The sequence below is a fragment of the Akebia trifoliata genome, chromosome 3, assembly GCF_017979445.1.
Source record: "Akebia trifoliata isolate Shusen 1 chromosome 3, ASM1797944v1, whole genome shotgun sequence".
Classification (NCBI taxonomy): domain Eukaryota; kingdom Viridiplantae; phylum Streptophyta; class Magnoliopsida; order Ranunculales; family Lardizabalaceae; genus Akebia; species Akebia trifoliata.
Window position 1 is genome coordinate 41,033,195 of NC_141377.1, and position 72,089 is coordinate 41,105,283.

The window sequence follows — 72,089 nt, forward strand, 5'->3', positions numbered from 1 at the left end:
TAATAACCAAATCAATAATTATTTAATTTAAACTTTCTTACCGTTGTTCATAGAGAAACATTGGACATAAAATGCTAATCCCTTACTTGAAAAAATTAGAGTTGCACGACATCCTCTTTGATGTAAAGAGCACATAAAGAAAAAAATAATAAAAGTACAAGGGTATTATTGAAAAACGAGGGAAGAGAAAAAAGATAATAAAATTAAAGAAAGTATATATAATTGAAAGAAGGAATAGCATTGAAAGATTTTCCTAAAAAAGAGGAGGAAGAAGAAAGGTAATAAAATACGATTCGTGAACCCCACTTATTTATCCCACCTTGTAAAATTATAGTAAAATATAAGATTCACCGTTGTATTTTATTATATAGATAATTTAATAATTTAAGAAGAAAAGTCAAAAGTTTTCATGGAACAATTTTTTTTTTTAAAAGATAAGTGGTGGTTAGGTTGACCTCTTGCCATGAATGACCAAAAGGCTTACAATCTTTTCTAGGCATGCTCATTAACATCCTTCGTTACAATGTTCTTGAGATCACCAGGAAATACATCATAAGCTAACTTCACGCTACTTACAGAGCTAAGAAAGAAAGTTCGGAAGTCTGCAGCGTAGTTGCTCTCTCTGTAACAAAAATCAAGAAACATATAACATAAATAAATTACAAACCAAATTGGTTGAACCGCAGTTGGACCATGATTTAATTTGATCGGACCAATTTGCACTGTGAAAAATGAAACATTTGGTCATATTATATTTTTGTTTGTTTTCTCCATCTCTAGAATTGAATTGAATTTTTATATGTTTTTAGTAAGCTTCCAACAAAAAAGCAATTATCTGAACAATTCACAAATTATACATGTGTGTATAATAAATAAAAAAATCTGCAATTCAACTTTTCTATAAAAAAAAATCGCAATATCTTGACTTTATATGATCTGTTCATTTTTCAAATTAAACAAACAATAAAACTTTACGGATAAGAAGGGGTTGAAACACATGTGCCCTAACTTTATATATGGAATCTCAAAAATCTGGTTTTCTATATGAAAGTATATGGGATAATTGTAACTATTACTATCCCTAACTAAAAAAGTGTCGTCAGAGATGAAACTCCGAATATTATCCATGACATCAAATAAAGATCAACATTATTACAATGAGAACTGTCACTATCACCAAATAAAAAAGTGTCAATAGAGATGAAACTCTGAATATCCCAGACACCAAATGAATGATTAACAGTTTGATCCTTATCCCATTTGAAAGGTGGATCTTGATTAGGAATGAGATGCATCTAATCAATATCTTTTCCTTGTTCTATCCTTCATTTTCAAAAATTTTCCTTATGAAGATTCTAACTACTTTTGATTATGTTTAATCCTTTGAAGGATTTGAATTGAATGAGTTGTTCAGCCACGTGTCTTGGACCTAATGATGCTTTGACCTATCGAGGTCTTAACTCATAACTAGGGTTAGGACTGAATCAACCGAGCTTGCCTAATCATTCAAACTCGGACAAGTTGACTCAGATTTCCAGGATCCACTCGGAACCATAAGTGCCACATGTCACCCTATGGTGCCTTATAAAAGTTATCCTTTACAGTATCATTCCAACTTTGATTGTCTTTCCTCTTCTACTAGCCATGGTCAAACTCTAGTATTCTCCAATCCTCATAACTCATAATTGAAGTACAAGATGTTGAAATTCAAACTCTATTATTCTATAATTCTCATAATTAGAGTATATAACATAAATCTCTCTCTCTCCATATGGCTTCTAGTAACGTATTTGTACCTTTCGATTGGCATTTTTCTTTAGTAGTATCTTAGGTGGCTCTATCTACTTTGACCTAATTTTTTTAATATTTAAGAAGGATACGCAATTGCTTAGATAATCTATAGATAAATTGAAAGAGATTTTAGCGTGTAAGCGTATCTTGATTTGATATTTTATTAACCAACATGCAGTTTACCTCACCCAACTCTCTCTCAATTTTATTTTTCTTTGGAAGCATTTGACTACAAATGATAAACATGTTTGATTATTCAAACATCAACTTTGTCACCAAACGACCATTTTACCTCTCTCTATCTTAATGAAAATTTCAATTCAAATGAATTTGGTCAACCCTTGTAATAATGGAAAGGTCATCTTCTCAAATTTATTCTACTAATACTAAGTACGTGGGATTGCTAATAATCACTATTTAGCTGGTATAAAATATAATTTTTTTATTATTATCTAGAATCGTCGCCCCTCTTTAAACAATGCAACTTAATATATGAATATAACAATGAGAAATACAATTTAGTAAAAAAAAACATCACAATCTTCAGCTTACACAGTTGTAATGAAGATTATCTTTGAATAATCTCTTCTATAATAAAATTGTACTTCAAAAGGTGACAAGGTAGTTGGGCATGTGAATCTAGAAGCTTAGGTATTGAATTAAAGATGCATTCTTCTTCATCTCTTACATTGGTTTGGCTTATCTTATTAATTTTTTTCTTTCTACTCTTTTCTATATAAGAAAGATGGGCGGGTTGACATCAAGCTATCTCTTTCACATGCAAGCAATCTCATTCAAAACCCAACAACAGCAAAAGAAATAATACCCATTTGTAATAGCTTGCTTCCATTCTATATTTCTAGAGTGATAAATGCTTAAAAAAATGAAAATTTTATGAATTGGTAGATGAGATTCCAAAAACCCTTTTGAGATTCATATAAAATTAATTAATAAAAGCAAATCTTAACAAAAAGTAAACTCCAACTAAAGTGTGAGAACTAAATATATACTTTGTAGTCACCTTGGAATCCAATTACACTTCCCTCCAATATTCTACTTTTGTGTCGATGCCCTTTCTAATGTGTCAATAGGTACCCAATTACCTGATTATCTGATGCATCGAAATTGATTGATAATCGATTTTGGGTTTACTATCATATTGGACCAGATTATTTTTCGGTTTGACTGAACCGGGGTCATCGAGTATCTGGTATAATCCGTTCTGAGTGGCTTAGGAGCCTGAACAAATGAATTACAATGGTTAGGAAAATATAGGAAAAACTGCATAATGATGGCTTGTTGTCCTATTTTGGATAAATTGACCTGTTCCTCTCAATTCTAAAAGTTAACCAAGAAGGAAATACGTTATGGTGATTCAATGGTGAGTTCAGCATAACAAAAAAGGGACAATTACTTAAAGGACCCTGGCAGAGAGTTTTTTTTTTCTAAATAATCCCTCAGTTTTGAGTGGTTTTTTAATTGTTCATTTAGTAAACTTTTCTTTTCTTAATAGCCCCTGGACCTCATTTCAGGTCGTAATATTTTTGAATTATCCAAACTACTCTTTTTCTCATCTTCTTCACATATAGTTAGGTTTTTCAATGGTGATTGCGATTATTTCCGACAATCTTTGATTATAAATGAAGAAAGGAGAATGTAGAATGATATTCCCTTAATTTTGAATATTTAGACATATTTTTTTTGAAGTTTTATTAAAAAAAATGAATAACGAAGTTGAGATTCTAAATTTTTTTATGACTACGTTGTAACTTTTGATTTGAGTATCCGTTTCACAACTATGATGTATACGATTAGGGTATTTTAAGAAGATTTACCTAATATCGAAGTCTAAAAAAAATTGGTTAATGTCAAGTTCACCAATTTTTATTGTTAAGTTCAACATTTAATTACTGTCGAGTTCGACAATTGTTTTTTATGAAAATATTGTCAAATTCAAGAGTCATCAAATGTTGAATTAGACAATAAAAAATGATTAACTTGATACTAAGTAATTAAATGTTGAGATAGACAATAAAAAGTGCTGAACTAAACACTCAGTAGTGGTGAGTTCAACACTAAAAATGATGAACTAAACAATAAAAAGTGGTGAACTCGCCACTATACTGTGAACCAGAACTTTCATTTTTTCAACTTCAATACTTGATAAATCTCTTCGAAATATCCAAAATATATTTATCATAGTTGCAAATGAAAAGTTACGATGTAATCATAAATTTTTTTAGAATTTAACTTATTTTTTTTTTAAATTTTTTTAAATAAAATATTAAAATAAAAAAATATATGTCTAAATATTTAAAATTAAGAGAATATCATTCATGATCAAAGATCGTCGAAAATCATCAAAATCATCAAAATCATTATTGGAAAACCTAATTGGTGAAGAAGATGAGAAAATGATGGTTTGAGTATTTCAAAAATATTACAATGTGAATGATGTCCAAAAACTATTAAGAAAAAAAAAATTATTAAATGAATTATTAAGAGATCATCTAAAACTTAGAGACTATTTATAAAAAGATCCCTCCATTAAGGTGCTTTTAAGTAATTTTCCCTAATAAAGATAGAAGGTTCTTGAAGAGAGGGTCCTTCTTTCATGATGTGAAACTATTTGCTTTTAGTCGTTTTTCTAAGTTTCCAACTGGTTGACCAATTAATTAATGTTTGATTTTTACGACTTATATTGACTTTTCTATATCAAAGCCAACCCGTGAATTATTTTTTATATAAAACAGAAAAAAGAGTGGTCTCTCCGGAAGCTTCCCTTCACATCTGCACTCCAAACTTTCTTCACTTATATTTTATCATTTTATATTGGAAGAGTCTTTTTGGGTGAAGCAAGAAAAGGAATTATATTATAAATGAACGAAAATAAATAGAAAAACTTTCATTACAATTTAAAATATTTAATATGGTGATTTTATAAATAAATAATATAATAAAAATGATATTTTTATAATTTTAAAAAATTAATAATTAACTAAAGTAGGTATAGGGATAGTGGGACTGTAATTTTATTTTAATTATTTATTTATTATTTTGATGAAAGTAACTTGATAATATTAAGGTAAATGTGAAGGTGGGGGCATTTTTGGTTTTCCAAAATTTGGTGTTAACAAATGTCTATTCTGCCTTCCCCCATTATAAAAGTAAATATTTGAGGAAAAAAACGAAGAAATTATATGATCTAACAATCTTCCGGAAGCTTTATTTCTCTGTCTTCTTTTTTTCATTTCATATCTTATTCAAAAAATTTGAGAGATAGTGAAAAAAAAAAATTTATTCTAACAATTTATATAGTAAAATAGAACGGTTGTCTTCCACCAATGTTTATTCCCCATAAAGAGTGGTTCAAATTCAATCTCACAAGCATCTTGAAGAATAATTTCAATTATTTTTTCTTCCCTCTTCTATCTAATTTTCAATAATACCCTCCAACTTTCTACTCTTATCCTTCTACTTCTTTTCAAAATACCCATACAACTTAAATATCATTCCTAATTTTACCCTTAATCCCAAAGAGGAGCATCGTGCAAACTTTTATCTATTAGTAAAGAGAGATTCTATTACTACCCCAACTTTTAATTATTGCATCCCCATTAAAAATTAAGAAAATAAGTGAATAGTTGAGAATAAGTATAAGTTGAGGTGCCAATAAAAGTTTTCTCATTTTTTTTTTCTTGTTAGATTTTTAATTTTTTTATTTAGAAATTTATACAAGCACAATCATAATTGTAAACAACTACTGAAATTATTTGAAGAGATGAAAATAATTCACTTACAATTTGAGTTTAACACTATATATATATATATATATATATATATATATATATGGTTTAAAAGTTTTAGATTGGAGTAATTTTTTTGAGGATGATATCTATGTTGAGGAGATTAGTCTCACAAAAAAAAAAAATCAGCCAAATCTAAAAGTTTTAACCCATCAAAAGTAGTTTAAAATCGTGGATCGTCGATTTTTTATGGTTAATTTGTAAACCACTTTTAATTGATGGGGTTAGAAGTTTCAAATTGGGTTGATCTTTTGTAAGGATGATCTCCTCACCATAGAGATCATCTTCACAAAAAATCATCCCAATCCAAAATTTTAAAGTCATATAGGGTCCCGTTCAATACCAAACATTTTGGCCAACATTTTAGCCAACCATTTTTGTCCTACATGGGTTAGAAGTTTTGGAATGGGCTGATTTTTGGTGAGGATGATCTCTACGGTGAGGAGATCATCATCACCAAAAATCAGCCCATTCCAAAACTTCTAACCCCATGTTTACAAGTTGAAAAATCATGGACTGTCCATTTTTTGTAAACCATTTTTGATGGGGTTAGAAGTTTTGGAATTGGCTAATTTTTGGTGATGATGATCTCCTCACCGTAGAGATCATCCTCACCAAAAAGCAGCCCATTCCAAAACTTCTAACCCATGTTTTGAAAAATGTTTTGCCAAAATGTTTGGCGTTGAACATTTTCCATATATATATATATAGGGGGGCGTTCGCTGGCTAACGGATTGGCGAACTGTTTGGCAAACATTTTCGGACCGTTAGATAACGTGATCTGATGGCCGCGATTTAATTTCAGCGAAATATAAACTAATACATATATTTGCAGCATCGTCCTCAAAATATTTCATTTTATTATCAAGCCCTCTTCTCTTTAAAACAGGCGGAACAAAACTCTCTGTTCTGTTCGAACAGAACTCCAAAATCTCTCTTCGAACTCTCTCTCGCTCTCTCTCTTCTCACTCGCTCTCGCTCTCACTCGCTCATTCTCTCTCTCTCTCTCACTGCCTCTCTCACTCACTCTCACTGTTTTGGATTTGGGTCATGGTTTCATTCTAATACAGTAATATTTTGTTTATTGTTGTTCTTCTAGGACACCCACAGAGAAGTATCAATACCTGCAAATAGTTTTTTAATTTTTAATTTTTTAATTTTTTAATTTTTATTTTAAGATTATTAGGATGGAAGAAACGACTTCTTCCATTATTGCATTGTTGAATCTGGAATCACAGCTATAAAGAGAAGCTCTCAGTTCAGATTTCATCATATTAGAGATCTGATTTTTATTCTCATTTGCAAACGAAAGTAGTTCCCCATTCTCTTTCTCTTTCATGGTAATTAAGGAAGGAAACTAAATCTGGTATATATGTGTGTGATTTTTTGACAACAGATTCAGCTTTCATTTTGATGGTTTTCCTGATTAAAGATCTCAGTGTTCTTTACGTCCTATTAATGATAGTAGATCTACACATATTCATTGCAGATATACATAAAATAACATAGTTGATCAGATCTGTCCGAGGCAGCGAGAGTGAGTGAGAGAGGTAGCGAGAGAAAGAGAGAGAGAGAATGAGCGAGTGAGAGCAAGAGTGAGTGAGAGAGAGAGGGTGAGAGAGAGCGAGCTAGAGAGAAGAGAGAGTTCGAAGAGAGTAGAGAGTCCGAAGAGAGAAGAGAACAGAGAGTTCTGTTCTCTCTGGTTTAAAAGAGGAGAGGGAGGAAGCATGAAATAAGCAATTTTTAAGGGACGGCACTGTAAATATGTATATTTGTATTATAACGTGTGAGATTAAATCACGTCCGTTCAATGTCGTTAGATCCAACGCTGCCAAATTGTTTGCCAATCCGTTTGCCAAAAAGTTAGCCAGCGAACGCCACCCATATATATATGGGGGGAAATGTTCAGCACCCTAAGTTTTACCACACACTTTAACAAATGTTTTTTGTCCTACATGGGTTAGAAGTTTTGGAATGGGCTGATTTTGGTGAGGATGATCTCTATGATTAGAAGATCATCCTCCCCAAAAATCAGCCCATTCCGAAATGTTTAGCCCCATGTTTACACGTTGAAAAATCGTGGACCGTCCATTTTTTGTAAATCAATTTTGATGGGGTTAGAAGTTTTGGAATGAGCTGATTTTTGGTGAGGATGATCTCCTCACCAAAAATCAGCTCATTCCAAAACTTCTAACCCCATCAAAATTGATTTACAAAAATGGACGGTCCACGATTTTCAACGTGTAAACATGGGGCTAAACATTTCGGAATGGGCTGATTTTTGGGGAGGATGATCTTCTAATCATAGAGATCATCCTCACCAAAAATCAGCCCATTCCAAAACTTCTAACCCATGTAGGACAAAAAACGTTTGTTAAAATGTGTGGTAAAACTTAGGGTGCTGAACATTTCCCTATATATATATATGGGTCCCTATCCGTGGCCAACAGTTTGGCAAACATTTTGGCAAACACTTTTTCAAAACATGGGTTAGAGGTCTAGGAATGGGCTGATTTTTGGTGAGGATGATCTCTACGGTGAGGAGATCATCCTCACCAAAAATCAGCTCATTCCAAAACTTCTAGCCCCATTTTACAAGTTGAAAAATCGTGAACCGTCCATTTTTTGTAAACCATTTTTGATGAGGTTAGAAGTTTTGGAATGAGCTGATTTTTGGTGAGGATGATCTCCTCACCGTAGAGATCATCCTCACCAAAAATCAGCCCATTCCAAGACCTCTAACCCATGTTTTGAAAAATGTGTTTGCCAAAATGTTTGCCAAACTGTTGGCCATGGATCGCTACCCTATATATATATATATATATATATATATATATAGGGAAATGTTCAGCACCCTAAGTTTTACCACACATTTTAACAAACGTTTTTTGTCCTACATGGGTTAGAAGTTTTGGAATGGGCTGATTTTTGGTGAGGATGATCTCTATGATTAGAAGATCATCCTCCCCAAAAATCAGCCCATTCCGAAATGTTTAGCCCCATGTTTACACGTTGAAAAATTGTGGACCGTCCATTTTTTGTAAATCAATTTTGATGGGGTTAGAAGTTTTGGAATGAGCTGATTTTTGGTGAGGATGATCTCCTCACCATAGAGATCATCCTCACCAAAAATCAGCTCATTCCGAAACTTCTAACCCATGTAAGACAAAACGCGTTTGTTAAAGTGTGTGGTAAAACTAAGGGTGACGAACGGGACCCATATATATATATGTGGGTCGGGTTCTATAGACCCCCATTACGACTCACCGTTTTGTATTATATGGGCAAAAATGTTTGGAATGGGCTGATTTTTTGTGAGGATGATCTCTATGGTGAGGAGATCATCCTTGCCAAAAATCAGCTCATTATGAAACTTCTATCCCCATGTTTACAAGTTGAAAAATTTTAGACCATCAAATTTTTGTAAATCAATTTTGATGGGGTTAGAAGTTTTGGAATGAGATGATTTTTTGCCAGGATGATCCCCTTATCACAGAGATCATTCTCACAAAAAATCAGCCCATTCCAAATATTTTGGCCCATATAAGACAAACGGTGAGTCGTAATGGGGGACGTAGGAACGCCACCCTATATATATATATATATATATATCTGGATCAACAACCAATAAGATAGCTAAAATATTTTGTCTTATATAAGTTAGAAGCTTATGAATGAGCTGATTTTGTGTGAAGGTGTTATGAAACTTCTTAACCTACTTTATAAGTTGAAGAATTGTGGATTGTCAATTTCTAGCATTAATTTGTAAATCACGTTGGATGAGGCTAAAAGTTTCGGAATGGGCTAATTTTTTGTGAGGATGGTCTCCTCACCATAGAGATCATCCTTTCCAATTTTACTCAAATGTTGATGATCTATATTAATAATAATTGTTTTTTCGGATGAAGTTGTTCCAGATAGTCCGAAGTAGTAGGGATGAGACAACTGGTCTCTTAGAGCACCATATCTTGCCCAAATCAAGATAATGAGTGAAGTCCTATAAAGTCTTCCAACAAATCAAGAATAGTAAGATACTTTTGCATGTGTCAATAACCTTTGGCATAAATGATGGATGATGATTGGCAATTGCCTGATGTTGAAGCCGTGTGTGAGGGGAGAGTAAAGAACGAATTAACCGTTCAAGATTGTGATAGGAAAAAAAATTAGGACGATGTATTTACCTTTTTCCTTGCACATATTTTATTTATCTTATTCAAAAATAAATAAATTGTGAAGAATTCAAAAAAAAAAAAAAAAAAAAATTATAAGGACATGAATTTTTTCAATGTTTACTTTAATTGCACAACCGATTCAATTGATTCATGCATTACTTAGAAAATATGTGTCCAACTCATGAATTATTTGAAGACTTACTATGGAAATATTCGCAATTAACAAACCACTTATTTATTTATTTATTTATTTTGACAATTAATCCTAATCGTCTTTGGTGTTATGATAAAAGAAGGTCAAATAAGTGTTTGTTGAGATCAAAAATGCCCTCACATTTACATTTAAACTTATCATTGTTAAGCTAATTTTGTCTAAAGGATTATAATTACATTCCAATAACCTTATGATCACTTTACTTAATTTTCTAAAATTATAAAAATAATATTTTATTATGTTATCTTCAAAATATAAATAATAAAGAGGCTTTTAAAGTATAAAATTCCCATCCCATCACTTTTCACCGTGGTAAATTGTTATATGGATGTAGAAAAAAAGATTTTAAGAATTGTGAAAAAATAATTCAGAAAGAAAATTATTTACACCATTAAATTACAATTTAAATTTTGGAGGTCGAAGCTGTCCATTTTCAAAATCTTGGATGAAGTTCAAAATCTTGAATGCTCACTGAGGAAATCGTTTATAAACGTCTTTCGATTGGATAGTGCTCGAAATGCGAAACACGGCTAGTTGGACTCTAGGCTTGCCTCGCCTAATAGTGATATAAATAGAGTCTAGATTTTTTCTTTTCTGGTCAAAAAATTATCCAATACTATACCCTACAACAAAGTAACAGTGCGTGCCGTAACCAGCCTTTTTGGCTCTGCATCTTTCTTTTATAAGAGTGTTATGTTAATTGTGGACTTGACGTCCATTATTTTGAGTGTATCTTACCCTTAGTTTTTATTATTATTTTATTTATTTTAGGTGATCCCACATCTCAATTGTGAGGTCATAAGTCATAATGTTAGTATATATAATTGGATTCTATTACATTGTGCATAAACAATTAGTTCATCTTCAAATATCCCAAATGTAGGAATAAAATATATTCTTTTTCTAAGGATGAGTAAAATTACAAAATCAAGATAATCGGATCCATCCCAAACCAATCCAACCTAAGCAAAATAAATATGACACGATCAAAAAAGGAGTTATACCCTCAACGTGTTCCAACTAAGAGGTTCAATCCCCTTGGTCGGATCTTTTATATTGCCCAATAAAAGTGATTTGACCTCTATGCATAATCGCTTTAGGTAGTTTAGATTCCTTGGCATACCCCTCTATTAAACCCTCAAGGTGGTTCGGCCTCCTAGGCCGGCCCTTTATTTAATCCATCAAGATGGATTGGCCACTTGGTCAATCTTTCTAGGCGTCAACATTAAATGGTTTGGCCCTCTTGGCCAACCCTTCTCTTCTACGATCAATTACACAATGGATTGATCCACTCAGTAAAAAGAAAAAAAAAGTAATCTTATATCAAAAAGAGATTGATACAAAGTTACCAAAGTGGTAACATGATAAGATACTACAACTAATCGCTATTTCAAAACAAGGTTACCTATTAGTACAGATCATTACAACATTCTCTACCATCAAGTTAAAATAGATATGATGCTCAAAAGAACTACATGCGTATAATTCGATTGAGTCAACTTTAGAAATTGAATAATCACTAAATTGAAGTAATTATATCATCTAGGTCATTCTTCGTGTTAGTTATAAGAACCATGATGAATGAATTTTCATTGCCATCAAAGCAATATAAGTATTTATTGTTATAAATAATAGATAACATGGGAAATCATTACAACTGAGTTTGTTAACCCTATTAAAGAGTTTACTTTATAAATAAAGAGATTTCTTCTACTCAAATCGAATGCACAAGCTCTCTTGATCTAATTCTTTTCTCTTTGGTATGTAATTTTTATCAAGTACCGACACGATCGTCAATGATTCTTTAATCAATATCACATTGATATCTTTTCAGGTAAAGATTGATGGAGAAAACGATCTAAAAAGGAAGATTCATTAGAGCAGACGACCGAAAACTTAGAAAATCATCAGAGAAGAATATCATAGCAAAATATTAATTTCAATACAGATCTTGAGAAATGGAAGACTCAAAAAATCTCCTACACCAAACATTATTTCTTTTAATGGCTTAGGATTGTTTGGTCCCAGCAGATGTTTCAATGAGAAAATGCCAATTTTATATATTTATTTTGTATTTTTTCTTATTTTAAATAAACATGATAATATAGGTAGGTGTCAATCCCTTCCAATATTTCAAATCTTGATATGTTTAAGAAAGGGGCCCTTTCAACACCTACCTCTCATTAAGTTTCACGTGAAGGAAAGAATCCATGCTTCCCTCCAAAGAAAACATATTAAGAAACAAGGTATCAAATCAAAGATATGAGATCATCACCATGATGGCTCTCCTTGCAAGCCTACAAAACCCACAAGAACCTGTTCTATATTGCTGATGTAATGGTTGAATATTTTCACAAGCTATACATATAGATGTTACCACAGCAAGGTGTATAGGCAATTTGCCATTGTCATGGGTCACCCACCTGCATTGATCCTTCAATATTAATATTGTTAGGTTAACCAAACATCAATGTACATTTTATCTCTGAATAAAAATAAAATAAAATAAACAAATAATTTTTATTGTGCTGTAAAAATACAGTTTACCCACTACTTAGGTATATGTCATCTTGACATTAACATGATCAATAAAATTGGAACTATTAAATTTTTTTTTTTTTTATTTTAATAATAATCAAAGTCCCTTGCTAGAGAGCTTAAGGTTTATGACATGGTTGAAGATGAAGAATAATAGATTTGATTTATTCTATTAAAATCCTAGTCTTAAATCTATATAACATATCCTATCTTAATTTTAATATAAAAAATGATTTAATGTGTCTTATTACAACTCTATGCAATATTTCACATCTAATAGTACTTTTACATACTCTCTCAAATTCACAATGATTAATGATGGCTTCATGAAAAAGAGGGGTAAATTCTACGTTAAGATCTATTAAATTTGGCTAAATCCTAGCAAATTCGACACCAAGACGGACCTTGGTGTTGAATATACTCCTGTTTCTCGTACTGGATTGTTGTGAATTTATTAAAATAAATATTGGAGAAGATCTTGATCGATGGCGATGAATCTTTAATTGTCTCATCTTTTAAGATACTAAGTTGTTGAAGAACCAATCACTCTTGCCACCAATGAAATAAAATTGGTTGTTACCTTGAGAAAGATGATGGATTAATAAATGTACATATGAGTAGAAGACTTAAATAGGGCCCTAGTTGGGTTAGATTGGTTTAAATTAGATTGAAATTTGATGGATTTAATCTAATCTAAATGGGGTTAAAGATAACCTTGATCCTTAAAGATTAGAACCTCAATGAAAAAGGGCTTGATTACAATGGATACAAAGGCTTTTTGGTAAAGAAGGCCTATCACTATATATGGATTCAAATATTATTTTGAAAGACAATTTAATCACAGAGGATTTAGAAACTTTTTGACAAAGGAGTGATGATAATGGATCAGACTAAAAATTATATCAACTTATGAAAAATACTAAGATCAAGGTAAGATTTTAGCACTTATCCCACGTGAATGAGCAAGTATGAAAGAGATAAGAGTAAATCACCTTAGATTGGATTTGGAACATAGTATTTACATCCATTAGAGATCTGACCTTTCAATTCTCGGTCTAATAGGATCTTTTAGTTTTGGGTCATATGTGATCCTTGTCGAATTGGCTCAGATAGATCCAATCCAATCCATAAACAATGGTCTTGTCCAAGGACTAGTCCCAAGACATGTGCATTGTACGATGGCTACGCATCACACACCAGATAAGTGAGGGTACGACCTCACGGGTGACCTTTGAGAAATTAATACTCATACTAAATATTGAACTCACGACCTATGGGCATTAACTGATCTGAAATTGCTATTGAGCCAACCCTTATAATAGTACTCCTTGAAAAATTGTCGAGACATATGACATAAGTTGTATAAAGTGTGTCACATGTCCAAACTAACTTGGAAGGAGTACTATTGTGACGTATAATGGTGATTGGTTACCCCGCGTCTTACTTTTACTCGTTTTGTTGTTGGTTTGCCAAAATTCTTTTGAAAAATCGACAACAATTTTGGTTGGTTGGCATCAAGTCAGTTTTGGGTGGAGTGAATTACGTGTCTGACTCCAAAAGGTAGTTTGATGTTCATTTGATGCTAGTTCATGACTTCAAGTGATGGCCATTGAATCAAAGTCCATTGGATGAAACGATCAAGTATCTTTTTCCATAATGAGTTCAAACTCTGCTTATTACGTGACACGTGGATGATACGGACACACTTGAAAATAGACCCCCCATGTATCCAAACAATTCTTATCCTTTGTCAAATATTTTCCATATAAAAAAAAAACGCGTTGACAAATATCAAATATTTAGATCTTCGAGAAACCTGAGCTGATTTCAGCTATTCAAACCAACTAGAAAGGCGTGCCTAATTGTAACAAATCCCATTTTTTTGGTAATTTCTTTGTGTTTTTATTTTCCTTTTAATTTTACCACCGCATTCGTAGAATCTTCCTGGCGTAATAAAATTATAAATGCCAACGTGTAAAACGAATCTCCTCCTTCGGTACAACCGATGCCATTAAATCCCTAATTTTACAATTAAAACACACAGGAAAGTTTTACTGTCCAACAACGTTTGACACACTGCGTCCAACCATTTTATCCCTAGGAAAGCTTAACTTTTTTTCCTCTCATATCAGCCGTTAAAATGTATTTGGATATTAGTGGTTGCGATATATTATCACCAGATTATATATTTAATTTAATATAATATGTAGTCTCTTATAATTCCTCCTTTTCACACACGCGTCCTCTGTCTTTCTCCCTATAAATTAATTCTCTCATCCCTTCTCTTCTCCCACATCTCCACCCAGATTCCCAAAGTTGAAGATTTCGACACAAAAATGTCTAAAATCACATCCCTGTTCATCATAGCCCTTCTTCTCTTCTTCTCACTAACTTACGCCGCTCGCCCTGAGCCTGCACTTCCCAAAGATTCTCTTGTGAAAACCCAACATGTGGTAGGTTGATTTGTTGTATAAAAATTTCGATTTTAATTGATGGGTTTTGTTCATTTTAATTTGTTTTTTTTATTTATATTTATATTAATTGTTTCATCTTCTTTTTTGTTTTTCTCTTAAATTAATTAAATTAAGATGGAGGAAAACATGGACGTTGAAGAAAGTTGTCAAGGAATTGGAGAGGAAGAGTGCTTGATGAGGAGAACACTTGTTGCTCACACAGATTATATCTATACGCAGAAGCAAAAGCCTTGAATCTTTGTGTTGATCAGCTTCATTAGCAGTAATTGAATAGTTATTCAATTCGATCAGATTTGTTTCATAGTAGTGTTTCTTGTTATGGATTTGAGTTAATTACTTGTAATTTTTTTTTGGGGGGGTTTATGTAGTAGTGTGATCTTTTCATGTTAGTAGTTTTATATAGAATATTATGTGATAAAATATATGATTTATTATAGTTGTACATTTTTGAATCCTAGATCTCTTAAGTTTCTCCTATTTTGGGTTTTTAATTAATCAAATTAAATTTGTCAAAATCCAAGAATATGGATTTTTTTTTGGGATGGCTGTGATATTACTACACAATTATGTTCCAATAAAATCACTTATTATTTTTATTCAAACATAATGGTGTTGAAATATCATTGCAATCAGGAATTTTTTGAACTCCATTACAAAGAAGAAGGGCTCTTTGGGTATTTTATAGAGCTTATGTGAGACTTAAATAATATTATATTATGTCTCCTTGTCCTTCAAATTTCATAAATTATTCTTTGTAGGTTATTGGTGGGAAAGACCTAATAACACTTGTTTTGGTCTAGCATTCTCAATTTGGAAATTATGGAAATCTTTGTCCTTTGAAACAACTCTTACAATCTATTATCTCAATAATTTTGTGATATTATATGACCCTCTTAAATTTAACTTAGTTTGATAATTAGAAACAATTTTAGTTCTAAGGACTACCTCAAACCAAATTTGGTGCACATCATCAAATATACAGCTCAGATGGAGAGCATCAAACCTCTTTTGAACTAGTATTTTCAAAGTTCTAGATGGAACAATTACAAATTGGTATGCTTGAGCAACAAAGAAACCCCTTATTCTATAGACAAGATTGCGTAAGAATTCCATCGAAAAAAATCTTATTTTGAAGAAGAATGATGCTGAAGTGACCTCAAGGTTGGACCTCACATCACACACCTTGATGTGAAAGTGTATGGGAATCACATATGCTTTTCCTCGAGAAAATTTAAGCTTCAATGTATTAGACGTAAGCCTGACATGTGTGGATATTTTTTAAAAAAATTACAACAGTCACAACACATTATTCAGTTTCAAGTTTTTAATCCACATAATTGAATTCATCTAGTTAATCTCATAACTTTGTAATAATACAAAGGGTTGGGTTTCGATGACTCATGAAGACTAACCAATCATGAGAAAACAAATGATCCCAATCGTGTATGTACAAAATTCAACATTCATTATTTTATATATAATCCAAGAACCATATCTTGAGGATAAATCCTAATTGTTGATTTCATGCTTACGTAATCAAGGATCATTTTATTTTTTTCCATGAGTCATCTTTAATGAATCTGCAGAACATGAACCTAATATAATTTATTTATTTTATATTTGAATGATCAAAAGTTTGTGATATATATTTTTACCATATGCTTCTCTGTATAAAATGAAATACTAGCACACTAATATGGAGGTTGTTGGGTGGAGGTCGATGGGTGCCTTCATGGGTTAACGTTGCCCTTATATTCATTCAAGGTTTTAATTAGTTGGTGAAAAATATTGATTGTTGAATATAAAACAACACACTAACACATACACATACGTGGTCTGTACGTGATTGACATGGCAAGTGTACAAAATCGTAAATGTGTCATTTTATTACTACTCATAAAAATTGATTTTTATTTAAGTAAATCTCACCAATTCTTGAGAAAATTTTCACTTAGAAAGAAAGTAATAGTTAAGTAGGAAAATTGCTCTAGAAGAGGTGAAAGTCAATCTAGGAAAGAAAATAAATTTTATTTAAAACCGTGTTCCAATGGTAATATTCCACAAACGAGTGGAAAAAAAAGAACACTGTTTCCTTTACATGAAAGCAGGATGTCGATGATATGGTCAATGGGACCATGAACAAGTCTTTTCTAGAAACAAAATGTAATTATATTTATTTCAAAAAGTCAAACACAACCCTATCGTGAATGGTCCATAACTAGCTATCTTTTGACGGTATGTGCACCCAAAATAAGTGGGCCCCACTGAACGTTCGTTCTCACATCACATGTCAACAATGTTGTAATTATTAGTTAGGTCCCGTTTGGTGCCGTACATTTATAAATGGCTTGAGTTTTCCGATTCTTATAACAATCAGATCAGAAGCTCAAAAAAAAGAGGGTATTTAATTTTGGAAAATATTCAAACCTCGAAAAAATACTTTAAATTAGAGCACTATTAATTGGCGAGAGATTATAATTTCATGGTTGGCATGAAGCAACATTTCATTTATATTTAACGTTAATTTACATTCTGTTGTAAATTAGATTGATTCACATATATATAACAAAATTGTACATCTTGCATGCATATTGATAATTCACTTTATGGTACATGTTTGATTTTATGTTGACGAAGCTGTCCAAAGCATGTGGTGGTGGTGGAGACACCATTTTGAGCACTCAAATTGGTGTCTCCACTATGTTAGTAGCACTAATGCATCTGATGGTGATGTACGGGGCACACCACTGTTCTTGATAAAATACCTTACAGTGGAAGCCATTTTCTTGCTTTTTTTACACTCCTCAAGTGTTCTTCCCGTAGTGAATTGATGATGAACTAGCCATATATATTATATTATGACCTTAGCAACCACACATGTTCATTCATAAAACCCACGATGAAATAAAATGCCCGAATCCATTTGCTAGAAATCACCAATCAAATTGCCCAGATGGCTACCGAGAAACACCAATGTGCGACAAGGGTTGTGGGTAGGATTCGATGCCCTAAACACAGTATTTGCTAAAATTGCAAGGCAATGCTTTCCTTGAGGCCAAACCTGAACTCAATGGTGGGTGAGGTCTAGACATAGTTAACTTGGATTCGATCTCAAGTTTGACAATAAAAGAAAATACCCAATTCAAATTGGATTGCGTTTGGGCATAAGTACTGAGCAATCCAATTTGTCTGAATCCAAACTTAATATAGTTATAATTTAAAAATATTTTTTATATTTTGATTTCTTTCACATTCATAATTCACATTTATAACTCATATTTCAATATCTATGCTTTTATTTATCTATATATCAAAATTAAAGTCGTAATTATTTTTATTAAATAAACAATTGCTTTGTTATTAATACTTTTATTTATATAATTCCATATTGTCATACAATGATTATATTACAAGTTACAACTTTATTTTTATTTTATTTTTGTTGTTGAAAATTACAATTTATTAAGATCGTTACTTTCGTTAATTGTCATCTTCTTCTTTAAATTTGCTTATAATTTTATATATGTAAATTTTGAAACACATTTTAGGATAAATAATTATAAATTTTCTTTTAGATACCGATTATTAGTCATTACTAAATTATGTAGTATTAATGATGAAAGAGTTAACCCGACCAACCTGACTTTGATTGGGTTTGGTTTGAGCATATCATGCCCAAGTTCGGTTCGGCCACAGACATGAGTTGGTGTTTGTCAAGTTTGTACGACTCGATTTAATCCTCAACCCGGCCCAACCCTCCTGAGTTGCAGCCCAATGAACTAGTGACCCTCAAATTGCTATTTTCGAAAGAGTAATGCTATAGTGACTATGCAGGACAAGCTTTCGACATTGAGCTGATGTGGAGATGTGCACGGAACCATAAAATGATTTCCACTCGTATCTTGAGGAAAAGCATCTATGGTTCTATGCTCACCTCCTTGCAGCGCAGTATTGAATGCAGTGTCGTAGTAAGTCAGTTAGCATTTTTTCATTTCTGAAATAGAGAGAACAACCTGATTGTCTGTGGCCTACTCTAATCAAAACCTTCACAATTACACAAGCTAATTTTTGGTGTGCAGGCTCTCTGAAGATTGGGCCAAATTAACATTAAAGGCCTTGTGGGCTTGAGGTGGTGAACTACGTTTCTCACTAAGAAGACCAGCGTTACGTAGCTATTGAACTACATGGACTACAAGATCCAGAATGGTACCTAACTGGGTTCATATACTAATACAATCCTAAATCCTTCTTATATATCAATCACATCTTTCAAGATCAGGCGTGATACACTAAACCTAATCGGAATCAAATAATGGTCTGAATCTGGAGTTTTTTAGATAGTTACAAGTTTAGTAGAAGCCCAATATTACCAACGAGGTCCAAAAATTTTAACTTTGTGCTAGGCTTGGCCTAAGCCAGGCCATGTGCATTGAGTCTAGCTAAGGCTTTAGACTTTAAGAGCTTATACAAAAGGAAAATGGAAAACGCAGGAGTGTTATGTTTTCCTCGAGATATGAGGGAAAAGCATCTATGGTTTTGTGCACACCTTCACGACAGCACAATGTGAAGCACAGTGTGTAACGCAGTCACTCTAGCATGATTCTATACAAAATGGAATGGTGAGTGGACAATGGTGGCAGCAATTATGATTTATGAGTGCCAAGGAAAATTTTGGATTTCTTAGGCACCTCGTGATATTTTCCACGAGTTCTCCTTTGTAATCTCCTCAATCTTATTATGAATGGGCATTTGTCAATTACATTCCTATGCTCAAGTCAAAACCAATTTATGGAGAGTAACAAATGTAATAACTCTTTTTTATTAAATTAATGACGTTTATCCTCTATTTATAGATTTCTCGAAAAATAATCTTTGTTGAATGTTCTTGGGATTCTCGTTTGAATTCGAGCTTGTTTCCTTTTCAACTTCCAATCTTTGAAGCCCCCACAATATCTCAAAACATTGCATATCTTTGAAAAAAGAAAAAGAGGTAATACCCTTGCGATATTATGCAAGATTAGATTTACTCCCTCACTGCGCGCCAACATCCCATTTGATTGATGGATTAACAAGGTGAAAATTTTATTTAATTAAAATTTTAATTTAGTAATTTAAGTTTTTGAAGGATATTTTGAATAAAAATAAAATTTTCACTTTTAATCTATCAACAAAAGGTGATCTTGACTTTCGTTAAGGGATAAACCTAGGATGTGTTTGAAAACAGTTGGTTGCATGTGATATTAATCGACTCGAGCGAGTTATAAGAGCATGGGTGTTTGGAATGCCAACTCACACAACTTGCCAACTCACCAACACTCTTAACTTCCTTATTTTAATGTATTTCAATTTTCACTATAAGAGGGGGTTGGCAACTCACATCTCTCTCTCTCCAAATTTTTAGGCCTCTCTTCATCCAAAATATGCAAATCTCTCTCCACCACCTCGTCCACTCTTCTCTCCTTTTGTTTTTTTGGAGCATAACCTTAAGATCTTTTCCCTATTTATTAGGGTTACATACTTATCTGAACGAGAGGAAACTTCAAAACAAAATAATGGACTTTTGACTCTTACAAGGACAAACCCTCATATGCATTCATCTAATGCCCTTCTCTCCATCTCTTGATTCGATTGTACTCTAACCATTTGAACAAAGCATGAAAATGGATATGGATTGTGGATTGATGCTTTCAATTATTTGTATTAAACCCTCGTAACCCACTTTGACAGCCCAACTCTGACACACGACCTCCCATTTTAGAACACACCCCTAATCTTGCATTTTGAAGAGTTGAACGAAGTATTATCAATTTTACAGGGGTATTACTAAAATTCCCTTTTAAATAATATGCGAACTTTTGCGTATGGGTAAGGTTATAGGCACCCCAACTATTACCAAAGGCACCTTCATATTTTACAAAATCTAACCCTTCTCTCTCTCGTCTCTACGACCTGCGGCTGCTACCAGCTCCTCTCTCTCTTTCTCTACGATTGTGCATTGTAGGGGTGTCAATGGATAGCCGAAATCCGAATCCGAATTCGAATTCGAATTCGAAAAATCGGATATTATCCGAAAATTTCGGATATCGGATTTGGATTTGGATGTCATTTTAACATCCGAATGAGTTTCGGATACGAATTCGGATATTGCGATATCCGATTCGATAATATCCGCTCCGATAACGATATATATATATCATGTATTTATGTTTTACAACGAAACTTTTATATATGTATATATATGTGTTATGTATTTGTTACATACAACGAAATCTAATTTTTTAAACTTCGTCTTCTCTAACAGTCTAACCCACCTCCACCTTAATGGCTAAAGCCGTAAACAACCAGACGACGTAACGGCGGGTTTCGATCGAACTTCGTAACCAGCATCTTCTCCTGTCGGCGAGCATCAGGTACGTACTCTCTCTCTCTCTAATCAGATCTGAACCGGTCGAAGTGATTTTTCGAAAAAATCTGTGGGTTTCGGTGTTTCAACTGTGTGAACTCCGACAAGTCTTCTCCGTCCGGCGAGCATGCAGGTAATATTCTCTCTCTCTTTCTCTCTCTCTCTGATCTGAACTAGACGAAGTGATTTTTCGAAAAAATATGTGGGTTTCGTTGTTTCGAGTTCGACTGTGCGAACTCCGACAGTGAGGATGATGGTATTTGTAGGATTTTTATTGAATCGGATATTATCGGATATCCGATATATTTTTCGGATTCGAATTCGAATGTTTGTTACGGATATCCGATCGGATTCGAATTCGAATTCGGATAGTATCATTTATTTTCGGATTCGAATTCGGATATAGTACTATCTGATCGGATAGCTATCCGTTGACAGCCCTAGTGCATTGTACCTCATCTGTAATAAATCTCACTCACACCCACCCTAACCCCAAAACCACACCGTTTCTCCACTTGTGATTGTCACCCAGACGAGAACGTCACTTGATTTTGTGCCTCATGCATACATGGACGCTTCGCCGGTCTAGCTTCAGCCACCCCTACCTGTAGTTACGATGTGCGGTTGTAACCTGTGATAGGTTCATCTCTCTCTCTCTCAAGCTGCAAAATAACTAATGATATGGGAATCTCTTGACAACCCATGAATCAAATCGAACTAAACCCAATTAAGATTGATTTGGGATTGGTTCGATTCTAGAACAATTCGATTCGATCCTAGTTCTTATATAATAGAACCGATCTTGATTGATTTAATTCTGATTTTGCTCTAAATTGAACCAACACGAACCAAGTTGCACCCCTACTTTTTGTATTACATAAGTTAAAAGTTTTAGAATGAGCTGATTTTTTAAGAGGAGATTCTCCATAAATTGTTCATTATTTTGTAAATCACTTTTATGCTGTTAGAAATTTTAAAATATGCTATTTAAAAAAAAAAAAAAAAACAGTTCATTCCTAAACTTTTAACCCATGTAAGACAAAAAAAAAATATTGGCTAGGTGTGAGGCTCGCTAGTAATGATTGGGGTGGCTTTTAACACTACCCAGCGGATACGCTACCGAAATTTGGGCGCCAAAATGACCTATTTCCCGCCAAGATAAGCAACAAAGACCCATTCATGAATCACGACATCAATTCTAATGGCGAAGAAAGACACAAAGAAAGAGCGGAAGATAAGGGAGGAAGAAGATGGTCAGTACTGGCTACTAAAGACAGAAGTGGGAGAGTGGTCATGGGATGATCAAGCAGCTAATGGAGGGTTTTCTCAATGGGATGGAGTGAAGAACAAGCAAGCCCAGAAGTACATGAAATCCATGAATGTTGGGGACCTCTGTTTCTTTTACCACTCTGGTTCCAAAGCACGTCGCATTGTTGGTGTTGTCTCTGTCACGAAGGAATGGTATCTTTTCAAAGAAGACGAGGGAGCCGTCGATGTTCGAGCTGTTGGGGAGATGAGGAGACCCATTGAGTTAGGAGAGATGAAAGGGGACGAAGAATTGAAGGGCTTCACATTATTCAAGCAGCCTCGCTTGTCTGTTGTTCCGGTTCCGAAGAAGGTGTGGGAGCGAGTTTGTGAGATGGGTGGAGGGTTCTTTGAAGGTGAACCAGAAGAAGAGGGAGATGATGATTAGATATCGCCTGTTTGTGTCTTTTTGTTGATTGTACAGATGGATAGATGGGTGTATTTTGGGTTTCTTCTGTGATCATATTTTTTTTGGATGGTTCAAGTGTTTGTTTGTGTTTTTGATTGTACAGATGGTATATTTTGGGTTCTGTGATCATCTTTTTGGCGGGGATCAAATGTTTGTAGTAAAAGTTTTGAAAGCTAGTTGTTTGAGGAAATTTCAAAGCTAGCAGCTTAGAAGTTAACATAGCTCTGTTGGCAATTTTTGTTTTATGTTCCGCTAATTATGTTGGCTTCGTGGAGATAAAACCCGGGGCCCACTTTAGCTGTTAGCAAACGGACACTATAGTGTTCTTTACCGAGCATGGTTTTAAAACTCGGTTTCACGTCTGGTCCATGCCAGCCAGATACCGAGTCATCTTGGACCAGTATCAGTTTTCTGATACGTTTGAGAGACGTCTCGTTCATCAATGAGAATGTGGGGTTTTAAATCTCGTCCAATACATCGACTTGTCTGTTGTTCTCGTCCATGCCTGATACCAAGATGACTCGGGGCAATACATTTCGGTCTCGGTCTCAGCCAAGTTTAGAAACCATGTTACTAAGTGAGGGTGACTTATTTGCCCAAAAAACTTGGGTGTTTGGACCATAATTAATAATTTGGTGAATAATTTAGAATTATAAATAACATTTGTACCACATATGCTCATCAATTGAAGACTTCTGCACGGATCACGGACTTCACTCCAAACAATGCAAGACTGCTGTGAGACATCAATAGGGACTCAAGGCAGGGTGAATTGGTGTCAGTGTCAAAGGATGATTGGATCATTTTAGCAGTGTTTTCTGCACTCAGCTTGAGCGCCTTTCCAACAGCTTTGACTGAAGTTCACAAGTGGTCATGCTGATCATATAATGCACTTTTGTTACTACTGTAAATGATTGACTAATCAAACCTTCCAGAGAGATCAAAACAAAAATACCCAAATATCATGAGGTAACACAATATCTACAAAGCGTTTGTTTCATTTTCTGATAAAAACACGACTAATTAGATGGTTTTCACAATCAGATACGAAAGAATTTTCTACCTTGTCTGGGCCTTTTGCAAATAATGAATAATTGAACCACTTGATAGTTGTTAAGTAGGAGAACATCCCTGATCACAATTCCAAGAAAAATAGATTTCATGTACAGTGCAGCAATTTCAAGTTTATTAAACAGTCAACACAAACCAATGCACTTTGAGCTCAAACCACTGCCTACTGTACGGGATTTTATGTACAAACCCACGTCATCAACAGCAGAAAGGAATCATTCACTTGGGACATGGGTATAGAGATAAGAGATGGCAGCATTGATCACATGTAAAACAGCTCAAAAACTATTTTAGTTTTCAAACGACATCTACCTCATCAACATCAAGCCAATCATTGGAGTCCTTATTCTCAGGGTTATTATCACGTGGCTGCTCGGATCCAAGGCGTTCTGTGCCAACAGAGCGACCATCCTTAATTGAATCAGAAGCGTTTCTGCTTAGCTCAACCCAATCTCGCGAGTCTTTCGTTGAAGAAGAATCAGAATTGTGTGCAACTGTTTTCGAACTCGTAGGTACACTTCCTTCATCTTCCTCAAGATCACTAAATGATACATCATCCTCATTCCCTAGAGGGATAGTGGTCCCAGTGAAACCACCCATTTCTGAACTCTCATCCTCCAACCATTCATCGTCCTCCTCCTCATACTCTTGATCCAAGATTTTGGACGAGGTGCCAACCAGTAATTCCTTGTTCTTATTCTCGATCACTGGTTCTTCTTCAACAACAGATTTATCAATGACTTGCATTTCAGAACTTACAATAGGGTGCTTCTCCGTCTCGAAATCCGTTGTCGCTGAGGAGTTTGTGGGTTCCAAAGCAAATGTATTGAGTGAATTAGTGGACTCTTTTGAATAGGAGGTACCTCTTCCAGACCAGTCGGATCTTGTTTTGTTCGGTTCTGTAAGTCATGTGTCAAAATAGCTCTGGCTTCCACAATCTACAAAGGAAAAAAGGAAGGCTAGTGAAACATTTATCAAGAGTTTACAATAATTAGCCACTTAAAATGCTGAAGATACAGAAAGAGGCTTAGAGATCTCTCTCATAATGGAGTTTCAAACTTCCAAAATGACATCAAGACTCCTCTCTCTTCCTTTACAATTAAATTTTATACCCATGGAAAATTCTAGCCCTTGGATAGCCTCCCAGAGATCCCTAACTTTACAAAACGAACAAAAATGACCCCCGATTTGTTTAAAATTCAGCAAAAAAACACCTATTTCCAGTTTTATTTCTAAGCAGCCCTGAGAAAGGGTTTTATTTCAAGTTGCTCAAGTAGAGCTCTCCAAGCACGGAGTCCCTCAGTTTTGTGCCTAATGATACCCTATCTACTCGTTAGCATTGGTATGCCTGACAACATGGTTAGATCCATGGTTTTAAATATCGTACCATTTCATCGTTTCGGTTTTCTTAAAAACCGAAACTATACTGATACATTAAAAACATGCCAAGGTCAAGGGGCATATCATCAGTTTGAAAACAAAGGGGTGTCTCAAGAGAAGGCTATTTAAATAACCAATCTTTGAGAGGAGACTGAGGCCAAGGTCTTGTAATCAGTTGCAAAACACACTCTCTCTCAACGAAATCGAAATCATGAATGTTTCATTTCTATAACTGTATTGTATTGGAATGTTAAAACCGATACGTATTGGCCGATACATTCTGATACGATACAATATTTTAAACCATGGTTAGAGGACAACCAAATTCCATGAGATTGCCAAAGAAATGAACCAGTACAACTCCAGCAACAGCAAAAGAAACTTTCTGAAAAGGGTCTCCTTGGTTGCATTGACTGGATCAATTTCTCCCTAAGGGTATTAAGGTGCCCAACCTCAAGACAGAAAGTAAAGAGGAAAGAGCATTGAAACCAATTCATTCATTATGGCTTAAAAACTGAGGGTCAGATAATGAGAAAAATGACAACTATCCCTAAATGAAATAAACTTACCTGGGGTGTTGACAAAAGATCAGCATCGTGTTTATTGAGTCTAGGATGCAAAAGAACAAAGTATATCTTCCAAAAACATCCCTCACTCATATAGCCTGGGCAAAGCTCAATCCTCAGAGCTGCTAATCTTGGCGCAAGGCGTTCAACAGCCAAAGCATGTTCTTGCTGGGCATCAGACATATCAAAATCTGAAAACCAAAATTTAGAATTAATGAAAATCACGTAGAACATCACATATACTACACAATAATACATTATCTCATCCAGCGAACACAGATGTGAAGAGTTCTAGGCCCAAACTTATGGCATTCTCAATATACATCATGTGGGCATATACAACATTCTAGGAAGCAATGTCAGATAATGCATCAAAACATATTCAAGTAAATGGAATATGATGAATGATGCAAAATAAAAAACCACTGCAAACTTTCTAAGAAGTTTCCAGGAAGATGATTGAGGTGGGAGCTCTTCAGCGGCTTAAAATGGTTTTAATCTGGTTTTAACAGTCATCATAACAACAGAAAAAAAAAATCTATATCGTTACTATTTTACCACTAAAAAATACCAGTGCCAGGTAAATAACAGTAATTGACACCCACTGTTAAGCCAATAAAGGTCCCCTTTAAACCATGAATTGATCTTTTGAGACATAATTCTTAATGACATTGAAGATGTACACATCAAGACGCGCCTCAAGGGCAAGGCATATTCAAAACACCCTGAGGTAAGAAGTGAATGCACACAAACACCTGAGGTATATGCCCCATCACCTCACCTCACATCTTAAGAGTGTGAAAACATTGATTCAAGCTATACATTACCTGCAGTCCAGTCCATTAAAACAGCCCATGTTGGAGTGCATTTTCCATTCATAAACTCACCAGTCAATTAGAGCCCCATCTATACCCCACCCTTTAACCCGTACTCACCCAGGTTTCAATTTGGGGTATCAGAGTTGTCGTCTGGCAACGAAGATGATAAAAACAAAAGAAAAATGCCTGTTTTCCTAAGCGTTGCAAGCTTACACAAAAAAGGCCCGGTGGCATTAAGAAAAACACCTTTCTCTCAAAGGTGTGTAAGCCTTATTACAAGAGGCACTGAAAAACTGTACACATTGGGGGGGTGTTGCAATACATTTTCATGCCTTTTAACCAAGGAGAGTGTGTTGTATTCTTTCTCCTTTTTGTTTCCGTAATATCACCCATAATTATAGTTCCTATAAATATAAAGTTATCATCTAGCAAACTTGCACTAATGAATGTTGATTAGATGAGGAAGCAACCTCACCTATAAATGGTTGCGCCCTCTCTCCATGTTAGGGATCTAGCGCTTTCCCCTTACTCCGTCAAAATGTATTCTCAAATTGCTTTCTCTCTAATACATGCTTACTTAGGCATTAGATGACTCACAAACTTGCCCACCCAGGTTTGTTTACAGCCAAGTGAGGTCTTTGAGACCAAGTTTGAATGAGATAAGGTGTCATGGCATCTTCCAAAGAGTATGGTCTTGGAAGATCCTGATGTTACTTAGCATCAAATGTTGTGCCATAGAAATGTAGTAATTTACCATGCTAATATTCCATAAAAAAAATTGTATATAAAGAACCAATTCTTCATTCAACCTTAACTACAATTATTTTGTACTTGTTAAAGAAACCTTTAATTACAAATGCAATAGCACCATTAAACACTGAATTTCATTATAGCACATAACAGTAAATTTTCAAGAACTATAGGTGTAGGCATAGAGCTTGTATTTCAAAAAATTGCAAGGAATCTAATCTTACATAGGAAAAAAAACGAAATGAGTTTAAAAATTATAACTTTTACTTCATAAAAAACACGATTTTAAATGGAAATCAGAATTGGGAAATATGAAACCACGTACCATCGGAATCCTCATCATCAGCGAGTGGAAAATCCAACCACGTCTCAGGATGCATCGCTATATTCCTCGCGAACGCTAACACCTCATCAGTGACTCCAACAGCCCCTCCAATCATATATTTCTCCTCAGAATCATCCTCCGATCCAAACGGAATAAGACTTGAAACAATTTTCGAAAACTCACTAACAGCTTTGTTATTCGATAGCTTGGAGATCCCAGTGTTGAATTTCCCTCCGATCTCCGCAAAATCGCTTCTGATTCCATAAATTCTCGAAGAATCTGAGATATTCGGATCAGAGGTTTCACCAGAGACGGATCGATCAGATGATTCCCAACGATTCCAATCGGAGATCGAACGATCCGTTGAGGAGAGTTCATGAGGAGGTAGAGGAGGAGGAGGAGGAGAAGGAGGAGGAGATGAGGTTTGTGAGGGAGGAGGAGCGAGGAAAGAGGCGACGCCCCAAAGCTGACGAGTTAGGGTTTTGGTGAGTTCTGAAAGATCTTCTTTGACGCCTCGTCCAGGAGTCTCTGATGATTCGATCTGGTGTTGTTCTTCATCTTCTCTATCTTTTGGTGATTCTCTGTTTCTAGAGTTGATGTTGTTGTTATCTTCGTTGTCAACGTCGACATTCAGAGACTTGGCTAAAGATCTCGCTAGCCATGACATTTCGATGCAGAAAACAGTCTCAGAAGAGGGTCCACTTTTTAGGCTTCTATTTATAGCTTTTGAGCGTTCAAGTTTACCATAATACCCTCTAGTCAATGTTAAAGCTGCACGCTAATTAGGTACCCTTGTATTCTAAGTACGTGGTGGATTCTATCTGGCAGGATTCTATAGATGATTTAAAATTTTCTGTATTTTAAAATTAATAAATATTACATAAAATTTTTCAAATTTCCATAAAACTATGCGTTGAAGTTTAAAATGGATCATCTCCCTAGAATTTTACCACTTTTAAAGATTAAACATTTTAATTTTAGAAGAAAAAACTCATGAACTCATATATTTAGTAGAATAAATTATAATTAAATTGATATTTATGTTGATAATATATTATTTTTATTAAGAAAATTTTACAATGATTCGAATAACTTTTAATTTGTTTTGATTGTTAAGAATTGAAATCCATGAGTACCCACGATTCTTGGTGGTTCTAATTTCAGTCCCACTTATATAAAATCGAAATTAGAATTGATAAGAAAAAAAAAAAAATACATTAGAAATCAACCCATAGACATCTTAAAACACCCCATTGACACCTTTTGTATATAGGAACACATTAGGAAGCAACCCATTAACATATGAAGCAATCCCATAGACGGAGGTAAGTAAGTTTGATACCTTAATATATTATTCTTTAAGATTGATCAATTGGAGAGAGGGGGAACTAAGAATATAATAGGATCAAAAGATTTACTTAGGGTATGACACATATGACAGTGAAGAAAAATATACATTATTAATATTTTCACTCACACATAAAAGGGCGAAAGAATAGAACTTGCGAGCCAAAAGCTGATGCTCATACCGCCTTAACCAACCAACCACTCCAAAATATCAATTTGTTTGAGAAAGGAAGAATTATGAATAGAAGACGTTTACTGGGTCATGACATATGACATATTGACACAAAATTTGCGTAAAATAGAAACGTTGTCTTGGTGATTGAGAAGATTACAACTCAATCTTTCTTACTTCATGGAAATGAGATTAACGTAAGTGGCTACCAACCCACCCAGAAGTCGATCCCTTAACCTCAATAAAGATGCTACTTCGAAGTCGTCTCTTCCATCTCCAAGCTGCTTCGCTCTTCCCATCGTCACCATCTCCTTCTCCTCTCACGTCAACCATCTACTTCTCTAAAACATTCTCACAGTCAATCCATCAAACACCTTATCTGCCATCTGCAAACCACAATGTCTCTCCTCCAAAGTCCGCAAAACTACCAGTTTCAGAAACTGCCAAGTTCATCAAAACCGCACTTTTCGTTCCTCCTGGAGTCGAAATTGACCAAGTCAAAGAAGACATGATTCTTCCCGGATCGAACATTGTGGTCGGTCCGTACGCTGGTCATTCTCAGATAAAACAAGTGGATTTCGTGAAGAGCAGCAGCAGACCCAAGGATTGTCCCAACGATGATCGCCCAGAATTTGCAATCCTTGGTCGATCTAATGTCGGGAAATCTTCTCTTATTAATGCTCTTGTGCGCAAGAAAGAAGTTGCCCTTACTTCAAAGAAACCAGGTTTTATTTTTTTTATTTTCTTTTGTTGAGTATGAATTTGAGCTGACATTTGAATTTTTGTTGATTGAGATTTCCTTGGTTTTGTTAATTTTGGTGAATTTTTGTGCAATTTTATGCAGGGAAGACTCAACTTATAAATCACTTTTTGGTGAACAAAAGTTGGTACATAGTGGATTTGCCTGGTTATGGGTAACTTCCCTATCACATTTTTTTTGTTTGGTTTCGAAATTTTGTGTGTTTTATTGTTGATTCTCGACTTCTTGTGTGTTTTATTGATCCAATAATAATATGCACATGATGTGCTTGAGTGATTGCTTTGAGGATTTTATCGACCATTTAGTTTCTGTCCCAGAGTGCAAGCATAGAATTGTCTGACTGGGGAAAGGCCACATACAATTCCTATTCAACCATCTCGAAATCAGCAGTTCTTGTTGGGAAGTTGAGTTGATCCCTTATAGGTGGAAATGATTTGTTTTAGGAGTTAGTTCTTCATAATTCTTGGATACCAATCAGTTTCTGAATCATTGCTCAGTATATGATTATCTTTAAATTACTTATTTTCAGAATAGAAGGTCTTTATCTAACGGACAACATGGAAAAGAAATTGTATGAAGTGAATAAGGGGTACAATGGCTTCCTTTTACTCGTATGTTTGACGCTGTTAGTTTGGTCTTTTTCTCAAGTTTGTTGCGATATCCTACTTGTATGAAACTCCAAATAGTTGAAGGGGTCTGTATTGTTGAGTGATGCAAATGGGAATTACTGGTCTTATTAAAAATAGCTTTATCAGGTGGCTAAACCAAATGGTATACTCCCTAAAGAAAGTTTCTTTTGTGGATACCCGATGGATTTACCAAGATATATTGTGAGAGTGGCATCATTTTCTTTTCTCTCGAGGCTATGCTACCTAGATTTTTCAAATACCTGAGGATGACCTGGAATGAAATGGGTATGGGTCTGAGTATGGAATCCTTCTTGGGTGAATCAGGCCTACCCAAATATCTTATACTCAATATATTTACAAAACTGAACTGTTTTAATTTTGAAAAATAATAAAACTACTATTTTCTTAAAATGTCTAATGCTTTAGTTAGTTCTCAACTGCTTGAGATTTGGAGGTCAAGCAAGTCTTACAATAAGGTTCATGCCCAAGCCTGATGCTGATGCCACACCCAACTAACTTAATTGTTGGTTCATGGAAGAAAATAATCACCAATATTCTCACGCAATTCCTAAGCTATCCTAGATTTGTTGGAAATTAACACGGCGTGACATAATTTATAGTAGAATTTTGGTTGAAGAGTAATTGTTTTCTCATAAATTTCCTTGAGGATACTTGTGTTACACGAGATGGGTTTTGTTTGAAAATTGAAACTAAGCTCTTTTAGCAGCAACGGAACTTGGGCTGGTCAGTGTTTGGAAATGTTTTTCCAATGAATAAGGTATAGTTATTTAGCCCATTTGGAGGTTACTTATAGCAAGGGGTAAAACAGTAAGTTTCAATATGGGACTTGGCTCAACTCTGAAACGATAAAAAATTAGCACTTAATCGGCTTAGTAGTTCCAACATTCATTTTAAGGTTTAATATTGGGTTGCAACATTGTCACCAGTATTAGGACCACCAAATTCTAGATCCTCGCTTGGAGCCACAACATAGAGATTTCATCATTTAGCTATAATTTGTAGTAGCATTTTGGTTGTAGAGTAACGGTTTTCTCATAAAAATTCCTTGAGGATACTTGTGTTACAATTGATGGATGTTGTTTGAAACTAAGCTTTCATAACAGGGGCTAGGGGTACATGAGTTGTTTAGCGCTTGCAAGTGTTTTTCCAATGAATATGGTATAGTTACTGTAACTTATGTTGAGCTTGCCAATAGGAAATAGCAAGGTAAAAGAGTAAGTTTCAAACTTTCAACATGGGACTTGGGTTACTTAACAATATATATATATATATGACTTAGGTCACTCTGAAACAATAAAAAATTAGCACTGAATCGGCTTAGTAAGGTCTAATTTAGCTCAAGTTTCTATTTATCTTTTTTTTAAAGGCTTGTTTAAAATGTGTTTTGTACCTCTAACAAATAAAATAATTAAAAAACTTGACTTAAAAAAAAATAGAACCATTTTAATGTTTTAAACACATTTTTCAAAATAAAAATAATTAAAAAAAAAAAAAAAAAAAAACCATTTGTGTTGGCCTATGATTAATTTATCTTGCCTTATGGTTGTTTTTCGTATGGTTCATAACTGTTTTTTAATGGGGGATTTGATGATATGATTTTTTTTTTTTTTTTTTGGCTAAATGATATGATTTTTTAATTAATAGTGTGTTATTTTGCTCAAAAGATACGTTGATTGTTAGACGTCTTTTTTAGCTTCATAAAATGTATAATTATTTGTGAAAACATGTTATCAAGCATATATATTCAATGTTATTTATTTATTTATTTTGCTAAAAAATATTGGAAACTTATAACAAATGTTTAATGTATTATATATAAAAATGCTTACTTTTTATAGTTATCATTTTCCTCCTTTTTTTTCTTGTTTCTTTTCCATTTTTTCCAAAGTTTTCCCTTGCCGTTTTAAACCTGTATTCAAACTTGGTGGCTATTCCCTCAAAATCAGAATTGGTTTGGTGCCTTTTTGATAGAACGTAGACCAATCCAAAGATTTTGTTCTAGATCAATGAATAAAAAAATGCCAATTATTTTGGGGTAGACAATCCAAATCCTATTCTACTATTCCACCATCAAGTGCATGCCTTCTGTTAAAGCATAATCATCACCTCATCCCAAATATTGGGTTGCAAAATTGTCACCAGTAGGAGTCAGGACCACCAAATTCTAGATCCTTGCCTGGAGCCACTACATAGAGATTGCATCATTCAGAATGGTTGCTAGATGTGGCCTCCATATTTGGTCATGAACTAATGGTATCGTATTGCTAACTTCATGTTTGCAGAAATTTTGTATGGTTCTGTTTCTCTTAATGAAAGATGACAAGATCAAATGGAAATTGTATTCTGGAGTGGAAGAAGATATGCAATCAACTGATTCTGAAACAAGACCGAGTCAAGGCTTGATCTAGGTTTTGGTTGAGTCGGCCTCATTGAGCATTTTTTTATCTCATGTTTGTTTCCTCCGACATTGTCCAAATTTATGCTATGAATTATCATCATGCTCTGCCATACATGAGAGTTACACACGTGCATCATGAAATTTTCCAACCCTCCTCATTTCACATATGCTGTCATGTTCCTCATCAGTAGTCATGGTGGAGTTTTGTTGGGGTGATCAACTTTATTTTACAGTTCAATCATAAGGAAGAACGGGACAGAAAAGAGAGAGAACGAACACATGACAATAGAAGGAATGACATACATTTCTGTGTGCAAATGTGTATGTGTGTTTTCTTTTTTGTAAGGAATATGCATTGAAAGGGAATGCAATTCAGATCCATATATGGCTTTGATTCTCAAAGGTCAACATCTTCATCGAAGCTTTATCCCAAAGATTTGGGTTCGGCTAGATCATGTTCTTCCATTCAATTCTGTCAAGAGCCACATCTTAAATGTAGTAGCATGTGTAAATACTCTTATTTGACATTAAACCCATTCCTAGTCCTCTCCCTCCACAAGCCTCAACAAATCACAAAGGGAAGGAGTCTCCATAGGATCCGCCTGTGCTTCCTAGGTATCCTTTGGTATGCAAAATTCCAACAATTTCTAATTCATTCCCCTCTTCCCAACCACTGGAATTTTCTGTTCATGCCCCATCAACTGTTTGACTTAGTATATAGTGGCACATATAAGGATTTTGACTAAAACCCTGGTCAAATATCAATTGTGGTAGATCATGCTTATCAAGCTCAAGTGTTACCTTCCAATTGATATTTACTTGGGAAATCGCTAGAGAAACTTCAGAAATATGGAATGGTTTTGCTTCATGTATTACCTAGTGACGTCCGCTTCAAAATCCAACTCCCGCTTCTGGTCATAAAATAGTTCAATTTTTAATTTATGAGGATGTACCACTTCCAAGATAGAATCACTTCATGATGCTTCCGGTAATTAAGACCCATTGGTCCTCCAAGCTTTCTCTTTCTTCCTTTTTTTGACAAGTGCCTCCAAGCCTTTCCTGTTTTCATGGTATAAATGTGATTATTAATCTATATAAATAGGATTCTTTGTACTTGTTGGACTTCAACTCTAGAGAATTGGCAGTAGGAGTTGGAAGAAGTTTTGCGATTGGTTGGTCCTAGGGAATTCTCATCAACACTCTCACCACAGGATTTAAATGGTCAACTCACTTTCAAACTAATATGCAATGTGGCTTTAATTAAATCCAAGGGTTTCTTTTGAATAGAATTTTCATAATCCAATCAGCTAATATGACTATAATATTGCGAAGATGTTTTACTCTCTAAAGGTTATTTTTTGGTGTAAAAGTCACTCTACCAGGATAAAACCCACATTTTTTGCGAATGTTCATTTTAGTGCAGGACATCTTATGGAAGTAAAATAATTTCCCCTATGTGAAGGAATAGTTGTACTAGTAACTTAAAAGCCTTTTTTTCCATGGTACCATCTTTTCTCTCCTCCCCAACCCCCAATTTTATGGACGGTGGAATCCTTGGCGTTGCTTTCCGGTAATGATGCCTAGGTGTCGATGAGGTTACCACATGCCATATTGCATTGGGACTGTGAGCGCATCTTCATCCCTCATGCAAAATAGTTTCTTTAGAAGATTGGTTCCCTTCACTTCCTAGTTGTTTTATTTGTTGGTCAATCGTAGAAACCTAGTGCCTGATCAGCGATCAGCATAACTATACAGTGTATTGGTACAGTTTTAAGGATTAAAAACTAAGTTGACTGATGTCGAATGATACTGAACTTTTTTGTGCTAGTGACTTATCCATGGACACTAAATGATTTAATGATCTTAAAATGTTCTCACAACTGATATCTCTCTCTTTTGGTGATTTATTTTTTCAGATCTTCTTCATCTGTGATTTTTGATCTGTTGCAGCACTTTTATTCAAATTTGATTCATTTGTTCGATATTCCAGCAATTTCTTTGTTCTTTGTTTCTTGTAATTTCTGGTTGTCGTAGAATATTTGATCTTAAGTTCTTCCACGAAAATCAAGCCCTTGTTGTCAGACAGTTTAAGTCATTTTTTTTCCTGTTTCTTATTGTAATCATTTGCTTACTTTGATCTCTTTCATTTTTTGAGAGGGATTTTGTCCAAGACTCGCAAATATGTCTTGTTTTGTCATTATTGTGAATCATATGATTGATGTTAAATACCTTGAACATATTTTTGGTTTTCCATGACACAAGCAAATGATATGGAACAACAAAAGGAGACCATAAATCCTTTTAAAACCTATATTCATAACTGATTTTTTTTTTATATGTGGCTTCTTTGTTTATTTTTTTCACCTTTCAAACAAACAGAATCTTCCATTTTCGACATGGATTTGAGCATTAATAAGGCTTCTTCTCTTGTGTTAATGATTGGACAGGGACCTTCTCCCTTCTAATTCTAGGCTTCTTGGTTGTAGGCTTAAAATATGCAGTTCAAGGCTATTTTTTTAAGACTTGTTTTTCTGCTTGCAGGTTTGCCAACGCTCCTGACTCTGCTCGAATGGATTGGTCCTCATTCACTAAAGGTTATTTTTTAAACAGAGAAAGTTTGGTTGCTGTTCTACTACTTATTGATGCTAGTATTCCTCCTCAAAAGATTGACCTTGACTGTGCTAATTGGCTTGGTCGCAACAATGTACGCTGCTTTCCTCTCTTCTATCTACCTTTAGTTTCTTTCCTTTATCTGTGGATATTGAAGTGGAACCTAGTATTTTAGTTCACTACTAATGCATCTGGTTTCCACCTTGAATTTCCACTGTTTTCGGGCATATGTTTCTCATGATTTTGTTTGCACTTCCATGCGACATTACAGATACCAATGACATTTGTTTTTACCAAATGTGACAAAACAAAGGGAGGCAAAGGAAAGCGGCCTGATGAGAACGTCAAGGACTTCCAAGAGCTTATGAGAAAGAACTACCAAGAACCTCCACCATGGATAATGACGAGTAGTGTCACGGGCTTAGGAAGAAATGAGCTTCTTCTTCATATGTCACAACTAAGAAACTATTGGGATAATTAGGTATAAGTAGCAAATCTTCCTGGTGTGCCCTAAGAACAAAAATTAAAGAGAAAAATGTATTTTGTACATCATCCATGGAAAATTTATCAGTCTTGAAGGTTTGTGGTGAAATGTCTTTCACTCTCTACGTGTATATAGTAGAAAGGTACTATGTTTTAGCTTTCCCTCCTCTCAAGTTCTACATACATGCAATATACACAACCTCTTAACTTGTATTTCTTTTAGGCATCTTTTGAAATGTTGATTATTTTGTTTATTTTTTATTTTCAAGGGTTAAACTGCAGTTTTGGAAACCGAAAGAGGATGGAACCCAAAAATATATCTTTGTAACAAAAAGTGAGGCCACTGCACCAGCCCATGATATTCCAATCTTTGCCTTTTCTATTAACTTGCATTTTAGTAATTGGTGAATAATAGGGTTCTCTTGCAAAGTTCATACTTGGCAAAGGCGCACATTCATCAATGGATGCCACACAAAGTCTCAAATCAGATGATCAGTTCAGCTCTTAGCCATTAGCCATGTCCTCCCTCTCTCTAGGTGAATTTTGCAACCCTAGAAACTCTGAGGGAGTTATAACTCGGATCGGATATCTTACTGAGTGATATTCTGTGTCAATTCAAGAAAATCAGTTGGGGACCCAATAAGACAAACTGTGAGAAAGTACGTTAAAATCGCATCGAGTGGTCTTGAGTCATTTTTTATATTATTATAAAGGAACCATATACAACATCTTAATATAAAATGTAAAGTACTAATCACATGGCTGGTATAAGGATATCCTGCATAATTTAGTTACTTTAAAAAGAGATTAAAGAATGGGTACAAGGTGCACCTCAACGTTCGTGTGCAGGTGTTTTTATGGTGGAGTTTTCATTAATTCGGTGCGCTTATACTATATTTGAGGGGCACTAACTCTTTCATAGGTTGGTCGATATGATCTTGACTGTTGGATAGTCAATCTGTTTAGACTCCAAGGGCATGATACCCTTTGTAGTTGACCATTGACCATTTGTGTTCAAACAAAAAAGTGCTACTCTTCGCCCAATTGATCCATTCATCTAGATACAGCTATTGATTGTTCATAAAGTTGGGATCTATGAAATAAATCCATGGGCACGTATCAAACTGTCACTTTTTATTAGCATGAAATATTAAAAGCCTTGTACTGCTATTTGGTATTTGAATGTGTTAGGTTAACTGGACAATTCTTTATGTGTGCAAGATGATGTATTGTAATCAGTGGTTAGAATAACTCTAATGGAGATATTCATAAGAGTGTGCTGGGGTGACACAAACGGAGACACAAAGGTGACAAAATTATGGGGTGTCATGCACATTACCGTAGATGTTTTTCCGTGAGATAGAAGTAAAAAAGCATCCACGGTTATGTGCGAGCCACCACATCATTTTTGTCACTTTTGTGTCTCCGTTTGTGTCATTCCAGCATTTTCCCATTTATAAACACTAGACATTTTACAATGAAGAGTCATTTTGGATATTTAAGGGATATGAATTTCAATAATACTTTTCATAATAATTCTCCATAAATATTTTTATATATTTTTTTTATATACTCAAAATTCAAGTAATACAAAATCCAACCCAACTGTCATCCATTTTCACTGCCCAAAATATTTCAAAATAGTGAGTCAAAATGCTAAGTGCATTGGAGTCCCTTTTGGAGGGCTCTAACTATCCAAAACGGCAGTTGGGGAGGAGATGCCTAGCCTGATGTAGAGTGTGTTGGAGTTGCTCTTATACAAGTATTTTGGAGACATATTGGGTCGGGTCCTATTGTGATTTTGAGCCTAAATTTGTGTAGGGAACCAAATAATAATAATTTACAGACAAGTGCTTGATTTTGACGAATTGTAATCAATGCTTGGACTTTTATTTTAGTGTATGTTGGGTTGGTTCCTATTGAATAAATTGAGCTTACATTTAAGTCGGGAACGATTAATATCTTTTTTAAAGTCAACGATCAAGCTTCGATTTTAAAATCTCTTTCGGATTTTGCTTACTGTACAGATTCCTCAACAATGCAAAACTTGAACATAACGAGCAATAAAATTTTGAGAAACGTTACAAATTAATAATGCAATATCAAGCTAAACATAGGAGTCAAAGATCATCCTCCATGAGGACATGATCCAGATTCAGAAATTAAATAGTACAAAAGAAAGTAAAAAAGTACTTATATAAAAGGTAATTAAGTTACTAAAGAACAATACTTTGATCAAAAGGATGCCAGTGTTCCAGGACTCAAAAGAGGGAAAGAACACCATGGATACCACCAAGAAGGAGACATCAATGCCAAAGAAGTCGATATTGGAGAAGTATCAAACAACTTCATTGGCTCTTCTACAAGTGTCTTAAATGGAAAGTCACTTTGAACACCCGATGGCAGTTTCTCTGGAGATCGTAGAGGTAGCGGTGGGGCTGATACATCAGTATAGGATGATGGGGGCGACGTGGTCAGATTAAGTGGTGGGGGTGCCACACTTTGGAGACGTCGTGTTTGGAATTCGGATGATTGACCTGTTAACTTCTGGACAACCTCTTTAAAGTTAGAAGAGTCTACTGTGTAGAGTCTAGGGGGTGGTGGTGCAACAGCTTTCCTCCATGGTTTTACGGGTGGTTTACGTATAGAATGAAGAGTAGCTGTAGCTGTTGTTCTCTTTGTTTCGTTTCGGTCCATATATACCTTAATAGAAGAAGAAGAATAAGGATCCATGTGGTAGGGTTTTTTTGTGTGTTTGTGTTAATTAGCTTGAAATTGATTAGGATATGTTAAGAGTTCACCACCCATTTTTATACATGAAAAAAGAAGACCAGCAACACAGATCTACAGTGTGTTTGAACAGGAGAGAGACAGATGTGAGAGAGAGAGTGCCAGCCGTCGGCTGCTGACGTGGTAAATCTGTGGTCAAAACTTAAACGTTTGACCAACATCTAGTCGGTCAAGTTATCATTTGTTCTTCCTTTCCTTCGTTGAATTTTTGGTGTTCTCCTTACTCACTTGTGAGAGGTTAATCCTGGAGGAGAGAGTTAGAGCTTCAACAACACCCAAAGAGTCAGCAATCTAATTTTAATTGAAGTATTGAATGAAAGATGGGAAGAAGTCCTGTTACATTTTACATTATGTCCCAATTATGCAGAGTAAGTTGGACCCACCACATTATGTACGGGTCCCACTTGTAAGAATCAAAAATATTTTTTTCGTTGGGATTAGAAAAGGAAACAAATTATTTGAGTCCAAACTCAACATGATCCAACCTAACCCGATCCCAACCCAAAATGAAACATTAGAGGGACCCAAGGAGGTTCGGCTCCTTCATAGGAACCGACCCCTAATGTACAAAACCTTAAGGGTTTGCTCCCCTCAAGGAGACGACCCCCCTTACTTCAATTTCTTTAAGAATTCGGTCCCCTCAAGGATCTAAGAATCTTGCAATTTTCTAAGAATTCTGCCCCTCTCATGGGAGCCTGTTACCTATACATTCACCTAAAAGTGGTTTTGTAATACGCTTCTACTCCTACCATGAATTAATCTCTCATTGTTCTCCTTTTGGCAACTTTTCCAAGGAGATTGATATCATAAAGAAAACACGAGAAGCTACCCAAGTAACAAGGTACAATTAACTACTTAGCACAAAAAACAAAAAAAAAAAGGTACAATCACCAATTATCTTGAGTAAAGCCATCCGAGTGGCCCATACAACAAGGTGTTCCTACAATAAATTCAACCGTCAAGGTATGACAAAATCATACTTGAAAGAGTTACATGTGCATAACTCAAATGAGTCAACGCGAGGAACTAAGTAGTCACTAAGTTGAAGTAGTCACGAGATAAATGTCACTTCTCATGTAAATTACAAGAATCATGAAGAATGAGTATTTAAAGTCATTAAGACCTCATAGGTCTTTAAGGACTCAAGTGATAAACAACATATGGAGTAATTACAATTGAGTTTAATACCCATATTAGTGAACTCACTCTATAAATAGGAAAATTTTTACCTACTTAAGCCCCAAGGCACAAATCGCATATGAACTTTTTACTTTGATTATCTTTTCTTTGTTTTGCATTTTTCATCAAGTACTAATTTAATTGTCAAAGGCTCTATAGTCAGCATCACACTGGTGTTTTTTTAAGTGAAAACAAACGAAAAAGATATCGAAAGGAAAAAATCATCAGAGAAGGCGACTAGAGTAAAACATTTATTATAGTACAAAATTTGAGAAGTGAAAATTTTAATATTATACAAATCTCGAGGAGTGAGATCCGAAAAATCTCTTACACCACTAATGAGATATCCAACCTTTGTTTAATCAATCAATACAAGAAATATATGAATTTTAATCTAATGGTTGAGATAGGTTCCTCTTTTATGATATATAAATGGTATATTGGGATGGTTTTTCATAATTAGGGTATTTTATTCTAGTTTTGAAAGAGATAGAAATAGGGGTGTACAAGGGTTTCGGGGATTAAACTTGGACGGTTTTTCTTGTATTGTTATCCTTTGATTATGTTAATGAAGAAGATATGATCCACCTATGGATGCAGGAATCTTTGTCTAACTACATAAATTTTGATGTTCTTTGATTTATTCTTTATTTGCTTTGCTATATTATTTGTATTTAATAGGTATCCCCAAACTCACAACCATTAGTATCACAACCATTTGAATTTTTATTTTCATTTTTCGTGATTTCTGCTATAAAGAAATCATGAGTGGGAGATTTTTATGCTAGTAGAAAATCACTAAAGAACATAGTTAAAAACCTTTAAATTCTGCGAGAAAATAATTTTGTGGGAGAGAAGTGTCACAAAATTGGGATTCTATATAATGGCATTAAAGAGTTTGAATATGAAATTTGAGGTCGAGAGATTCAATAAGAATGGTGGTTGAGGTCCTACTCCTTGACTTAGACCACAAGATCTACATAGTAACTTCCTCCTTTACCATTTCTTGTGACCTCATTTTTTAACTTCTTCTCACCCTAGCATTTCCTTTCCTTACTTTCATGCTTAGGGCCTTTTGTCTTGTAGCTCTGCTCCACCTTTGAGAAGTGAAGAACGAGCTCACCACCTTTGCAACCCGCATTGGCCTCCAAGTCAATCCATTATAGACTGTCTTTGCACATTTTACCAATGCCCTATAAAAGTTGCAAGAGTCACGATAACTGACTCAAAAAAAATCCATTGAAATTTACTCGCTAACATAGCATGTGCAAAGAACTATAGACTTTTTTCTTCGGGATACACAAGGAAAAAGATTTTTTATTACGTATCCACATTCATGTCAACAAGTGAAAATTTTCAAGTCAATTTATCATTAGTCAAGTTGAAAACCAAGGTCACAATAATAAACAATCAAAGAGGAAGTTACCTGAGGTCTTGAGAAAAAGGACTTTTGGAAGGCAAACAAAGCTATTGGCTATTATTCTATGAAACTTCCATTCTAATTTGAGTGATGGAGGGTGTTTGGTAGGTTCCAAACAGGTGCTCCTATGTATGTGTGGAGGAAGAGAATTTATCATCAAGAGGGTTTGAGTTGTTTGAGGTAAATTACGAAAAAAAAAAAAAACTCTATAGTGTAAAGAAGGTATCTCCAAATTCGTACACATGGTTATGAAACTCGGTAGGATCCAAGTTGACTCAAGCGATTTGAAACTAACTCAAAAGACCTTGAGTTTCTTGAATCAGATCCTCTTGACTTGGTCAAAAATCAACAGTTAAAATTGGTTTGTTTTGTTCAAAGACAGTTGTCCCATTTTTTAAAACTCGGTTGACTCTAGTGATTTGAATCGATTTTGATGGTCGGTGTTCTTGTACATAAACAACATTTAAGAAATATAACAATTCTTATTATATATCTAGTAATCCAATCCCATTAATAACACAAAAAGTTTGCTATGTTGAAATTGTCAAATAAGTTTGAAGGTTTGGAGAGGATTTGACCTGTTTAAACGAGAATTGGGGGTACAGATTCCGTCGGGCACCAAAGCAATAAATGGTTTTTATGGTTAAATTATAAAGTTTACATTATACATTGGTCTCATAAATGCAAAAATTTCTATAATCTTCAAATTAAATTATCTTATAATGGGAAAGGATAATTAAGATGACCAACTGCTCAAATCAGTGTGGGCTATCGATCAACTATTTATCAAGTCTGGCGCACACAACACTATTACCATTTTCAATTTGACTGATTATCATAGCTGCTCCGTTGACTGATCGGACGGCTGCGACTACATCATTGATAATTGATAAGAATCATTTTTCAAACATTTTGAGCTTGAAGGGCCGCCACACGACTAGTTGATGATCTAAGTGCCCCCCGGCCAAGGGCATCTTTAATGATTAATCTCAGTCGATATTTAAAGAGTGATGGTGATAGTCAGATAATAAATCCATGTATCGAATTATTATAATTTCTTTCTTGTTTGCTTGCAACCACTAAATCTTCGATAAATCATGTAACATGTGATTTTAAATTATAAGTAGGGGTGTGACTATGACATATATTATAAGGGGAGATGCATTTGAATTAAATTATTCAATATTTTAATATTATATCCCCAAATTCAAGGAGCATAGACCAGTCAATTTCTAAACTTGATAACTATTATTTGTTTGGGCCTCTACTGGCAGAGACTCCAAACCATCATCGTCATCTTTAATAATCTTTAATCTTTTGTAATTCAACTCTAGCTTTAGTCTAATCATATTCTTATTCTAGATATGTGTCTTTAAATATAATTTTAAGGTGTTTGACAAATAATTTACGTTGCGCCGCCTGTCAACCTCACACAACCTCTTTCATCACTTAATGCTCATGAGCGCCAAAGTTCTTTAAGAAATATGGAAATAGTGTATTTGAATTAAGGCATCACCAAACTTGTTATTCCTGAGTGACGTGGCACACAATGGAGGGCCTATGATCACAATGAAGAAAAATTTTGTGAGCCAAAAATCTCTCATACGTATGATAGAATAGATATCATGGGTAAGATCTTAATAAGAGTTTTTTAATATATGTCCATTTTTTTTTACGAAGAATCAACATTTGGATCAAAAGGTTTGAACTTTAAAAAAATCAGTGAGAAATGGAACTTCTTTAACAAGTGGTATTACAATACTCTCACTCATTTTCTAGTTAGTAATACACATAGATACTAATTAATTTACCCTTTAAATTTATTATATAATTATAATCTCATGTAATTATACAAATAATTATTTTGTCACTTAGAAAATAATCATTTGGTCTTGAACGTCTTTTGCAGTTTGTTGGACTTGACCTCATTGAAATAGAAAGTGAAAGAGAAAAATAGCTGCGCCTTTGTTGAGAAGGACTAAGGAGCATAGGGGCGGAGCTAGTAAGGAGACATTTTGTGTGTGTGTGTGTGTGTGTTGTGGTGGGGGATTGCCCCCACTCAATGTTTTTGGGCATTGTAGATATCTTTGAATTTATGTTTAAATTTAAGATAACCTTACATTTTTAACAATTGACATGTCCCTTTTGACATTGTTGGTCCCACTCCCTCATCTTCCTCCAGTTTTTGTCCCCTCCTCCTCCAATTAATTATAAGTTTGCCCCTACTAAAAGAAAATCCCCTTGAAGGAGTGTGATCATGTTCTATGTATTTTTGGTAAGCAAATCCATAAGAGTAAAGTGATGTGTTTATTAAGATTTTTTTCTTTTTTTACGTTGTTAATTGGGAACTTGTTTGTAGTAAGAGAGATCCTAACTTGGTGAATGGTTTTGTTGTTTTTAGGGGTTTAATTTTATTTATTTATTTCATTCATTCTTTCTTTGTATGAGGGAAGTCTACTCAACTACCTTCTTTTTCTTTTGATAATATATCTTATAGGAAAAACATGGGGGGACTTTGCTTTTCACTTGCCATGGTCGTGTTTCATTGAGATATAAGTAAAATTATCTACTATTATGTGCACACCTCCATGTTAGAAATGTGAGAATTACAATAAATCCTGATGTCACCCCAGCATTACTCTATCTCATATATATATATATATATATATATGGGGGGGCTATTCGACGGACGTTCTCAAAAACATATGAGAAACTGATGTTTTCAGACGTTGGATGGGGAGATAACGATGGTGCCGATGCGTTCTCACGTCAGTTCAATTATAAGAAACGGAGTTTCCAAAATTTTCAAACAACTCCCTCGATTTTTAGGTTTTTTAAACTAACTCTCGTTCTCTCTTTTCGTCTTCGTCTCCATTGAAAACCTCGACTGAACATCAGTTTCTCTCTCTCTCACTCTCTCGTTCTCTCTCACACTCTCTCTCAATCAAGTCTCGACAAAAAAGCAAACCCCCATTCGTCCCGACAGTAAACCCTTCATCTCAACAGAAAATCAGATTAAACCGATCCATTTCGTTTTCGTCTCCATTGAAAACCTCGACTGATCTCTCTCTCACCTCGACAAAAAATCCAACCCATTCATCCCGATAGAAAACCTTTCGTCTCATACCGAAAACCCAAATTTTGTGGGAACCCTTCAATAGAAAATCCTAAAAATTGAATGGGATAACTCTTTCTTCCCTCTCTCTCAATTTGTAGAAGACTCGTCAGACGTCTCTCTCTCTCTCTTTCTTATAGAACCCGATCGATTGACCTCGATCTCCTTCAATTTTTTGATCGATTGGAACTCAATTTTTTTTTAGAGAGAGAGATGATATGTTAATAGAAACAATGAGTTTGTTTAAAAAAAAAAAAAAATGAAGGAGTTTTTTTTAAATAAGCTAAAACTCGTTTCTGATAATTGAACTGACGTGAGAACGCATCTGCGCCGTCGTTATCTCCCCATCCAACAGCTGAGAAACATCAGTTTCTCATATGTTTTTTAGGACGTCTGTCGAACCGCCCCCTATATATATAAATTATTGCCAAACCAATGGTTGCTTGTTACACACGTCAATGATTCATGCACACCAATTTTTTTTGTTATTTACACACATCCTAGATAGTGGAAGGGAAATTTTTTAAAAAAGGGTTAATTTTGTAATTAATTATAAAAAAACCTAATAAAATTTTAAAAAATTACAAAAAACAGTTTAAAACGTTGGACTGTCAAACGTTTTATGAAATTGCTGGACTGTCCAGCGCTTTAGGCTTTCTTAAGAGGCCGGGCATTGGAGAAAAATCCTTTCCTTGCTAATGTTATAAGATTTCAAATATTAGTAATGGACCTTGAACTCAAATGAATTACCAAATCAGCTATCCAACGACACATCCCTCTAGATTTCATGGAAAAGCTAAGACACAATAGAAAAAATTGAAAAAAATAATTCTGAGAGCTTTAGTAAGATTGAACTCAATGATTAGTAAGATTTGAAATCTTACTAACTTAGTAAGGCTAACCTTACCCCTATTAGAATGCCTCTCTCTCTCTCCTCTTCCCATTTTCTTACCCCTCTCTTCCTTCCCACGCTCTCTTTTTAGCCCTCTTTATCTCTCCGCTCATAATCTCTCTCTTCTCTGATTATCTGTCTTTTGAGCCATTAGTGTGGATAATAAATTTAGTGAACCTATATTGCCACACCAACTTTTTTTTACTTATAGCACACCAATCATTTTGAAATTAAGTTAATTTCAAAAGGATTGGTGTGCTAAAATTAAAAGTCAGTGTGCTAAGATCAGCTCTATCAAATTTATGGTAGAAGGCATTGAAGATTATGTGCAAGTTGGGATGAAAAAAGAGCGATTTTGTAATCTAGGGTTTCAGATGGATGGATTTAGATTTGGAGATGAGAGTGAAATTTAAGTTCATGATTGTAATTTTAGAGAGAATGAATGGGGTGTTATGATGAAAATTTAGAAAAACTTAATCCCACTTCATTGAAATCCATTTTAATTTTGTGATTGGGGTGGTATAAAAAAAGCTTTTCGAAAGAAAAATTACCAATGTATCATTTTTTTTATATAGTTGCACCCATTTATCATTTTTGCGCACACTTTGCCTTAATCCCTAACGACTATTATAGGTTCAGGTCTCCATCAACATGGCCGTTAATATTTGAAGAAAACACGGATTTCGTAGAAATCAGCTCTAATCATCCAAAGACTAATGCACTTTTTTCCTAGGGATACATGTTTATGGGGAATACCTAACACCCCAACGGTCATGTTGAGGTGAGCATTTTCTTAGTCCCTGATTTAATCATTGGAGTCCACTAGAAAAGAATTCTCAAAGAGAAATTAATTAAATTGAAGATCATTTAAATAATTATAATCCTTGTAAAACATACAAATAGTCAAATATAACAAAAATTACTAAAAACAAACTATGCATGGAGATAAAAATAATTTAACCCTACCAGTAAGTCAAAATTGACATCTAGTTTTTATAAGTAATGTTATTAATGACAGTTCATTCTAGTTTCTATAATTAAAGTTATTAATAAAACGAAACTTTCCTAAAATATTAAAAATAGCTAAAATAGTGGTCAACGAAAGAATTAGGTCTAAAATTGAAAAGTCCAAAGCCTTACTTGAATCTGGAAGATCTCGACGTTTTCATTTAAGAGTGGATCTTCACGAATGATTTTGACTCAGTCACCCATTTGGGTCCGTGGGCCTAGGCTTTTTATTTGGACATTTGGCCATCCAAATGTTCCATGAGTTCTTATGCAAACTTGTAAATGTTTAAAGGAAAATGCAAGTCTTTACCCATGGGTTGATACTCTCCGTCAACATAACCATTGGGATTCCCAAGAAAAATATATTGTGTTAATCCCTAGAAGATTGAACTTGATCTCTCGGAATCTTGAGTTTTTTCTCAGATCCTAAGGGTCATGTTGATGGAGAGCCTCAACCGTGGGTCGAGACAAGATAAGTCCACGTTTGAAAATGACCATTTTTAAACATGATCGTTGGGATTTGAGGCTCTCCGTCATCATGACCACTATGATGTCAGGACTTCCAAGAAAAATGTGAAATAATACCTAAAAGATTGAAACTGATCTCTAAGAAATTTGCACTTTCCCTCAAAGCCTAATGGCTATGTTGATAGAGAGCCTCAAGGTTGAGTTTAGAAAAATCCTTTTAAAACTAGATTTTCAAGTACTAAACATGATGGTAAATTCAATACTCGCCTTTCCATGAATAAATTGGGGTCAACAACACATTATCATGGTTACTATTGGTTAGAGGTCACCGGTCGAGACAAATTGAACCCACTCAATAATTTGTCACAATTGATTATGAATGAATTCAATAAGAGGCCACAGAATGGATCCATAAAAAGAAATTATTTTAAGTGGGATGAGTTTGGTGATCATGTGGGGGTGAAAGTAATCTAATGCCCCATTTCTCTATAAATTGAGTTTACAAATAAAATGAAATGAAAACCTCTCTCTCTCTATCTTCAACCTATGACCACCTTGATTCACATCATGTGTGTAATGTAGACCATAAACGAGGATTAGAGATACATTTATACTTTGTAATTTGATTTTTCTAACTGTGTCTTATTATGTTCTTGATGCTTGTTATTTAGTCAGGTTTTAACCCATGGGCATTAGATATGGCACACTTTGGAAGAAGAAAAAAGTTGTAATCGTATTAATTAGATTAGGTTTTGTGTTTGCTACTTTGATATTTAATTTTATGATGATTTAGTTTAACAAACCAAATATATAACTTGTGTACAGAAAATATTGTTATTCACAATGCCTTATTTTAACTACTTAGGTAGACAAACATAAATATCCTGTCACCTAAAGCCATAACCTTTGTTAAAATTTGTTTTCGAATAAAACACAAAACAATTTCGACTCACTAAGAAGTCCTCCATTGCAATTTAACTAACAATCTTTAAAGAAGTTTATTCTGTAATCAACGTAAAGGAAGAATGAAGCGAATATCTTATCAATCAAGAAAAATGTATTTGTTTGGGTCAACACACTGTTCAGATACTTGAAGTCAAACCTGTTATTGACTCGAGAAATAACATCTAATCCCAATTGTATGACCATAACATTCAACGGTTGAAAATTATCGTCATGTTCCGACTTTTATCTGGAGAAAAATAAACAATGATTTCCATTGAATGAATAATTGATCCAATACTACGAATAACTATGCTTTTGAATAGAAATGAGTGATCAAAAGAAGTAAAACAACTCTATATGACACACAATCTATGGTACTTATCTCGAGAATAATTTTCAACCATTGAATGTAGAGTTTACACAGTTGGGCTTGTGTGTTATTTATTGGGACGTATTTAATATTCTTCTATTATTTGAATTTTCAGATGAAATCTGTAATTGCAATAAAGTTTCTTCTTCTTTTCCCCACTAGGAACACTATTGTAGTCTTCGAGATGTAATAATCATCAATATTTCATTACTCATTATTTTTAGGATATAATCGAAGGGTCTGCTCTCGCACGGGAAAAACACTGGATGAGAATAAAAGTGTTCTTCATAATTGAAGCCAATATCATGAAAAACTTATATTGTCACACCAACTCTTTTTAATGCACGGAACAACAAGATTGAGTATGGTATTTGGGTTGTAGATTATCACATCATGTTCTTCATGACCAACATATTCTCCTTGGAATAATCTCTTTGATTTGGGTTTCTACTGATATTAAAGCTTAGATAATGCTAGTATGTCTATGTTCTTATTTGATGTATTATATCAAATCCAATAATTATTGTAAAAAGAAGTTGGTTCGGGGGTATAAGCTTTACCTTTCACGCTGTAACGGTTCTTCAATTGATTTAGCAAAGCTTTTTTCACATCACATACTACATTTTGGGTTTTTTTTACTTCTTGATAATGTGCCAAGACCAAGCCGATGCTCATTACTCATGTATAATATTTTGTTTATTGCCCATTTGCCCAGGATCCAATTCCGCGATCAACTTGGTTGGATCTGGTATTATTATGAGAGCCGTGATACACTGCCTGCGTTTAACATTGTGCTGACATGGTAGTGGACAGATAACCATAGATGTCTTTTCCTCGAGATACCAGTTAGAAAATCAATGGTTCTCCATGCATTGCCATGTCAGTACAGTGTTGAACACAGTATCCAACTCCGTGATCAACTTGGTTGGATCTGGATTCACCTCTCAACCCAATTATTATTATTATGAGAGCCGTGATACACTGCCTGCGTTTAACATTGTGCTGACATGGTAGTGGATAGATAACCATAGATGTCTTTTCCTCGAGATACCAGTTAGAAAATCAATGGTTCTCTATGCATTGCCATGTCAGTACAGTGTTGAACGCAGTATCCAACGCAGATAGTACTCCATCATTTTCCTTACTATAAACAAATGAGATAGTAATTAGTAATTTAACAGGTGAAAGCAGGTTTTGAACCCAGTATTCTGTATAACATTCAAACTTTAACCAACTTAACAAGTTGGCACCTACTCTCAACCCATTTAACAATTGGGGTGGTGAGTGGGTTATATTATAGTAATGGAACCTGAACTGCTGGCAACCACTAGCCCACACCTACCTTCTTTTCAAAGCTATAGTTAGTCTTCCAGTCTTAGATCTCATTCAAAGATGTCAAATGTCATTCTCACCTCACTTTTTCCCTCTTTTTTAAGGTAAGCTAAGGGTTTGGACAGACCTTGAACACACTTTTTCACTGTTACATTCATTAAAGAAAGAAAAGAAGAAAAAAACATGAAGAAAAAACAAAGCATTACAAGACAAAGCATCAAATTGACACTTCAATGGTGGGTGTGTCTTCTTCATATGGATAGTGAAAAAGACCAACCAAAATCAGATTTCAAATAGACTCTGAAATAGTCTTGTCCAAGTCAAGTAGATGACCTTGTCCTCAACTCTTCACTTTAAAAGATAAAAAAGAGTATGGTCAGTGGCTTTAGACTGACCATCACTGAATGACATGGGTAATTTAATTAAGTCCCAAAATTGGGGAAAAAATAAGGAAACTAACAAAGGAGATAAAAGAAATACAATTAAGAGAGCCCATGTCATGTAGATGCTTAGTTTGAGGAAACAATTATATGTAAGAAATCTTCAACATTATATAGGGGGAAAAAAATGAGAAAATCAAACTGATCAAAGGAAATGGACAACTTTCATTGTAAACATTTGCATTAAGAGGCAATGGCCGTTACATCTCTACAATGGTGAGAGCGAAGCAGAGCTCCAACCCGAACCCAAAGAAAATAAAAGGCCCTAAAAGGCTAACCAAAATGTAGAGAGAAGAAAAGATAAATCCAATTAAAACAATTACAAGTGCAAACTCAACAATAACTGTGCAACTTGGGTACTCTCTCACATTGCATCCAACTCCATTAGAGGGATTTATAATGCTTTCTTGGGGCTGCTCACATCCAGAATATCGATCGCAACGAACACGTTTATGGAAGAACAAAAATGGACTAACTAGGAACTGAAACCCAGTGGGGCTTATTGGGAAAAAAGCTTCTAAAAGAGTCACCAACATTTGGCAATGGATCGAAATCAACTACATCGAACTACTTGTGTAGAAATCACATTATGATGTTTCTTTATGTATTCAAAATTCAATCAAGAAAATTACAGGATTTTAGTATACACAAGAGAGTAACACCAAGTACCTCAGAACCCACCAGCTCGACAACGTCTCTTGCTTTGATTAATCTTCTTCGGGTTGCAACCTTGTGAGCTTTCAATGCCTTTCCCCACCCAAAAGATGGAAAGGATGATTGGGATTACACGACAAAAGAAACAATTCTCCTTCATTGAATTGTTCTCGTTAGCTTGCACTTGGAAATAAAGATGGTGGCAGTGTAATTTAGACTACACAATTTCAAGAGCTGTGCGGACCGCTGCTTCAAAGCAGGACTGCAACCACTTTGGATGACAAGTAGGAGCTTTGCTGCCAGACCCGCTTCTACGGCAAGAGATGCACACTCCTCAGGTGCTAGCTTACATACAGCCCACAAGATCGACAATGCATACTGAGTACAATTCTCAGAAACCCTCATTAAGAGTCTCACCACATTCGGAATTGTTCCAGGGCAATCCTTCAGAGCTGACCTTCCCTCGGGAAGATTCGACAAAACTTCTAAGATGAAAAGGGCAGACTCCAAGCAATCAGGATTTAAAGTGGGTAAGAGCTCAACCAACTGAGGAACAGCCCCAATGCTCACAACCAAGTTTCTAACTTGTTTATGTGAACATATTGTCTTAAGGAGACTAAACCCCGCTGTGATCCCATTCGGGTGCCTCTTATCCTTCACCAATCTCAACAATCCAACCAAAAGGCTCAAGCTTGAAACGATTTCTGATCGGAAATCCTTATCGTCCATCAACATTTCTATCAACCTTGTACAATTGATCTTGGTCTCGACTGATCCCTCATTCAACATATCAACCATCAACGAAATCTTCGCGGGTTGCATCAAATTCTTCTTTGATTCCGAATCGAGTGTCAAGTTCACAAGAATCCCAATGGCTTCGGAACCGACTGCATGGGATGTAAAAGGACCCAACAGAGAAGAAATCAAAGCAACCCCACCTTCACTCAACACGGTCTTCTTTGCGGAGGCGTGGGCAGCCACAATCTTCTGAAGCTCCTTAAGGGCTTGAACCCTAGCTTGACCCTTGACCTTCTTTAGTGTCTCGAGAAGCTCCGATGCCCTGCCCTGTTCATCCTCTGATCTCTTCTTCATGAGCAAATACTTTTGAGAGAACCAAGTATAGATCAGATGGTAAAGGGTCTTGTTGGGTGTGATTGAATCATCCCAGAGTTCTTGCATGGTTGTGGGGCAGGTGAAGTGGCCCAAAGAGAACCATTTGAGAATGTTGGACCTCTCATAGGTCTGTCCTGTGCAAAGGGTCACTGGGTCTTGCATAGGTTCAAGAGAAATGGGGCAGATAAAGACCAATGGAACATCTGACAAATCAAGCTCTTCAATCATCTTTCCCAAATCAAATTTCTCACCAACAACAACACCAACACCACCAAAACAACCTCCAACACCACCCAAGACCCCATCTTTGACTGCAGTATCCAGATCTAGAACATGCCCACCACCACCCACATCAAACCTAACATCCCCATCTCTTCTCCTCGTAGAATGCTCAAACATTGGCATTTCTACAGACCCTTTAGAGAAACAAAAGAATACCCAACAACAGAAATTATAAAAGGACCCTTAAAATCCCTGCAACAACAACAACAACCCCTCAAGGAAAATCACATCTACTGATGCTGTTTCTACACATGAGATAAGTGAAAAAGAGAGAGAGAGAGATAAAAAAAGAAAAAAAGACCCAAGTTCTCTCATTGACAATCACAAGTAACAAAACCCTTTAATGGGGACATTTTTTCCTTCTTTGTTTCTTTTTTGCACTTTATCTGATATCTTTCTCCAGTCAAAAGACTCCTCACCATCATCATCACAGACATCATAAACATATAATCTTCTTCCCTAAAACCAAGGCTCACTCATTTGCTTCCTCTTCAAGCTCTAAAAGGGTGAAATCATCAAACCCAGATCAGAAAATCCACTCAAATATCAACAGTACTGTAAACTCAAAACCCACGACAAAAAGTTACAAAATTTGTGAAAAATAAATGTGACCCAGAATTTTAAAACTTCAAAATTTTCATCAAAGAAACAGATGAGCTGTGAAATGTAGGAGAGAAGGATAAATGAAAACCATACCCAAATAGAGAGAAAGAAGAAGAGAGAGCAGAGAAAAAGCTATCCCCTCTGCTGCAACGCTCCTCTTCTGCTATTATTTTGGGAGTGTTGCTATTATTTTGGGAGTGTTGTAGTTGAAAACCCTCAATCCTCCCCCAAAAATGATTTTTTTCTAAAAACATCGGATTACCGAGAGTAGAAGGGCTACAGCCGGTCATTCTCCTCTATTCCTAATCACCACACGTGCAATGGTATCACTTATCGTTGCTGTCTCCCGGTTTCTTGATGATTTTAATATTTAGTGTAGCGAGGGGGAATATGGAAATAACGGAAATGTTTATCACTTTTTCATTATTGACTGTACTGCCACTGTTGAGAAGACATGAATGTCATTTTAAGAATGTTTAAGGGTGTTTTTGGTATATTCCGTTAGCTACTAATCCCTCCCAAACGACCAAATCTATAAAGTCTAATCAGAGTATGTTTTTTACATGATTAAGAGTATTAAGTTTAGTCCAAGACGATTTAGACGTGTACAAAGAAAATCAACAACAATTATTTGTTGGTAACTTAAGAATTTAATAAAGCAAAAGCGAGTTCAAAAGGAAAGTCGTTGGAGCCTATAAAACATACAAAGATATATGTCTATGCATGAAGATAAAACCTAAGATAAAATGGGTTGGAGCCTATAAAACATACAAAGATACATGTCTGTGCATGAAGATAAAACCTAAGATAAAATGGATTCGTGACCTAAGATGTGTGTTGACCCTAACATTCATGTTGAGTTAAGATGATGATGATTATTGGGTGCATTAATATAGTTCTCTTTACATGACTCTAAAGAAGAGTTCAATAACTTGGTACTGACGGATTTGAATTCAGGTCTCTAGTATCACCATCCAAAAACTTTACCTACTAAGCTAGTTGGCACGTGTTACGTGACTCAAACAACCAAATCTCAATCTCATTAAAGTTATTATCTTTCCATCGTGGGTGGGTGGGTGAGGTTAGATGCCTAAGTTAGATATAAATTTTTTTTTGGCAATCTTTAAATACAGTCAAGTGAAAATTTGAAGGCATACTTCATTGATTTTGTTTATATTTATGGACTTCTTATACCAATCATCTTTATTGGTTTCTCTAAATATAATTTTTTCAATTTTTCTAAAAGTTATTAGTACTTTCCAAATCCACTATCATGGCTAAAGTTGGCTACAAGAGTTATGAGATTGACTCGACCTTTGTATCAAGATAATTGATTAATTGTTCTTACTTACAAGAAAAGCTATTGATTGGTGTACATTTTGAGGCAATACGATACTAGGGATTTATTTATATTTCCATCCCACAATTAGTCCTCGAGAAATTGCTTGATAAAACTTGATAAAATGTCAATTAAACTCCCTCGACTAATCAAGATTCTCATGATAATAAATTTTCAAACTCGGTATGTGATTACCAATGCATCATTGTTTAGGGTAGAAGTCGGATGGAATCTAGACCATCCACATGTCTAAATCTGATAAGGATTCCATGGCTAGGTGAGGTAGCTTCCAACACAACTCAACCCCATGGTACCTCGGATGAAGAAATTCAACATAACCTAATTAAGTTGAGAACTTACTCTTTCAAAAGTTTTGAAAGAGGAGGGCAGAGTAGCCTATTGGATGGGCTTTACTCTTCTCCAAGTTGGAATCGTGAGAATATCCTGAGAGTTTAAGAATTATTGACTATGTCAATCACGTTCCTTCATAGATGGATAACTTTTATTTTTGTAGGTAACTTCCACTAATTAGCCTTAAGATTTAGTAAAGACTTACCTTAAATCCTCTTAATTGAGAAAATGGGTGGTATGACTAAGGGGTAATTAAGGAAAGAGATTTAACCTATAAACGAGGGAAAGACCATGAAGGAAAAGACTTGTTTGGGATATTGATTATTTTTCTAATTACTAATATTTACAATTGATTAGAAATCTGTCTAACTTGGTCGTCAGAGAGTGTTTGACACATACCACATTGGTGCCCCAGTTCAACTGAGGAGGAAGGGCTCACCATTGAAGCTTAAGTTTGAATTGTTTGATGTAAACTTAGAATTTATCTATACAATCACAATGCAAGTATTTCACCAATTAAAGATCTCAATTTGAAATTCTCTTCCCAAAGTAGTCAACATAAGGTTTTCATCCTATCTACTTTTAATGTACCTTAAAAACCTCATTAAGGTGTTTGCTATTACAAATCTAGTTTCTCTCATCAAGCTCTCCTTCCCTACCAAGTTCTTGGAAAGTGTAACTAGTCATTTTATTCGTTACAATTACTCGATTTCAACATGGCTCAAGATTTTGGGGTGATACGGTCATTGGGATAGCTTGATAATTTTCTTCTCCTATGATACATAGGTTGAGGACCACCATGTAATGTAAGACTTCAAGCAGCCATGGTCAATCTCGACGTGGGGCCATACGATCCAACATTTTGTTGTTAGTCAAAACAGGTAATTCCTTGCACATGTTTGTTCTTATCCTTTGCGTACTTTTCTAATATCATTTTCTCTTCCCACTTGAAGTTAGGTTTGATTAATACAAGGTCCATAGAAGACTCATCATCATCCAATTTTGAATACTTTAAGCTCTAATAATTAGGTCCTTCAACATCTTCGATACACTACCAATCAAGGATTCATACAACCAAGATCAAGTGGTATAACATTTCAAAAGGCAATTATCATCATATGGTAGAGGCGGTTATCTATAGTAATAGTTTTTTCCTTGAATTGTCGTGTGAAGTATTTAACGGATTCATAAATTTTCTAAGCAAGTATTAAACATAAAGTCCACATATACGATCTCAGGGTCTGAGCCAATGGAATCGAACTAAGCCTCCTTGAAAGGCACAATTCCCTTAGTGTAATAATATGCCAATAGTGCAATAAATGATCCATTAAGTATAGAGAACTTCTTGCCATTGAAATTCATTGGGGGACTCTATGTACAAGATCTAGGACTAGGAAGTTAATTATCATCATCTTGTGGTGACCGCCAAAGATCCATGCTTCAACCTATTTCCTTAGAATTCTTGAACTCCACACAAAATAGGCAAATATCAAACATTTTGAACAAAAGTTGATTATGAGATTTTAGGTTGTTAACCCAATCTTAGAATCCAGATCTTAAATTTGTCCACCTTTTTTATCGTATTAGATTAGTAGTTATGTAGTACTTTATTAAGGTGTATCTAATAGGTTGAAATACTTGATCGATTTGTATCTCAACAGAATTCAATTAATTTACTTAAACTAGGTCATCAGTGAAACCAAATCATTCAATCAAATTAAGTAGTTGAGGCATATTTTTAAGTTTCCCACTTTACCCCTACTTTCAGTCAAATGACAAACTGGTCCACATTTCTAGCCACTCGAGAAGGAGGACGTAGGATAGCATGTTACTAAACTACGCATTGTGCGTACGATAGAGCATCTCGAATCTCGATATGGCAAAACGAATATAATGCTACAAATTAAAGAAAGCTAAATTAAGAGAGAAGTGGGGCCCACTCACAATCCCTTTTTATTAAAGTGTTAGATCAGCATTTGACCAGGACGGTTTTGCTTTGACTGTACGCCTCGGGCTTATCTGGTCTTTGCTTTGACCGCTTTGCATTGTGAGTCGCGACTCGCAAAGTTGCTCTTGCATGCTTGGCCCTGAGCAAATAAGAAAATGACACGTTTCATTTCTTTCTGTCTAAACTCTGTATTAGCTTAACTTTATAAGGATTAATAAATTCTAAGTGAGAGTCTCATTTAATTTAATATTCTTTGGTACAGGTACAGATGTTGTGATTGTTAAAGTTTAGAATTTTGCTTTCCCTAATTGTCCCTCTGATTTTCTAAATTTACTAATAGAGGAGTCGTTTTTTTGCTAACGGATTCTTCAGTACTTGCCACGTCAAGCATACATGGTTGCTTCGTTAGTAATAAGGGTACTTTCGTAAATTAAAAATGTCATTCAATACACGTGGGTACATGTGATTGGTGAATCGTTTCTTTCGTGATGTGATGGTCTCTTGAAAGAGATTGATAGAATTAGGGAAGCCATTAACAAGGAATTTCGGATTTAGACAGATTTAGTTGCTGTTTGGCTATGACGTTTGATATAATTACTTAAATAATCAATTGTTTAAAAAACAAATTATTTACATAAATTATAACATTTTTTTTGTCAAAGACTCAAGTTCTTTCTTTTTTCAGTGAATCGAATGTGGCCCTCATAAATGATTAATTTATTTTTAATTATTAGGTAATCTTTAATATTTATAAGAATTTTGTTAGACATTACTATTTAATATCCAGTTTTGATTTAATAAATAATAATACTTTGTATTAATTGGAAAGTAGAAGCTTTATGCATGTTGCTTTGTCTCTTACAGAGAAAGGGACCATGTCTTTATTGTATGATTTTTTGGGGAAAATTACTTTAAGGACCTTGGCGAAGAGTTTTCTTTCTTAATAGTCCTTAGACTCTGGTGGTGGCTTGATAGTCCATTTAGTAAAAATAAAATCTTAATAGCCCCTTATTATTGTCGAGCTCACCACTTTTTATTGTTGACTTTGACAATTTTTATTGAGCTTGAAATTTTTTAAAATTGTCCAACTCAACACTATATAACCCGCCCAATTTTCATTTTTTTTCAATATTTTTTTTTTTGACTAAAATATATGAAAAAAATCAATTAAAAACTTGATATAACGACTTGTCTAAATGATTTTAAACCAAACTAATCATCTTTTTTCTTCAAAAAATGAAGTAAAATTTTGAAAAAACCCATAATTTTCTACATACGTCTTTCAAAATGCTTAAAAATGACTTCTTCTTTATTTTTCAAATCCTTAATGTCAAAAGGGATTCTCTTAAACTAGATTGGGATGCCTAAAATCCAATTTTGTGGATAATAATGGTGAATCCGAACGGTTATGGCACATTTGGCATTTCAATTGCGAGAAATGGGAGGAGTGAGGTTCAGGGACTAGTTAGAAAGAAAAGTTTTACTTAATGAATTATTAAGAGAAGCCCTAAAAGCTAGATACTATTTAGAAAAAAAGTACATTCATCAGGGTCCTTAGAGTAATTTTTCTTTTCTCTCTTTTTTTTTTTTTTTTTTTTTTTTTTTTTTCTTTCTTTTTTTTTTTTTTTTTTTTTTTTTTTTAATATCAAGGGGCCGTTTGATTACCCTATGTTTGTGTTAAAAAAAAAAGGATTAGGGACAAGTTGGCACGTGCAAATACTCAAAAAATCTTGATTATGTATTTTTCAATTTTGTTAACATGTGCCCACACACCTAAATACATAAAGTACACCTTGGAAATAAGCATTTGAGGGTATTTTTTTGTAGGAAAACTTATTTGCAATATGCATTTAATGCATCTCAACGTATTCCCTTAGGGAACATGTTAACAAAATCCTTTTATTTTTTTTAATAAAATTGAAAAGAACTTTCAATTTATCGAGTAGCAATTCTGAGTTTGATCCAAACTCCTCACATGAGAAGCTTTGCAAAGATAATACAGCTACCACATTATAAAAGTGATAAGAATAAATCCTAGAAGAGTGGGAAATAAGATCTATAATTAAGGGTTAACCAGGGTAAATGTATTCAACTCTAATTACATTGTATTGTTTCTCTTTTAAAATTATTTTTGACTTGCTCATGGAAGAGTTTTTAGGTGTCCCCCTCCCCTCGAAGTTGTTGAAGAAATAATGGGATAGCACCTGAAAAGAAGAAAGAATTCGAGAGAGATTGCCTAAGAGTTAAAGGATAAAAAATCGCCATTACCACCCTTCCCTTTTACACACTAGTATAACACTCTTTTTGTAAAGCAACTAAAAAATTTGTGCCTCTTATTACATGTTGGCTTTTAGGTCTATCTCGGATAAATTTTCTTATGAGAGGACTTCACATTAGGGCTATTAATGGATTAGATCAGACCTGGAATTTAATCCGTTCTAATTCGATAACTTCGGGTCTGGCTTGATGATTCAGATGTTATCAAATCGAAATAGATCAGATTCTAATAAGGATCCAATTTGATAAAATGTAAATAATTATATAAATTACATTATATATTTATTTTAATATATGAAGTTTATTTAGATTTTGTACATCAAATAAGTTTGGCTCAATCTAATTTTTTTTTGATCGAGTTTAGATCTTAATATTGAGATTTGATATCCAATCCTTTAAGAGCCCGATATGATACTTATCGGACGAACCCTTATTGAACTGGCATCAAATCAATCCAAACCCGATCTATTGACACCCATACCTCACATCAAATTTGTCCTTCTTAGTTTCAATTACTCATGAATGTCTTGTGCACTTGTACATGTTCAACATAATTGTGACTTGAATCACTTCAATTAGCTACAATTTGGAATGCCATGAGAAAAGATATGATTTGATCCTTATTGGATTGGTACCAAATTGGCTTGATGCATTAACAACCCTACCTCACATCAAATTTGTTGTTGTCAGTTTCAAATTACTCATGAGTGTCTTGTGAACATGTTCACCCAATCGTCTCTTCAATCACTTCAATTTGGAATGCCATGTGAAATGCTTAGAAAAATGCAAATGATTCAAGATACATGCATTTGGGTTAGATAGAATTTTTGGAGCACTAATGTTCACGAGGAAACATATATTCAATTATGTGTGCGCCCCCACGTTAAAATTGTGAGAATTGCAATAAATTTTGTGTCACCTTAGAACTTTAAACTAAATTTTCGATCAAACAAAACACTAGTCATGATCACCTAGTAACATAATTTAGTTATTTTTTATATTAAAATAATATTTATTTTATATTCGAATCATCGGTTGAAAATCATCGATCAATTATATTTGTTATTTTTAGTAATAATTCAGGGCTATCAAAATCCACAAGATCAATTTGGGTAAGATTAACACGTGGCATCTGAGACCTTTGATAAAGACGTATTTACCAAAGTCACATTTACGTTACGCGAAATGGAGGGTGCGTCTGCCAACACGAGTAACGTAGTGAGATATTACGTGCAAAAGACGCTCACGTGTATTCTTTCAAACAAGGAGTTTTCTAGTCAAAATTGCTGTAAAAGTGGCCCGTCTTGTCCCGTTAGGATAAAAAAGAAAGAAAGGGCAATCTCGTCATTTCGTAAGAAATACACGTGAGCCTCTTTTGCACCTTCGATACTTGTTCAGAGATAATAGATTTTCTCTTGCGGAACTACAAAGAAAACTCTATAATAAAGAGAGAGAGAGAGAGAAAAGCGCATGTGAGGATGGACTGGACGAATGCGTGACGCAGTCCTTTGTATAATGTGATGTGACACTACACGACTCAAAGACTCTGTTCCCTAAACTATTTAAAAGCTAACACTCAGGCCTCACGCCAAGGCTTCGATGACTACTGTTAGTTAAATAAATGAACGTTGTGCATCTGATCCCATTTTATTTTTTTAATATCTTAAATAATAAATATTTATGTATCTGACATTAAAAAATTAATACTGTTGTACTTCGAGATTCGTATACAAATAGCTAGATGTTTTAGATACTCTTTTCAAGTCGCATCCTTCACTTTAACAGGTAGATGCTCGGCTTAAAATGTTGAATCGAAATAATGTTTTGATTAATGGAAAAACGGGTAATGTGTTGATCGATGAAATATTAATACAATCTGATATATATGGGAAATGTTCAACACCCTAAGCTTTACCGTATGGGTTAGAAGTTTTGGAATAGGCTGATTTTTGGTGAGGATGATCTCTATGATTAGAAGATCATCCTCACAAAAAATCAGTCCATTCCAAAAATTTTAACCCTATGTTTATAAGTTGAAAAATCGTGGACCGTCCATTTTTTATAAATCATTTTTATGGAGTTAGAAATTTTGGAATTAGCTGATTTTTGGTGAGGATGATCTCCTCACCATAGAGATCATCCTCACCAAAAATCAGCTCATTCCAAAATTTCTAACCCATGTAGGACAAAACACGTTTGTTAAAGTGTAGGGTAAGCTTAGGGTGGGAAACGAGACCCGATATATATTTGAAACATTTAATGTTTTAGGGTAAATGTTTCATATAGGTCTCGATATGCCAATATGTATTGACAAATACATTATGATATTTTCAAAAACTTCTGTCCCGAATCACTTTTTCAATATCCGATTAAAATTAGGCTTAAAAGAAATAAATTGATATGATTTTACCTAATAGGGATTCATAGGTACTTGAAATTGATTCATTTTGTCATTTTTCTTATATTATTATAAGTTGTCGAAGGTTTCTCTACCTTTTAAAGTTGAAAGATATTACATGAAGTTCTTCAAATCTTCATAAATAAATATATAATTATGGAAAAATTTGTTAAAAGGGTCTCGTTCGGCATCCAACATTTTGTCCAACGTAGAGATCATCCTCACCAAAAATCAGTCCATTCTAAAATTTCTAATTCTATCACAAATGATTTACAAAAAATGGACGGTTCACGATTTTTCAACTTGTAAATATGGGGTTAGAAGTTTTGGAATGGGCTGATTTTTTGTGATGATGATCTCCTCACCAAAAATCAGTCAATTCCAAAACTTTTAACCCATGTAAGATAAAATATGTTGGGCAAAATGTTGGGTGCTAAACATTTCCCTTATTAAAAAGTTCCTTTTTTTTTTTTTACATTGACCCAATTCTAGAAGTATTTTCTGAATGACTAAAGGATTTTTGAACATAAATGACATGGAGCAAGGTAGTTAGAGTGGACAACTTACTAATGATGGTAAACCTACTGTTGAAACAAGGAAAATAAAGGTATTGATGTGAAATCTTCTTTGACTCGATTTTTTTCACTCAATCTATATTTAGCTGACGTGGCAAGGGCACAGAATCATAGATCATTTTCTTCAGTATACACAAGGAAAAAGATTTATGATTCTATGCCATTGCCACATTAGCCGAGTGAAAAAAATCAAGTCTTAAAATCATTAGCCAATTGGGATGTGAAGGACCTACTCATGTATATACTCTCTATTAAGATTATATTACGTCAATAAAATATGCAATATGCATTAGACTTCATGCAGCTACCAGGGCAAGGAATTTGTAAGAACCTCAAGCGAAGGGAAAATTTTTGGTAATCACGTGCAAGTGCGAGCGCACGCGCCACCTCTACTAGCTAATGGAATAATGATTCCTACTCACTAAAATATTACAATAACGTTGTTTCCAAAATCATAAAATATATGTTAAAACCAGTGCCACCTCTTAATTTTTCAAGGCAACAACAAAATTGACACAAATACCCTTGACAATTATAAATAAATAAACATATTATAAACTACAGAATCCTTGACTGTTTTAGGTAAAGTCGTACAAGTTCCCACCCAGACAAGGTATTTCTTGATGTTGCCAACTTGTTTCTGGCTGGTTTGGTCATCACAGTTCATCAAAATAATTAAAAGGACTTTTCAGGACCCGAAGATTTGATAGAATCTCAATGTCTAATAATAAATGGTTGAGATACAAACAAACAAAAAAAAAAGTATAAAAATTTCTTAGAGGTCAGTTTAGATTTTTTTTTTCACCTATAATAATTGTAAAAAGATAAAAGTGAGGAAAATTCAAGTCCAACGTCCCACCAATCACCATATGTTGTGATTGTGGATCTTAATTTCAACTATTTCTACCCAATCAAGTACTGTGATGCTCCATGCTTGGAACTGTGGAGTAGTGGACTTAGGCTTGAGAGTTGGTGCTCTAACAGAACTGATCTGACAACAATAATCCAGAAACACTTGTTTTTGTGGGAGACCATGGCCTCCCTCCCCATATACAAAAGAGCAAAATCATTCCAATGTTTGATGTGTTTGGGTAGTTGGGCTAGGGGTCTTGTACCCACTCGTGTTGAGGAAGGACAACATTGCAGTCAAAGTAGGTAAAAAGTAAAATAAAAATAAAAATACAACAAAACAAGTGGAATCTCTATATCCTACTCAAGTTATGGATGTTGTTGTGTGCCATAAATGTTTTAAATCCAATTTGTGATTGATAGCTAAGATATGCTATAAAAATCAACATCATCCTAAGAGACATAAAACATTATATATAACTTGTATTTTATATACATGGAATACATATATAAAATTTTAGACAATATCTTAGACCTTATACTTGTGGATGAAAGTAGTTCTACTTATTGAATGTGATTATGAACCTAAAATAATAGACAAAAATCTCAATTAGAGATGGACTCTAACTTTACGAAAACATCGTACATTGCAATACATCTTATTAAGTGTAATTCATAATACAATAAGGCTATGTTTGGTAACACTTCAAAATTTCATCCAATGTCATCCCAACGTTAGTTCAAAACTTCTGAATTTCGATTTTAAAATTTAAAATCTAAAATGAAACAAACAGAATTAAAACTTTTGAAGTATGAGTTTAAAAGGTAGATCATCTCCATTCAAACTTCAAAAGTGTTATCAAACACACACTAAAAGTATCAATCAAGAAGTGATCCTCTAAGAAAGTTATATGGGAAAAATATAAAGAGGGATCAATGCAGAGTGAATAAAACCGGGAAACAAGGGTTTTGAGTGTTTGGAGAGGTGAGTAATGGGAAAAAATATGTAATTTCTTTCTCAAAGATAGTGAAGTATTTTAATCTTATATATGGACATGGATACTGTCAAAGTAAATCTTATTATGTGTTCTCTTTCTATTATCTTTCATTGTTTTTTTTTTTTTTTTGTTGCAAATTTGACTTAGTCTTCGGAAGAATGATTGAAGCGAAAGGGATTTTAATAAGAATTAGGGTTTATGGAAAATAATTTTACATGATTAATGTCAAGAGAGGCTTGAAAATATCAAATCTTAAATAGGATTACGTCAAAATCAGAGAAATTAATGGAGAGCTTAATAGGATCCAACTATTATTGTTGGCTCAAATGAGAGTATAGTAAAGAAAAAAACGACAAATCATTGAAGAGATAGGAGAGGAGGTCTGTGTCAACAAAATCAAGATCAAAGTGAATTAAAGAAGAGAGTAGAAAGTCAAAATTCTTCAATTTTCCCCACTGAAGGCGATAGAAACTGGACAATTATTCGATAAAAGGGAGAAAAAAAAATTGGGCAATTTATTATGAATCAATTGAAATATGAAGCAATCAATGGACATCCACAGAAAAAAAGTACTTTCAAGTGAATATAAATGGTCAGAATTGATTTCAAGTCTAGTAGGCCAAATGCTAATAAATTATTGGATTCGAAACAGTGAGACAGAAGACATTCAAGGGCATGAAGCAGCAACACTAATATGCTATAGGAAATAAACCATCATATGAATTGATGGTTATGTTTATCACACAAGAATAGAATGGAAGACTTCATGACTTTTCATCCAAATAGACACATGTCACCTCGTCACGTCGTATCAATCGGAATTAGTGTCTCACTTCCAATGGGGGTGAAGACACCGTGTTGCATAAAAAACCAAAGATAAGTAATACTTGAAATCATCCTCGAAGGAGATGAAATAAACTTCACCCCGAGCAAAGGGTAGTCGGCAAAAATATTGCTAGTTATTAAAATACAATAAAGTAGTGAAAATGGGCTAAAACTTAATATTTCAGAGAGTAATCTATAGTATCCCATTTGTGAGCGATAGTCCCACATCGTCTAAGTATCATGACCTATATATAAACATGAGGCAATCCTTACCTTAAAAGTCAGTTTTGTGAGAATGAGTTAGGCCCATGGACTTCTACATGGTATCAGAACAGATAACCACAAACATGTAGGAGACACATTATGACCTTGGGTTATATATAAACCTAGGCCAATCCTTGTCTTACAAGTTGGTTTTGTGAAGATGAGTTAAGCCCATGGGCTTCTATATGGTATTAGAACAGGTAACCATAGGCATATGTTACACGCGAGGGGGAGTGTAAGCGATAGTCCCACATCCCCTAGGTATCATGACCTTGGACTATATATAAATCTGGGGAAATCCTCACCTTACAAGTCGATTTTGTGAGAATGAGTTAGGCTCAGTAGCTTCTACACCGTTGACATGATACAAATTATCAGATATGTAGGAAAACGAAAAATTTTCTTCTAACAAAAAATTTTCCCTATCTTTTTCTAGTAAAACTTGAGATATATATCGAGCTCATATGTGTAGGTTAAGTAGCAATCAATCTATTTTTTTAGTGTAGAGGATCCCCAACATATACAATTGGATTTATGTGAGAAGCCAAACAAAACATTTAAGTTGGGAGTGTGGGCTCCATCTATAAGATAATGATAATCAACAATCGGCAGAGACCATGTGGTTGGTATCATGCCATGTGAATTGGTCTCGTGCCACACAAAATAGCATTCTATGATGTGTCCTTAAATCACAATCAAGATGCGTGTTATTGCACCCTACCCCTTAAGATAGGTCTGTCAATGAACAACAAACACATAAGATTATTTGGATGTCAATTAACATGCATACATACAAATTTCATAAAAATCCAACAAGATGCTTGGTAAGGGCATTTGTAGATATCCCATTGTTGAGCAGCTCACCTCAACTCCCAAGACAAAATAACTCCCATGTAGCGAGCTAAGCTGTGAGTAGTGTGATATAGAACAAGTTAGAAAAGAATATATAGAACAAAAGAACATATAAAGAAGATGGATCGAAAGGATAAAAAAACGCATCTTAGCTTCAAATAGGCATAATTTTGCCAACATGTATCCAAATTAACATCTATGGATTAATTGCATCGATGAGCATTATGATGGGAACATCCAATAAAGTCCATTGGGCAAGTTTACAATTGTTAAATGTTCATTTCAAAGGTCGAAACATACTTTTCGGATAAACTTTTTATTATTTGTAAATTTCCTTTTAATATATTTTAGGTCAAACTTTCTTTACTTACCCTGTTGCACTTGAGAAACTTCCTTGGGGGTTGGGGCGTGCAACCGTAGGGATTAGTCCATATCTCTTGAGAGATGTGGGATACCCTATGGTATAAATAATATATAATAAAAAAAGATATTTTGAGTCCGAATTTGTTTTAAAAGGTAGCTATTAATTATTTTAAGATTAGTAGGGGAGTTTAATGGTCAATGTTATATTTTCATATTTTTACTCGTGGCTTAACCATTATCCTTACTCTGGTGGAACAACCATCACTACATCGGATCTCTCCACAAATTTTTTTGAATTTGGGCTAAATTTCTAAAAATTATGGTCGAAAAGGGAGTTCTTTGAAAGAAGAAAAAAAAAATGATGATTAGTTGGTTGGTCAGTAAAAATCAGTGATTTTTATTGATCCTTCGAGGCTTTAACCATCTAACAAAATTTTCCAAATGTTTCCCAATTTATTCGAACTGACAAACACCAAATAATTGTTTAAAGAGTTGTGATAATCCGACTTGAAAAAAGATCTACGGCTCTGTGCACATGCTGTGCAAACTGCGTTTGTTTTAGCCATTCGTATTATCATTAGTCTTGTTTAAACCAAACTTGGTCAATATGGTCCAGGGCTGTCAATAGGCTGGGCCGGGCCAAATAAAATATTCATATTCCAAACCCAACCCACAAGCATTTGGGCCTATTTATTGGTAGGAATTTGTTTTCTTAAATATTATATATATAATTATACGTATCATCACGTGGAGTTCCTGATGGGCCTATTCCTAGTTCCAAACTTCGCCTAAACATAAATTGGGCCTAATCCAACCCGAACCTAAATGGGCTAACACTTACTCAAACCCAATCCACAACTAACCGGGCCAAGCTGGGTCCAAACCCAGACAACTGACGGGCCTTAGTTTGGTCGAATACCTTTTTGCGGAACCCCCACGCACCTCGACACAAACATTGGCCAACAGACCAATTAATAATTATACTTTTCCCTTGAACAACTTCAACTATGGTTTCATAATTGGCCTTTGATTTATTGTCCTCACACTAACCTCCTTACAACCTTTAACTGTAGGGAAAATTACTTAAATAACCCTGGTGGAAGGATGTTTTTCTAAATAATCCCTAAGTTTGGGGCAGTCTCTTAATAATCCATTTAATAAACTTTTCTTTTCTTAATAGTCCCTGGACCTCATCTCACATGTATAACGAAACACCCAAAGTACTATTTTCTCATCTTCTTCACATAGTGAAGAAGCTAAGAAAATGATAGTTTGAATATTTCAAATACATTACAAACATGTGATAAGATCCAAGGACTACTAAGAAAAGAAAAATTTACTAAATTAACCATTAAGAGATCGCCCATAACTTAGGAATTATTTAGAAAAAAGTCCCTCCACCAGGTCCTTCAAGTAATTGTACTAAGCACTCAGCTTCACTTTTAGGTAGACAACTGATTCTCAATACTATGAAGAAACCCACTACCCAATCTTAATAGGAAATCAAAATAAACTTCTAAAATGCAAATTTTCATCTTACCCTCGGTGATGATCATCTTTAGATAGCAACACTATAGAATAGATAATAAATTACTAGGCTCAACTTGATCCTAGACCGAGTCTCTGCTTTATTGTGCAAAGATGAGTGGAAAGACTGGAAAAAATACAACTAAAAATGAACACATTTAAGAAAATATAAGAACAACTCTAACATGGGATAAAACTAAGAGAAAGTCAACTAAGCTGGTTTGGGCATGGTAAACAGAGGACAATCATAGTTCTAACTCTAAGAAATATAAAAAGTAAATGATAAAAAAGAGTGAGATAAAAGATCCAAATTAAGGTGGATTGAGATATAAAAGCGGATATAAACATACTTTCAATAATAAAAGATGTGACGTTGAACACGGTGGAATGGAGGAACAACATTTGTTCAGATAACCCTAAACCTTTGTGACAAGGCCTTCTAAATTCAATTTTAGAATAAATCACAAAAAAAAATTCAATTAGAACTGATCACCAAGCATTTTGGTGAGTTATAACCACATTTTATTGCTTCCATTATCAAATAATTAATTAACTACGAAATTACCATTATAACAATAGCAGTCGACCCGAGTAGCTAATCCGGAATGACTAATAAGAAGTTAATAACCCGTAACATGGTATATTGATTATTTATGTTTGGACATTCTATACAACAGAGCTTAGAACATTTGAATTTATTAAAGAAATTTCTCCTAATATTTTCTCAAGTGCAAGATCCTCCTTAAGGATGGATGCATGGGAGATACGAGGGATTTTAATCACTTTAAGAATTTGATTTGCTTCATTGCCCCATTCGGACTCGAGCCTTAATAAGCTCAACAAGTTGACAGTCCCATCTCCATCTCCATAAACAATATCAGGCTGTTTGTCGAACCCATCTTTCCCGTAAAATAATGTCTCGGGAGTCCTTACACCACTCCCAATTATACAAGTAACGGGCACCCCGGGCGCTACTAATTTTTTGGTCAGTGGCAATGTTCGAAATTTATAAGGTTTGATACCTTGTGAGAATCCAATATCTTCAAGAAACCGCGGGATGTCTAACGCTGAATAAGTCGAGTTTATTGTAATCACAAGAGGTGTTTTACGACCAAATACCTTAGGAGAAGGTAAGAGCCATAGGTTGCTCTCTGAGCTTCTTTGTTCTTCTCTTACTAGCAATGGTTCTACTAGAGGGACATCAAGTGTGTATCCTGAGGCGAAGGTGAGCATCTCTTGAACTGTGCCACCCCACGGTGCAGATAGTGCAACGAAGTGCTTTACGAATTTGTTACGCCAGGATTCTGGATTCCGATTGAGAAGGTGGAGGACGAATAGGCCACCCAAACTGTGTGAGAGGATTATAACTGGTTTTCCTCCATTAGAACAACTGACTTGTTCAATTAATTCCTTTAGATTTTGGAGGAATTGAGAGCCCACAAGAGATGGGTGACCCTTGGCGGCTAGACCATACCGAAAGTCATATGGTGCCCCGAACAATGTTTCACCTTCTATATAGCCATGTTGCTTAAGGGATTTCACAAGGGGTGCCATATAACTAGTGATGTGCCTGGGAACACAAACATTGTTAGTGTGAGCATGAAATCCTAAATCAAATTACAAAGACAATCAATATAAAAGAAAACGAAAAAAAAAAAAAAAATCATAGTAAGATTTAACGGGGTTCAACAACGTCTACGTCTGTGGATGAGATGAGAACGATTACCATCGTTGAGAACGAAATTACAGTTCCCTTCACTCTCCCATGATGTAAGGGGTATTGATCAATGGGTTCCTTGATGTACAATGCCCAATACCAGGTTCTGTTACCCGACAAAAGGATAAAAACCAAGAAATGTAGCAAGGGTTCGGTTCAGCTTTTGAATCCAATTATTAATCTAATATCTGATCTAAATGCAATTAGTTTACATCTCCTAACAAATGCATACCTTCTTGGCTGTATCGATTTATAACTGATACCATGTAGTTCTAAACATGCCTTCACATTCTAATTAACAACCAATAACTTGCTTTAGAAAAATGAAAAAGCTCTAGTAGTCTTGAATGGTGATGAAATGGGATTAGGTGTAATGATAGTGTGGATTGTGTGTTAGGGTCAGATTGTAATTGAGTCAGGTTTGTATATTTCACTTTTGAGTTGTGCCATATGAGGTACAATCTCAAGGTCACTTGAGCATTATTCTTCACTTTTACGTCCCCGATTAGCACGAATGAGTAAGTTGAAGATTCTAAAAGAGGAAAACACGCCAGAAGAGATTTATGTGATTCCCTTGAGATTGAATGATTGAGGGGTATGTCTATATGGATCCATACCACTTTCATTATGAACAAAAGGCGAAAACATAATTCAATGTGTCTCAATAGAAAATTAAAATGTTTCACTCAATCAAGGAAATCCATGGATTTGATTAATAATAACTCCTCCTTATTGATCAATACATCAGACTCCACAATCCATAACACTCTTGACATTGGTACCCATTTTTTATAGCTCATTTATTGTGTCAATTATAAATATATCAAACTACAATTCATGATTCCACCAATGAAACAAAGTAACCATCTCCTTAACCACTAAGAAATTGGAGAGGGAGAGAGGAGAAGTTACTTGAGGTGAGGATTAAGGTACAGAAGGCCTTGAGTAGACCCAAAGTAAGGGACTCTGGTCTCAACACCAGGGGCATTTTGGTAATCATCCTTCTCAGGATCGTAGTAAAGGGTCATGCGTTCAGCAAAGCACTTGGTAAATGGAGCTAATAGGACGGAGGATTCGAACCACAACCTGAACCATTTAGCCGGAGACCAAAGTTTGCAAACCAGGTTCGATGGCTTATAGTCCTCCGTTAGCCGGGCTTCTAGTTGATTCCCACCATTCCCCGGAACCAGAATCAGAGGAAAAAGATCGCTTCTTGCTTGACACGTGTACATCATCATAGCCAGTGCTGCCACCACAAGTAAGATGCCCAATTCCCTCATTTCTTTGCTTTATGTTATCTTGAGAGAGAGAGAGAGAGAAAAGAGTGAGGGTTCGGACATGTAACTGTAAAACTCTAGAGTCCGACAAGCGTTACTATAATAGTGAGGAAGAAAAAGCCTTACTAAGTCTCATCCACCGTCTAAAACACCTTGAGATGTACAAATAACTCTTCAATATTTGTAACAAATTTTGAAGCCTTGTTCTACACATCTCCATGTCTTTTTGACGGTGGATGAGACTTAATAACGCCTCTTTCCTCACTATTATAGTAAGGAAAGGGTTTCTCTAAATTTTAAAGCTACTTGGGTCGGCTAGATACCATATGTTCAATGTGTGGTGGATAATTGTTGACCTGTTGTGACAATTTTAAGAACCCAACCGATAGTGGATTAAAATTTATCAGATTGATGATAGATGGCGATTGAATTAGTTGGATCGAGTTATATTTATTAAAGATTTTAAATATATAAGTATTTTTTCTTAAATTATATATATTTTTAAGTATGAATAGTAAATTATCTTCCTATGGTAGGGGTTACAGGGTTCAACTTGGTCTAGTTCAAATCGATAATTTTGGTGTAGTTTGGTTTGGTTTGAAACAAGTTGTGATTCAGTTTTGGATTAAAAAATGAAGAATCAACTAATTTGATTCGATTCTTTGATCAAAATTATATAAAATCGATCCAAATCGAGAATCAAACTCTTATGTAATAAATAAATAAATATATATATATATATATATAGGGAAATGTTCAGCACCCTAAGTTTTACCACACACTTTAACAAATGTTTTTTGTCCTACATGGGTTAGAAGTTTTGGAATGGGCTGATTTTTGGAGAGGATGATCTTCTAATCATAGAGATCATCCTCCCCAAAAATCAGCCCATTCCGAAATGTTTAGCCCCATGTTTACACGTTGAAAAATCGTGGACCGTCCATTTTTTGTAAACCATTTTTGATGGGGTTAGAAGTTTTGGAATGAGCTGATTTTTGGTGAGGATGATCTCCTCACCATAGAGATCATCCTCACCAAAAATCAGCCCATTCCGAAACTTGTAACCCATGTAGGACAAAACGCATTTGTTAAAGTGTGTGGTAAAACTTAGGGTGCCGAACGGGACCCATATATATATATATATATATATATATATATATATATATATATATATATATATATATATATATATATATATATATATATATATGCATATAATAATTATTATGAATTATTTTAAGAATTCGGACTTAGATTAATTATCTTTTATGGATAAACTAATGATTTTCTATGGATAGGTAAGTGATTTATTTTATAAAATTTTATGTTTTTTTTATTAAAAAATATTATTTATAATTTATAAAATATAAATAAATTATATTGACCGAACCAAACTGATCTATGTCGGTTCGGTTCTAATTAGACTTCAACCCGAATCAAACCAAACCAAGTTGCACTCCTAGGGGGTTATATCAT

General features: G+C 34.6%; 6 protein-coding genes and 1 pseudogene across 7 annotated transcripts; 3 read left to right on the plus strand and 4 right to left on the minus strand.

Annotated features, from left to right (window-relative positions):
* Positions 1-14,769: 14,769 nt before the first annotated feature.
* LOC147406985 (phytosulfokines 3-like) lies at positions 14,770-15,437 on the plus strand. The gene is made up of 2 exons (XM_086435351.1): positions 14,770-14,974; positions 15,110-15,437. The coding sequence occupies exons 1-2, from the start codon at positions 14,858-14,860 to the stop codon at positions 15,227-15,229; spliced, it is 237 nt and encodes a 78-aa protein (XP_086291477.1). The 5' UTR covers positions 14,770-14,857; the 3' UTR covers positions 15,230-15,437.
* Positions 15,438-22,477: 7,040 nt separating this feature from the next.
* Positions 22,478-23,233, plus strand: LOC147406986 (thymocyte nuclear-like protein). Its single transcript, XM_086435353.1, has one exon. It carries the CDS (start codon positions 22,600-22,602, stop codon positions 23,089-23,091), a length of 492 nt encoding a protein of 163 aa, XP_086291479.1. The 5' UTR covers positions 22,478-22,599; the 3' UTR covers positions 23,092-23,233.
* Positions 23,234-24,196: 963 nt separating this feature from the next.
* Positions 24,197-28,721, minus strand: LOC147406987 (uncharacterized; annotated as a pseudogene). Its single transcript, XR_015176654.1, has 3 exons — positions 28,023-28,721; positions 26,133-26,320; positions 24,197-25,121 (listed from the first exon to the last, which is right to left on the minus strand). The product of XR_015176654.1 is annotated as an uncharacterized LOC147406987 (transcript).
* A 775-nt stretch (positions 28,722-29,496) lies between these two features.
* On the plus strand, positions 29,497-36,670 carry EMB2001 (P-loop containing nucleoside triphosphate hydrolases superfamily protein). The gene is made up of 4 exons (XM_086435352.1): positions 29,497-30,266; positions 30,386-30,455; positions 35,891-36,053; positions 36,231-36,670. Exons 1-4 carry the CDS (start codon positions 29,789-29,791, stop codon positions 36,438-36,440), a joined length of 921 nt encoding a protein of 306 aa, XP_086291478.1. The 5' UTR covers positions 29,497-29,788; the 3' UTR covers positions 36,441-36,670.
* A 2,007-nt stretch (positions 36,671-38,677) lies between these two features.
* Positions 38,678-39,175, minus strand: LOC147406989 (VQ motif-containing protein). Its single transcript, XM_086432580.1, has one exon. The coding sequence runs from the start codon at positions 39,173-39,175 to the stop codon at positions 38,678-38,680; it is 498 nt and encodes a 165-aa protein (XP_086288706.1).
* Positions 39,176-50,556: 11,381 nt separating this feature from the next.
* On the minus strand, positions 50,557-53,289 carry LOC147406990 (U-box domain-containing protein 30-like). Its single transcript, XM_086435354.1, has 2 exons — positions 53,147-53,289; positions 50,557-52,948 (listed from the first exon to the last, which is right to left on the minus strand). The coding sequence occupies exon 2, from the start codon at positions 52,571-52,573 to the stop codon at positions 51,212-51,214; it is 1,362 nt and encodes a 453-aa protein (XP_086291480.1). The 5' UTR covers positions 52,574-52,948; positions 53,147-53,289; the 3' UTR covers positions 50,557-51,211.
* A 14,840-nt stretch (positions 53,290-68,129) lies between these two features.
* On the minus strand, positions 68,130-70,811 carry LOC147406991 (alpha/beta-Hydrolases superfamily protein). The gene is made up of 2 exons (XM_086435355.1): positions 70,249-70,811; positions 68,130-69,189 (listed from the first exon to the last, which is right to left on the minus strand). Exons 1-2 carry the CDS (start codon positions 70,614-70,616, stop codon positions 68,286-68,288), a joined length of 1,272 nt encoding a protein of 423 aa, XP_086291481.1. The 5' UTR covers positions 70,617-70,811; the 3' UTR covers positions 68,130-68,285.
* Between the last annotated feature and the right edge of the window lie 1,278 nt (positions 70,812-72,089).

Excerpts from the sequence above, each read along its gene's own strand:
- LOC147406985 (XM_086435351.1), top strand. The coding sequence starts at position 14,858 with ATGTCTAAAATCACATCCCTGTTCATCATAGCCCTTCTTCTCTTCTTC. Across the intron at positions 14,975-15,109 it reads TTGTGAAAACCCAACATGTG|ATGGAGGAAAACATGGACGT; the intron begins GTAGGTTGATTT and ends AATTAAATTAAG.
- LOC147406986 (XM_086435353.1), top strand. The coding sequence starts at position 22,600 with ATGGCGAAGAAAGACACAAAGAAAGAGCGGAAGATAAGGGAGGAAGAA.
- EMB2001 (XM_086435352.1), top strand. The coding sequence starts at position 29,789 with ATGCTACTTCGAAGTCGTCTCTTCCATCTCCAAGCTGCTTCGCTCTTC. Across the intron at positions 30,456-35,890 it reads GTGGATTTGCCTGGTTATGG|GTTTGCCAACGCTCCTGACT; the intron begins GTAACTTCCCTA and ends TTCTGCTTGCAG. Across the intron at positions 36,054-36,230 it reads ATTGGCTTGGTCGCAACAAT|ATACCAATGACATTTGTTTT; the intron begins GTACGCTGCTTT and ends GCGACATTACAG.
- LOC147406989 (XM_086432580.1), bottom strand. The coding sequence starts at position 39,175 with ATGGATCCTTATTCTTCTTCTTCTATTAAGGTATATATGGACCGAAAC.
- LOC147406990 (XM_086435354.1), bottom strand. The coding sequence starts at position 52,573 with ATGCCAATGTTTGAGCATTCTACGAGGAGAAGAGATGGGGATGTTAGG.
- LOC147406991 (XM_086435355.1), bottom strand. The coding sequence starts at position 70,616 with ATGAGGGAATTGGGCATCTTACTTGTGGTGGCAGCACTGGCTATGATG. Across the intron at positions 69,190-70,248 it reads TACCTTAATCCTCACCTCAA|GCACATCACTAGTTATATGG; the intron begins GTAACTTCTCCT and ends TTGTGTTCCCAG.